This window comes from Aquarana catesbeiana, linkage group LG09, assembly GCF_042186555.1.
Source record: "Aquarana catesbeiana isolate 2022-GZ linkage group LG09, ASM4218655v1, whole genome shotgun sequence".
Classification (NCBI taxonomy): domain Eukaryota; kingdom Metazoa; phylum Chordata; class Amphibia; order Anura; family Ranidae; genus Aquarana; species Aquarana catesbeiana.
In genome coordinates this window covers 262,025,692-262,097,780 of record NC_133332.1, presented here as the reverse complement: position 1 = coordinate 262,097,780, position 72,089 = coordinate 262,025,692, and the positions used below count along the sequence as shown (strand labels likewise).

The following is a 72,089-nucleotide window of genomic DNA, read 5'->3' as shown; positions in this document are numbered from 1 at the left end:
AACACCGTTTACATATGCGGGCGCGACTTCCGTTTGGTTTTTTTTGCTGCGCGAGCTCGCAGAGACGGGGGGCGCTTTAAAAAAATGTTTTTTTTTTTATTTTTTTTTATATTATTAAATTGTGTTTAAAAAAAAATTAAAAATTTGATCACTTTTATTGCTGTTACAAGGAATGTAAACATCCCTTGTGACAGTAATAGGTGGTGACATGTACTCTTTATGGAGGGATCGGGTGTTTAAAAGACCCCTGATCCCTCCTTTGCACTTCAAAGTAATCAGATCGCTGTTTTCGGCGATTCTGAATACTGTATATTCTTTTAAAACCAGCGCCATTGGCAGCCGAGTAAACAGGAAGTGACGTTGCTTCCGTGTTTACAATCAGGAGACTGTATCGAAGCCGTTTCCGGCTTTGTGCCAGTCTGTCCCTAGCCGCCGGAAGAGGCGGATTGATGATCGGGACTCTCGGTGGGACGGGAGCAGCTGGGGGGGGAATGTCCCCTTCCGCTCCTTTGGGATAACAGCCGAGCGGCTTTTAGCCACATCAGTTGTTATCCCTGGAAAGCCGATCACCCGCTCTACAAATCGGTACCGGTATGATGCCTGCAACTGCGGGCATCATCCCGGTATAACCCCCGAAAGCAGAGGCCACACATCTGCGTACGCTCAGCGGGAAGGGGTTAAACTGCAAAGGCAGTGGATGGAGTTATCCACATGCCATGGCCTCAGTAGCGCCACCAAATGCAAACCGTTTAAGCAAATGGGGCCATGTCACAAATGTCCCACAATGCACGTGGTAGGGGTGCAGTGGTACCGCATTTACAGGCTTAAAAAGGTGATGAGGAGGCAATATGTCACCAACTGTCCAATTCTGCTTTAAAACGTTTCGGAGGTGCAGCAATATTGCCGCACGTCCATGTTTAATGCAATTTGGCCACACGCTTCATGTGGGAATCAGGCACAAATGTCATATAATATGAGTTAATAGCTTGATTACAATCCAGTGTTTGTGATAGAATTTGCATGTTCAGTGGCAAATTAAAGCTATGGGAACCAAGAGCTAAAGTTTTTGGTTCACAATCATCAAAAATAAGCAAAAGGAAAATGTTTGCTGTGGTGTGTAGGACCAGCTTGTTCAGCCTCTGGAAGCATTGTATGTTCAGGAGAATAGAAGGGAAGTACAATAAAATATGCATATGATAATAAAATGTGTAAATATGCAATAAGAAAAAATAAGTGTTGCATGTTTAACCTCAATTTTCCAAGAGATGGAATTTTTCTGTATTTCCTTTTTATAAAATATAATGTTATTTTTTGAAGACTTTTTTCATTGAAGCAGCTCTTTAGCTCGTAATACCAATTAATGAACCAAGACCTCAGCCTGTGAGTTACCTGCATTAATCAAGTGTTTATTTAATGGACTAGTTCTGGGGATTTGTTCCATGGCTCATTGGCTTCATGTCAAGGTTTCTGTACTTTTTATACAGTTCCTTAAGGAAACATAAACTGTAGACCTATGATCCCTTTGCACTATTCCCTTCAGCCCCATAGGCTCTGTGAATTTAAAACTTCATTGCTGCAAAATAATGGACGTTTTTGTAAGCCGAAATTGTAGATTTTTTGTCATATTTAAGCATATTACTATCAGACATATGCCCATGGCAAAATTTGCCCTTTGTAGGACATCAACCTACTCACCTAGAACCTATACACAAAGGCATAAGAAGGGAACACTTGGCATGTGTTCTAGAGGAGTTTTTGCATCCATCCATTCATTTTTGTTTTGCAGTCATCTGCAAATACCAAAACCTTGGACATTTTTAGCAAGGTGTTTAAAATAAGAAGCAATCGTTCTGAACCCCAATAACCTATGTCTTTCATCCAATTATGTCCTACCAAAATGCTGTTTTTTGGGGGTCTTTTGTTCTTTTTTTCCTTGCACATGATTAGTATTCCTCGTGAAGTGGCATTTTACCACATTCACTAATGGGGAAAAATTGTAACTTCCCTTGCAAAGTGAACAGCCCATTTGCCTTAAGTGAATCAACCCCACTGTCTCTCCCTGTAATGCTAAAACTTTCTTCTTAGTATAGCACCCTCCTAGGTAGGTGCTAGAAGAGAGTATAGTTTTTGGTCTGCTTACCAAGAAGATGGTCAGGTAAAACTTAGAGTGCTCTCTGCCTACCAGGGAGCAGGATCTATTGGTTAGGTCTGCTCAGGTGCAGCTCAGCTTGTTTGACTGTCCCTCACTGATCCAATAGGGAGGCATATTGGACCGTGGGAGGGGACCTGACAAGTGAGTGCACAGGCTTTGTACAGTCCTAGCAATTGGCAGAGGAAAAGTGCTGTATTGCATGTTGGGATACTGTATATGAGTCCAGGGTACATGTGCTCAGAGTTAGTTGAGCCAGGTAACAGAGTCCAGGAGGGAGGGGGCGGCTGCCCTCTCCTCCACGAAGGTGGTCGTGCGGCCTTGGAAGGTCGAACCAAGGGCCTAGAGCAGTGGTTTTCAACTCCGGTCCTCAGGACCCACTAACAGGCCAGAATTTAAGTATTACCTTGGGGAGATGCAGACTAGAATACTGCAATCACTGAGCAGCAAATGGTATCACCTGTGATGTATTTCAGTTATCCTGCAAACCTGGCCTGTTAGTGGGTAACGAGGACAGGAGTTGACAACCACTGACCTAGAGAGAGAGAGAGAAGCTGAACCCAAAGGTCCTGCAGAGCTGACTGGAAGGGAGACACCAGGAAAGATCTGATTCTGCTTACTGTGAGTACAGATCTGTGTCTTTGGGGGCCTGTCGAGTGAGGGCCGCCCCCTTCAGCTAGAAGAGTCAGTGGACATTTGTCAGTAAAGGGGATGCTAGATAGTATCCTGAAGATAATATAGTGCATCAAGTCTTCTGCTAGTGAGAGCAAGAAGACTTAATTCCTGCATACATGTGGCTGTATGGTTAAAGCAGCGTGACTGCTTCCACAAATAATCCAGTGAGGCCAAGTGAGAGTCGTCCTAAGCCATTGTGAATAGTTCCAGTTGGAGTATCCCACTAATCCCTTCTCCCATCCATGTTCCAAAATAAAATACAAAAAAACAAAATACCCTGGACTGGTCATTGAGTAACGAGCAAGCGGGAGTAAAGGGTGGGACAAGTGGAAACCCCTAGCAACCAAGTGGAAACCCTTAGCAACCAGCTGCAGGTACCCAGAGAGAGGCCTATGAAGTCAACACTCAGCAACCCCTACGGGGACAGTGTTACATTAGACATGCATCCTTGTTGTCTTCCTGCCTTTTTCTAATCAAGTTGTCAAAGTCGATTCGCCACATCTTAAAAACCGTCAGTTTAGTGCTCCGTGAACATGAGGTAGATCCGCAGCAATCAAATGTTTGTCCTATATTTCTCATTTGTTTTACAGCACAATTTTATTGTGAACAAGTGAATAGGTTTTTTCCACCACTTAGAAGTTCACCTACCACAATCATAGTGTGCAGCAGCCTTCCCATACATGTCCGGTGGGAATGTAGTACACACACACACACCACTAGTAGGCAAGCGTGCCTGACTGAACACGTGGCACATGATCATAAAGACCCTCTGTCATCATGATACAGTATATATATATATCCTTATTTTGACTCCTGATGGTGTGGTGCACCCTATAGAGATAGACCACATGCATCATGAAAAACACACCTATTGAGCAATCACTTAGGGAATGAAAGGGAGTGAGGCCTAAAGGACTTCTTTACCAAGGGACTATATGCTGCAGATCAACCACCTGAATTAAAAAACCGATGACTGGTTTTGCTTGCAAGATTGGCAGTTAAGCAAATTTAAGAGTATTAAGTCATAATTTTCTTCATTCTTAATTTTTCACAGATTTTCTGCTTTTACAATCATATTGTTATAGGTTTAAAACCTTTTTTCATTTGAATAGATATGTTTTTTTCCTATATTAGTTTATTATATAGGTGTTTTGGTGCAAAAGTAGGCATTGTTTAGTAAAAAATAGAAAAGCTTAATAGGGCTTTACAGTAAATGATTCCCCACAATCGGTAGTATACCACCCCCAGCAGCATATAAACGCTTATTCCCTAAGTGTAACGCTATTTATCTTTTTGTGGTTATGTCCTTCAGATCAGCTCCAGCTGTGGAGATTCATTATGCTGGCAGAGAAGCCAAGTGGCCAAAAGTTATTTTATTTCACTATTGTGCCAATGAAAAAATATGTATAGGAGCCAGTTATATGGATGGGCCCATAGATTTTTAAACATGCATTTTGCACAATGCATGCATTGATTAATATTTAATGTGTGCCAATATTTTTTTTCTATTATACATTGAGATGCATATATAAAAAACAAATTTCATGCCAAATTCAGCCTTCTGCTGAAGTGAAAATGTGAAAAATGTGCTGGTACATTACTGTAGCCAAGAGATCTAAACATAAAGTGATGAAGCATTGGGCGCAAAACACAATAAATCTTTATATAGACCCAAAAACCGCGTGGGTACATAAGTTGTGGCGGCAAGTATACCATAAACGTAGTGTCAAACCAGTCCAACATAAATATACAGTAGATATAAAAAAAAACTATATACAAGTTCAATTCTTCTGTGTAGATTCTATTTCCAACACCGTGCCTTCCTAAAGTGCAATGTGCTTGGATTTACAAGAAACAAGAAGTGCTTCACCCGAAGTGTCATATAAATCTGCTCACCAGATATCTCTGGCCACAAAGTGACCGCCAGGCATATAATAGAAGGGAACCTTCCTCAATCAGCTTGGATCTTTCAAGCCGCATGTAGCTTCATTCATTCATAGACAATGCATGGTGTTCCTCAGAGTGTTTCACTCTGGAGTGTAAATCCAATGCTCTTATGTCGCGTACACACGGTTGGACTTTTCAGCTACAAAAGTCCGACAGACTTTTGACAGACTTTCAACGGACTTTCTAACGACCGGACTTGCCTACACACGATCACACCAAAGTCCGACGGATTTGTACGTGATGACGTACACCGGACTAAAATAAGGAAGTTGATAGCCAGTAGCCAATAGCTGCCCTAGCATCGGTTTTTGTCCATTGGACTAGCATACAGACGAGCGGATTTCTGGGTCCGGCGGAGTTACGACATAAAGATTTGAAGCATGTTCCAAATCTAAAGTCCGTCGGATTTCGACTGGAAAAGTCCGCTGAAGCCCGCACACGATCGTATTGTTCGCCAGATTTGGTCCGTCGGCGTCCGTCAGACAAGTCCAGTCGAAAAGTCCGACCGTGTGTACGCGGCATTAGTCATTAGATCTGTGGAAAGGCTTGAGACGCCTGATACAGGAGTTTTACTTCCACCCCCAGCTGAGACGCACGCCGCGTGGCGGACCGGCCATTGCCTCATCTTACAGCTGAGCTGCTATCAGCTGTACTTTTATAGGCATGTAAGTGCTTTTTAATAAAGACAGGATTACACTATATTGCCTTTCCCACGCTTTGTATTTTATCAATTTCCACAGATAAAATACAAAGGGTGTGAAGGTGCTGTCCTGGAAGACTCCTGGAAACACAGTCACTGGTAGGTCTAACTCTAGTTTTCCTCCAGTCATCTTCCAGTACAACCCTCAAGGCTGGGTTCACACTATGTTTGCATGCGGCTCACAGCAGGAGTCTGGTGCGTCCCAGTTCATCGTTTCAGGTCCGATTTCAGCCCGAATTTGGACCTGAAATGGACCAAAAGACGCACAGGGCTCCTGTGACAATTCGCACTGGAGATGTGTGAACCGGCTCCATAGAGAGCGGGTCAAAATCTCCTGCTATTACAAATTGGATGTGGGGAACCCACATCCAATTTGCAATAGTGTGAACCCAGCCTCAGAGGATAAACAAGTACTCACCCATCTTAAAGGGGGGGGGGGGGGGGGGGGGTGATGGAACCACTGCTTGGAGGACTTTCCTCCCAAACGCTTAATCTTGCCTACCCAAAATGTCCAATCAATAACGTCGAATGACCGTAGACATGCTTAACCACGAGGCAGATTTACAAATTTGTTCCGGGGTATCACCGGCTCTTTCCATCCAGGATGTGGCTAATGCCCTGGTGGAATGTGCATTCAGCCCTTGTTGAGGGTCCAAGTGTAGAGTCTTGTATCCCTCTGAGATGGCCATCTTTATCCACCTAGCTATAGTCCCTTTAGAAGCTGGTCTACCTTTGTGATTTCCTGAGAAGAGGATAAACAGGGCTTCTGATATTCTAAAGGGCAACATGTCTAATCTGGCCAAGGAAACACAATGCCAGGGACCACCTTTTAAAGAGCTGGTGGCAATGTGTTTCCTGTCCGGTGGGAGGAGCTCCATCTTTCAAGGGCTTTCCTGGAAGACAACTGGGGGAAAAGGCATTTAAACTACTGCGCATAGTTAGGGATGGAGCCACCTTTACGTTAGCTTTGTTTCAGTAGTTTGGTTGGTTCGGCAAAGCATTCAAGGTCTGCATAATGCAGTTATCTGGGTGTGTCCCACAGATAGTGTAGCCATAGATAGGCGTCTTCCAATGGCCTTCTTTATCTAAACTTTATCTGAATTTGAAAACTGAAGTCTTTTTGATTTGTAATTTTCAAGCACACAAATGCAAATGAGTGAAAGAAGAGAACCTACTCCCTAACCTGTCTTTGAGAATGGTGTCTCCTCTTCCCCTCTTTTGTGACCATACAGAAATGTAGCAGAGCGCTCCTTGACTCACCATGCTCAGATGCAGGTGTTTAACTCTTTCCCACAATTCCTTGGGTTCAGCAGGATCACACTTAAGGCAGAGCCGGCTGGGCATGTAATCTATAAATTTAGAGATCTGCCACAACATAGTTGATCCTTCATAGTTAGTCCTGGCATGCAGGCAGCCAAGAAGGAGCCCAATATCTCACAGCTCTCATGGGAGCCCCAACTACTAGAAAAAGCATGGCACCAATGTTACCAGAGTACTGTGCTTCAAGGGGGTTGGCCCTGCATCTCCAACTGTCCACCTGTGACATCAGCCCTGGAACTCCTCTAGCCACTCGTCTGTGGTACCAACTCAGAGATCCCTCCAACTGTTCTCCTGTGTACCCAGACCTACCTTGGACTTCTGTGAGAGACGCTGTTGCAGAGGCTAACCTAATTAGCTGTTTGAGTACTGCAATGTTTAATAAGGTAGAGGTAGTTTTCCAGCTTCTGTTCAAAGAGATGTTGTTATTATTGGACCCTGTTTGCATTGTTGCTAATCTAACTCTGCACGTGTTTAGTAATGTTCAAGTTAAAGCTACCCTCTGTCTGATCATTTGGCGACTCCTCTCCCCCATTACAGTACTGACCAGGAAAAAAAAGTGTGTTGAAGCAGACATTACAGAACCCAGTCTTTTGCTGGCTGGAAGAATTTGTATTCCAGCCATAGGCGTGCGTAGCCTATTGCATTAGGGTGTGCACCCCAAAACTCAAACACACATGCGTGTGTATATATACCATATAAATATATATATATATATATATATATATATACGAACACTCATGTATATGTACATAAAAACACCCATTTATGTGCCTGCCTGACACAAGTACCCTTCACTTTTTTATTAAAAAATAATAAATGCATAGATTTTTGCTAGGGCATTTATTCTTTAAAACTGGAGACTGCAAAGTATTGCACCCGCAATCAGCAGAGTGCGGGTGAAGTGTCGGGCCTACAGTTCTGTTGCCCGTACCTCTGTATGGCTGTCATTGCAGAGCTGTAGGCAGTGTGAATGAACTATAGGTGTGCTGATCAGTGTGCTGGCTGCAGTGTTGAATTGAACTTGTAGTTTATACATTCTCAGATTCCTATGACTTAGGCTACTTTCACACTGAGGCGCTTTACATGCGCTATAGCGCTAAAAATAGCACCTGCAAAAGGGTATCACACTGGATGTGTGGCAGGATGCTCAAAAAAGCCCTGCCAGCTGCATCTTTGAGGCGCTGTAGGAGCAGTATATACACTGCTCCTGAAGCGCCCCTGCTCATTAAAATCAATGGGCAGCGCTGCCGAACCGCCGGCAAAACGCCACTGCAGCGGCACTCTTTTTCGCCCGCTAGCGGGGGTTAAAAGTGCCCTGCTAGCGACCGAATAGCACCGCAAAAATAATGGTAAAGCACTGCTAAAAATTAGCGGCGATTTACCGCTGACGGCATGACGCCTCAATGTAAAAGTAGCCTTAATGATGAGGCTGTGTGGGTGCAGAGGAGGGGACGGGGCAACTAAAACATGTTAAACCCTGTATAGGGTGTGAATGAACTAGAGGTGTGCTGTATACAATCCTGTTGACACCTATGCAGGTTGCAGTTGATGCATATTTTAGGTGCATTTCGCATTTTTCTTTTTGAAAAATTGATCCATTGAAGTCTATGGAACCAAAAACACAACCTGCTGGTCTCTGGCCTTTCCATAAAATGCACAGATGTGAACTACATCCATAGGAAACCATGTTAAATGGACTGTAGTGTGTTTCTGCAAAACTGAAAATGCACTAAAAATGCATAGGTGTGAATCAGGCCTAAAGTTGCTATACCTGCACAGGTTTTTTGTTCATATCACTAGCTGACAGGTGCTTGCATCAACACAAGCAATGCTGGGACACTGTATTCTGATGGGGGGGGACTCCTCACTGTCAGAATACACTGATTAGGGTTGTAGCCGATTGGCTGCAAGCCACTAATTAAACAAGGTTCTGTCTTACATTTGTAAAAAAAAAAACAAAAAAAAAAAAAGGTTCTAACAGGGAGGGCTACACCCAAACTGAAATTAAGGCCATGACTGCTCAACTGGACTTGCTCCAGCAGGCCCCCTTTACTACTGTGACTTGTCCCCTTTTAGACCCCTTTCACACTGGGGTGCGGGCTGCATTAGCGGTAAAGTGCTGCTAGTTTTAGCGGCGCTTTACTGCTGTTTAAGCGGCGCTTTTCGGACACTAGTGGGGCACTTTTAACTTCTGCTAGTGGCTGAAGAAAGGGTTAAAACTGGCCGCGTTGCGACACTGCTGAATCGCTTTGCAGGCGCTTCGTCATAATGTGTATGTGGGAATACATTTATGTAACACCTCAGAAGTCCCAGGAATTCCTAACCTGTTCAAGAATGTTACTTTCTCTTTCAGTAAACCTGAATGTATAGTGGAAAAGGCAGAGAAAGAAGGTCAGTACTCACAGGTAAAAGGCTGAGATCTTCAGTCATCCCCAGAGAGCTGTTCTGTGTGCTGGACAGGAGGAAAGAGATGGAGGATGCACTGTGAGATCACTTCCTGCTCCGCCCACCTGTACAGTAAGCTCCTCCCACCTGTACTTACTGCTGGGTAACTCCTGTGAGGACTGCAGCCACAGCTGTAAAGTAAGCAGTCAGGAAGTATCCGAAGTTCGCATGCTTCATCTCTGACAGCTGGCGGCGGAGTGATATTCAGCTGATAGGGATGCTGTAGCCGGGACTACAGAGTCAGTATCGGAAAATGCGTCTGACTGACTGATTATTCCGCCTGCAGTTCCCACCATAGTTGTACACATCCATGACAAATAGTCCCACTTGCAGCTAGCTACCAGGGTCAATAAGAAAAAAAAAAAGAATTCTCACACATTTTGGCAGCAAAAAAAGCCCTGGGGTGTGCCTGGGCATTAGGGTGTGCCCAGGCACACCCAGCACACCCCGTGCGCATACCTATGATTCCAGCACAGGAGCTTGGCAATGCCAGGGGCTGACGAAAGAGGCAGACGCTTCAGTGGATTTCACCCACCCATCTACATCCACTCTGCATGATTACACAAACCCCTGAATGAGACTGGGCCTGAATCCCCCCCCCCCACCACCACCATGAAGTCTCATGCTCACTGGATTAATTTGGCTGTGATAGCATAATATTTCTTTATGTAAGCACCTAAATCAGAAACCCTTCAGCAGACCTTCACCCTCCCATTCATGTTCTGCCTCTCTCCTCTCCCAGGCACCCTCCAAGTTATTCCTGGTTTCTTGCCTAGGCTAGAATGACTTACAATACCCACAGCTTGGATACCTAAATCACAGATCCCCAGGAGGCCTTGGGGTACTCTACAGCACATGTGCCACTTCATCTGGGGGTGTTGGCTGTCTCTTCAAGGTTTTTGCAGCCATTCCCCCAATGATGCAGCATGGTGCATAGACATCACATGGCCATTGCAAAACTCAGAAGCAATACCCAGATGATGCCCCCTGATGAAATCAGAAGAACATAGTGGCTTGAGACCGCGTTGCATCCCTCGAGCACACCGCTGGATCGCCAGGTGTGTACTTATGTCTTTGTATACAACATGGCTATGGAGTTAAGTGGGGAAAGTGAAAATTAGGGAAGGGGAGGGGGGTGGAAAAGTTTCACTTTAAAATGTTCTTAAACCATTTACATCTATATACAAGTTAAAAATCGACTTTCTGTTGTCAGTTATCATTACAACTTAGGATGAATACTATTTCAAAGACAGGCAGCATATATAATGACTCCTATCAGTTCAGCTACTTCAAGGTTTACTTAGCAGATTGAGCCTCATTAGTGAGCGATAAGACAGACATAGCTGGTTTAATTATGGGTTGTTAGCTTTAATGTACCTGCTCAGTGCAGCCACTAGGGCAGCTGCTGGCAGAGATGATGATGATGGTATTTCCAAAGATGCAGCTGTGAAGAACACCCAGGAACTTTCCATATCTATACTGTAGCTCTTTCATATTCATTCCCATTTATCTTCTGTTCACTTCCAGTGTGTTGCCCTCGGCTGTGTGGATACCCTGCAGTGTCATCATAATCACCTGTCAGCCTTTCATCTGTTCACTTTAAGAACGGTGGATTTGTTAACCCCTCTATCTAGACGTCCTAGGCTCACTGCAACTGGAAAAAGGGGAAAAATTATTCTATAGGAGACATGTGCCTTAAATAATGGAGTATGTTACTTCTAGCAGCCATGTTCAGCATCATACAATATTCTGAATGATCAAGAAAGGACCAAACCTCCGGGGAAAAAAAAGCTATACGTTGGATCACATGTGTTCCAAAGAATTAACATCAAAGCTGCAATGACTGGATGTACCTCACACAGTCTTAGGCTGGATTCCCACCTATGCATTTTTGGTGCTTTTTGCAGATTTGAACCACAGAACGTCTTCCATAGGAAACCATGTTAAATGGACTATAGTGCAAATCTGAAAAAAGCACAAAAAATGCATAGGTGTGAATCCAGCCTTAAAGTGATACTAAAGTCTTGCTTTGTTTAACCACTAGACATCCACGCTATGGCTGAATGACGGCCACAGCGCGGACCTGCATTCCCAGGAGGCCGTCATATGACGGCCTCCCCTGTGCACGCTCCCTGCGCGCGCCCTACAGGGCGCGCTGTGATCACCGAGTCACTGAGCCTCGGCTGATCACCGATCCGAGTAAGGGCCGGTCCCGGCCCCTTACCATGTGATCGGCTGTCAGCCAATGACAGCTGATCACATGATGTAAGCAGGAAGATCGGTAATCGCTTTTTTTTTTTGCTGACAGCGCGAGTAGAGAAAAAAGCCGGTCACCGGCTCAGATGTCAGGGACATCGGTCCCGAAGTGGAAGCACAACACATTCCTCATCAGTGCCACCTAACAGTGCCCACAGTGCCACCTAACAGTGCCCACAAGTGCCACCTATCAATGCCAAGTGCCACCTATCAATGCCCACAAGTGCCACCTACCAATGCCCACCTGTAGTGCCAATCAGTGCCACCTGCCAGTGCTGCCCATCACTGCCACCCATCAGTGTCCATCACTGCCACCTATCAGTGCCCATCACTGCCGCCTCATCAACGTACATCAATGAAGGAGAAAAATTACCCGTTTTAAATTTTTTATAACAATATAAAAAAATTAATTTTTTTTTTTTTTTAAATTCAGGTTTTTACATTTTTTTAACAAAAAGTAAAAACCGCAGAGGTGATCAAATACCACCAAAAGAAAGCTCTATTTGTGGGAAAAAAATGATAAAAATTTCATTTGGGTACAGTGTTGTGTGACTGCGCAATTGTCATTCAAAATGCGTTAGCGCTGAAAGCTAAAAATTGGTCTGGATAGGAGGGGGGTTTAAGTGCCCTGTAAGCAAGTGGTTAAAAATAACAAACATGTTATACTTAACTCCTCTGTGCAGTTGGTTTTGCACAGAGCAGCCCAGATCCTCCTCTTCTTGGGTCCCTCGCTAGCACTCCTGGCCCCTCCCTGCTGCCAAGCCGCTTGCTATGGAAGCACCTGAGCTGAGCTGCTGCTCTGTGTGTCCATTCAGCAAGAGTCATTTGGCCACCCCCCCATTTTCACTGCGGCACGCTATGTGCACCACATTACTACTCTCCTTGGGGCACTCAAAGTTGTCCCAAGCCGCTAAAGTGTTTAGGTTTGGCTTGAAGAAAAGGTATCAACCCTAGTCTCAGCCAATCAGAAGGGAGTCCCGGACAGCCGAGTGTCATGCAACATCACTGGATCGAGATGGGGCTTAGACAAGTATGAGGGGGGCTGCTGCACATAGAAGGTTTATCATCTTAATGCATGGAATGCAACCACTTTAAAGAGGAAGTAAACCTACTTCCTCTTTGTTTCCCTGCAAAGGTAAAGCATAATGGGCTACTATGCATCGCATAGTAACCCATTATGTGTCACTTACCTGACACAGGAGCCTGCGATGTCACCGCTGTCCCCTCTGCTACGGAACGTCCATCTTCTTTCCGGGTATCGTGGCTCCGGCGCTGTGATTGGCCGGAGCCGCGATGACGACACTCCCTCGCATGCGCACGGGAGCCGCCACTAACGACATATCGCCGTTAGCAGCAGCATGCTCAGTTCGCCAGCGCGCCGCTATCTATGGCGCATGCGCCTGTCTTTTTGCAAACATCTCCTAAACTGTATAGGTTTAGGAGATATTTCTTGGATCTACAGGTAAGCCTTAATCTAGGCTTACCTGTAGGTCAAAGTGGTCTGTAGGGGTTTACAACCACTTTAAAGCTAAACTTTATGCTGTTTTTATGCAGATATAAAAGACAGAAATTTTTGCAGCCCTGTATTCATTAACACATTGTAAAATGCATTTTTATATGCAGTGTAAGCAACGGAATCTGACCCGATATGTGACTCTTGTAATCTACTTTACAGCAGAGCACTGACTAATAGAGGAAGCAGCCAATTAGCTATGATAAAGTGCTCATGTGATAACAATGGTCATGCTCAGGGCCGCTTATAAGGCAGTACAGCCAGCCCTCCTGTACTGGGCCCAGGTCCCATCAGTTCAAAAGGGGGGCCCGGGCACCTGCCGAGTAAGAGCTACGGCTGTACTGCCAATTCTTGTGGCTCCCCTTGCAGCTCTGCCGTCTTCTCCTTTTTCTTCCTCCTGCTGCGCTGCGGAGGTATTGCTATCATATCCCCACCCCCCTGCTGTCCAGGCCTTCCTGTGTGCCCCTCCACTACAGCACTACCAGCTTCCCTCCTCTCCTGCCAACAGCTGCTGAGGGCACACAGGGGCATATTTCAGAATGGAGAGCAGGGGGTGTGCGCTAAATATGGCATAATGAATGAACACAGTAAATGCTAGGCACAGATCACTCGCTCCATTCATCACTGAAACATAGTAAATTGTGTTTACTATGCTTCAGTTTGTGAATAAACAGGAAGCCTCAGAGCGCTTTCATTCACTGTCCAGGGAGGGGAGGCCGAGGCTGCAGAGAAAGGGACTGGAGAATTTCTGTCCTCAGTTCCTTTCTCTGTCTCAAATGTGAGACATCAGGGGTCCGCTTTAGACCCCTGATATTTCACCCAAGGCCCCCAACAAAGCCTTGGGCATGCTGACCGGTTGAGAGAGCAGAGTGAGAGAGACAAAATCTCATGGTTTTGCTCCTTTTCCTTCATTGTTCAGTCACAGGTTGGGAGAAGGAAAAAGACCTGCAAGTGCTACTAAACTGCAGGGCTCATCCTTGCCAGACAGGGCTTTACTTTAAGTGTATGTTATCCTAAATATTTATTTTCTTTCTATGTTCACATGTGTATTTTATAATTATGGTCTCTATCATTCTCATGGGGGTCTTTCATCTGAAGTACCTGGTTAATCCTGACAGCTTTTTTCCTTGTTCTAAACTAACCACACAAAAGCACAGAAGCTGTGTTGGCATGGTCAATTTTCATCCTTTGGTTGGCCATTCAGAGGTACAAGACACTGTGCAGACACTCAACATGCATGTAATGGGTAGTCTGTTCAGCCGCCACATACCCCCCTAACCAATCACAGCCTTCCTCTGGCACACACCTCCTCCCAATCACAGCCCGCTTCATGAACCCTGCTCAAGCATAGTCTGCTTCTTGCCTCAGGATGAACAGACCATGGAATACAAGCATATGTGCGTCTGCACAGTGTCCTGCAACCCCGCCCCCCACTATCAGGAAGAAGAGATGCATGGTCACATGACAACTTTTTAACCTTGTAAAAAAAGGTAAGATAGATAATGTCTGAAACTAAACAAATAGCCGTTTTGCTGCCTGCGTAGTTTTAACTGTATTAGGAAGTGTCTATAACATAGTATGCTCACAACTACTTTAAATCTCTTGACGGAAACACAATTCCTTTGGTGGGTAAAACAGCTCACATACACTGATGAAACACATATACTGTATGTGCTGCTTTGCATGAGATGAGCTTTACATTTCTTACAGACTTTAGAACAGGGGTCTCCAAACTTTTCAGTACAAGGGCCATGTTGTATATTTTATAAATACGGTATTTGAAGGCCAAAAAAAAATCATTTTTATAAATCAATGAATTATAAATAAGTACATTATAACTGTATTTTTTTTGAATCAGCATATGAGTCAGAACAAAAGAGAAAGTTCCTCCTTACATCTGTGCCACCTTTAACATCAGGGTCTCCTTCAGAATTCTCCTTTCATCGGTGTTCCTATCAGAGACCCCCCCCCCATGCCAGAGTCCCCATCAAAGTCCTCAATTACATCAGGGTCTCCATCAGAGCCCCCCTTAGATCAGGATTCCAATTAAAGCCCCCCTCACATTAGAGTCCCCATCAATGTTCTTCCTTTACCTTGCTTACACAGCATGGCTGTAATCAGTGTAGTAGCAGGGTAAGAGCCAGAATGCCAAGCAAGTATGAACTGAGCAAGTGCCATCCTCCTGCTGAAGCAAGCACACCGGTGGTCCTAGCAATCAAATATCTTGGAGAAAATCAGTGCAGTGGGTAGAACCTGGGGAACGCGCACAAAGACCCCTTTCACACTGGGGCGCTTTGCAGGAACCACAGCGCTAAAAATAGCGCCTGCAAAGCGGCCTGAAAGAGCCGCTCCTGTGTCTCCAATGTGAAAGCCCTGAGGACTTTCACACTGGAGCGATGCGCTGGCAGGACGCTAAAAAAAGTCCTGCTAGCAGCATCTTTGGAGCGGTGAAGGAGCGCTGTGTATACCGCTCCTCCACCGCTCCTGCCCATTGAAATCAATGGGCAACGTGGCTATACCACCAGCAGCATCGCTTTGCAGGTGGTTTTAACCCTTTCTTAGCCGATAGCAGGGGGTAAAAGCGCCCGCTAGCGACCGAATAGCGCCGCGAAATTGACGGTAAAGCGCCGCTAAAAATTGTGGTGCTTTACCACCGACGCACCCACCACCCCAGTGTGAAAGGGGCCTTAATGGGAGGATCAGCACTCATTAGCACCTGGTACACTAACTGTTCTAACGAGGACACCTGTAGTGTCTGAATTCCTTTAGAAGTAATTAACTCCTAGGGCTAGCCATACACTATACAACTTTCTTGTACAATGTTACTTTAGATTTATCAAAACCTTATAATATGAGGTCACACCTAAACACTTTCAATTTGTATGCACTAGGGCAGGCCCTTACACTACATAGTTGAAGGTAAAATTAAAGGAACTTGAACAAAATTGTATAATGTATGGCCAGCAGTATATCAATAAAACAGACATTCTCTGAAACAGGAATGTTTCATAAAGGAACATTTTACAGACATTGTGCCACCCAAGTCTTGAGATTGTTAACCCTTTATTTAGGACAGACAGTCCTCCACATCTAGTTTACAATCGATAATATTGGTTTGTAAGGGCAGTACAGACAGGGTTAATGACGGCAAACATTCTTTCCAGTTACACATCTTTTTTATATAAAAATATCGCAAAAGACAATGGAGGAGTCAGTGCCGGGACAAGGTCATCCAGCGCCCAGAGCAAAGATGCCAAACTGTGCCCCCCCCCTCCTCCCCCATTCATGATGTACAAGCTTAGGAAATCCTACACCCAGCAGTCACTCACATGTTAAAATTACTGCCGCTGTCACCACACCTGTCAGCCTTGCAACAGAAGGAAGGCGCCCCCTATCCCTACAGTAAAACATTGTGCCGGGGCAACCGCCCACCCCTTGTCCCAGGAGGAGTATTTGTGTCTGGAAGAAAAGTGGTTTATTCTCAGCATATGAAATAGGGTTTCTGTACAGGAAGACTGCTAGGAAACCACTGTATTTATCAGAATAGAAAATTAAATTGCCATTGTTGACTTATGGCGCATACACACAGTCGGACTTGCCAACAGGATTACCTCCGTCGGCATTTCTGACGGAAAAATTTAGAACATGTTCTCTATCTAAATCCGTCGGAAATTCCGACAGAAAAAGTCCGATGGGGCATACACACGGTCGGAATAGCCGACTAAAAGCTCCCGTCTGACTTTTTCTGACGGAAATTCCAACCGTGTGTACGCGGCATAAGTTGTGCATTGCAGATTCTGAGAACCTCACTCTTATCATTGTTTAACTACTTACACAGTCACAGTTTTAGAAAAATGTTCAGGCCACTGAAATTCTGGGGCACCACCTGGTGGGTTTTTGTTCTTAAGTGCCGGTTCACACCAGCGCGATGCGGTAATCAGCACGATTCCAGTGTCAGTTCACACATCGCATAGGACTCGCAGGCAGTTCACACGGCCCTATGAAAACTGCTGCGGGTGTCAATAGAAAGTTAATGACACCCCCAGATCGGTGCGAATATAACACAACAAACTGTCAAATGGTGCAGGAATCAGATTGTATGGGTGTTGAACACCCATGAGATCTGATTCCAGTGCGGATCAAAAAAAGGGTCCTGCACCATTCTGGTGTGAATGCGACATGAAAATACAGCCATAAAATATGTATGGCTGAATTCGCATCGCACAGACATCGCATGTGATCTGCACAGCAGTGCAGTGCGAATCACATGCGATGTCTAATGACACAACAGTGTGAACCCAGCCTAAATGGCTCCCAAGGTAGTGAAGCAAAGAGGACGATCGTAGGCCCATCCACATTTAAAGCGGAGTTCTGATTTAAAAAAAAATTAAAAGTCAGCAGCTACAAATACTGCAGCTGCTGACTTATAATCGGACACTTACCTGTCCCAGGGTCCAGCGATGCGGGGGAACAAAACCCTGCTCGTCTCCCCCTCCTCTCTGCGGCGCCGGCATTGTAACTGTGGGCACCCGGCTGTGGCTTCACAGCCGGGCACCCACTGCGCATGTGCGAGCTGCACGCCGTGACTGGCCGGGCAATCATCTGGGACCTGTGACGTGTCCCAGATGATTGCAGAGAGGGAGGGGGGAGAGGTGATCTCCCTTCCGGTGCTGCCAGTGCGCCGGGAGGAAGCGGGAGCTGGAACCCTCTAAAAAGAAGGTTTCCGCTCCCCTCCCCAAAAAAATGACATGCCAAACGTGGCATGTCAGGGGGTCACCTCCCTTAAAGTAGAAGTTCCATTTTTGGGTGGAACTCCGCTTTAACTAGTCAGCCCTTTAGAAGTTTTCTACAGGATTACAAGTATCAGATTTTGTGCTCTGCAGTTCACACTTTGATCACCAGATGTCAGCCTACTTGCACAAATAGGTGCTTGTGTTTTTCAAAGCATCAATGCATGGAACTCAGCACTATCTAATCCGATCGCTATAGATGTATAAATGGGGGAAAACTCAGTTTATCCCCCCCCCCCCAGTTTTTTTAGGAATATTTTAAAACCCGTACAACTCAGACCCCCGGCTTGTGATTTGCAGCAGCCTCCGTTTTATACAATCCCAAGGAGGCCAGTGTTAGCTAAAATCAGCTGTCTACATATATAACATACAACATTCTCATTACAGATGCTTCCTGTAGGATGGGACTAGACGTGTGCAATCAGTTTCGTTACTAATTCGTTTTCGGAAATTCGTCATATTCTTTCATTCGGATGCATCTAAATAAAACGAAAGACTCTTGACAAATGCATACGAAAACGAATTGTCAGAACGAAAACCCGAAAGAACGAAAATCGATTCGACCTACGAGTTTAACGAATCGATTACATTTGGATAATTTCATATTTTCTATTATAAATAAATTATTAACTATTATTATAGTTTTTATTATTTATATAATAAATAATACAATTCCTGTTCTGAAGAAAAGGTTGCTTGTTCCACTGTGTCCTTGTAAGACCGAGGCCTGGTTCACACTTGTGTGGGTTGAAGTTTGCATATTCCAGGTGCATTTTGCATTTTTCAATACACATCTTAAAACCATTGAAGTCAGTGGAGCTAAAAGCCAGAACCCCCCCCCCCCCCCCCAGCCCTTTCAATAAAATGCACAGATGTGAACATGAGCCATAGGAAACCATGTTACGTAGTGAGTTTCTGCAAAACTGAAAATGCACAGGTGTGAAAAAGGCCTGATCCCTGAGACCCCTTTCACACTGGGGCGCTTTGCAGGCTCTACAGCGCTAAAAATAGCACCTGCAAAGCGCCCTGAAAGAGCTGCTGCTGTGTCTCCAATGTGAAAGCCCCGAGGGCATTCACACTGGAGTGGTGCGCTGGCAGGACGCTAAAAAAAGTCCCGCTAGCAGCATCTTTGGAACGGTGAAGGAGCAGTGTGTGTACCACTCCACCACTCCTGCCCATTGAAATCAATGGGCAACGCGGCTATACCGCTGGCAGCAGCGCTTTGCGGGTGGTTTTAACCCTTTCTCGGCCGCTAGCAGTGGGTAAAAGCACCCCTCTAGCGGTCGAATAGTGCCGTGAAATTGACCGCCGACGCACCCACCACCCCAGTGTGAAAGGGGCCTTAATGGGAGGGTCAGCACTCATTAGCACCTGGTACACTAACTGTTCTAACGAGGACACCTGTAGTGTCTGAATTCCTTTAGAAGTAATTAACTCCTAGGGCTAGCCATACACTATACAACTTTCTTGTACAATGTTACGTTAGATTTACCAAAACCTTATAATAAGAGGTCACACCTAAACACTTTCAATTTGTATGCACTCGGGCAGGCCCTTACACTACATAGTTGAAGGTAAAATTAAAGGAACTTGAACAAGAAAATTGTATAATGTATGGCCAGCAGTATATCAATAAAACAAACATTCCTGTTTCAGAGAATGTCTAATATTTTACAGATATTGTGCCACCCAAGTCTTGAGATTGTTAACTCTTTATTTAGGACAAACAGTCCTCCACATCTAGTTTACAATCGATAATATTGGTTTGTAAGGGCAGTACAGACAGGGTTAATGATGGCAAACATTCTTTCCAGTTACACATCTTTTTTTATATAAAAATATAGCAAAAGACAATGGAGGAGTCAGTGCCGGGACAAGGTCATCCAGCACCTAGGGCAAAGATGCCAAACTGTGCCCCCCCCCCCTCCCTTTTTCATGATGTACAAGCTTAGGAAATCCTACACCCAGCAGTCATTCACATGTTAAAATTACTGCCGCTGTCACCACACCTGTCAGACTTACAACAGAAGGAAGGCACCCCCTATCCTTACACAGGGCCAGATTAAGAGCATCATGGGCCTGGTGCTGAGGATTTTGGTGGGCCTTTTTATGGAAACAAAATGAAAATGCAAACATTTTTTGTTAAAACAAATTAGATATACTCTCACCAGTAATACCAGCCATGCAGCCTCTGAGCAGCAGCAACACCACCTGCTACAAGATGCAGCATGCAGGAATTTTGGTGCGCTTTCAGAAAATGCAGGAAAAACACACAACCTAATAGAAATCAATAGGACTGCGTGTAAAACACAGGAAAACTGGATACACCAGCAATGGGCCAAAACATAGCAAACCAGTGTGAACCGACCTAAAAGCACAAGGGACCGAGCACTACCACAGGCTGATGACACAATTCTAAACACTTTGGCTACTGCTGGGGAAAAAAGTTAAAAACGAGGGGAAGGGAGATGAGTCCAGTCACTGAGCTCACATTTGGATGGTCCCTGGAGGCTCATCACTCAGAGATACCCTGTTCACTTTTTATCTGCCGCTGTTCTCATAATTTCCCACCCACACGGCTCCTTCACTGCAAAGACTTCACAGAGGGGGAGGGGAAAGGCAGAGCCGACTCAGCCTTGTGTAGGGGGGGAACTGTGTACTGTGACATTGTAAAAACCACAGTGAGCAAACACAGATGCAGCCAGACACCCCTACATTTACACACAGCTTCTCCTGTCCCATAGAAGTTTATGGACAGGAGAAAATCGGGCTTATACTGCTGGCTGGGCGGGCCAAGCTGCAGCTCCATCAGCCCCTATGTTAATCCGGCCCTGCCCAGGAGGAGTATTTGTGTCTGGAAGAAAAGTGGTTTATTCCCAGCATATAAAATAGGGTTTCTGTACAGGAAGACTGTTAGGAAACCACTGCATTTATCAGAATAGAAAATTAAATTGCCATTGTTGACTTAGTTGTGCATTGCAGATTCTGAGAACCTCACTCTTATCATTGTTTAACTACTTACACAGTCATAGTTTTAGAAAAATGTTCAGGCCACTGAAATTCTGGGGCACCACCTGGTGTGTTTCTGCTCTTAACCACTTAAGGACCAACCTCGTTTTGGAATTTAGGTGTTTACATGTTTAAAACAGTTTTTTTTGCTAGAAAATTACTTATAACCCCCAAACATTATATATTGTTTTTTTTTTTCTAAAACCCTAGAGAATAAAATGGCGGTCATTGCAATACTTTTTTTTTACACTGTATTTGCGCAGCGGTCTTATAAGCGTGCTTTTTTTGGAAAAAAAAAATAAGACAGCAGTAAAGTTAGCCCAATTTTTTTCCATATTGTGAAAGATAATGTTACGCCGAGTAATTTGATACCCAACATGTCACGCTTCAAAATTGCGCCGGCTTGTGGAATGGCGTCAAACTTTTACCCTCAAAAATCTCCATAGGCGACGTTTAAAAAATTCTACAGGTTGCATGTTTTGCGTTACAGAGGAGCTCTAGGGCTAGAATTATTGCTCTCGCTCTAACAATTGCGGCGATACCTCACATGTGTGGTTTGACCACCGTTTTCATATGCGGGCGCTACTCACACATGCGTTCGCTTCTGCGCGCGAGCTCTTTGGGACGGGGGGTTTTAAAAAAAAATATATATATATTTTTATTATTTATTTTACATTATTTTATTTATTTTTACACTGTTTTAAAAAAAAAAGTGTCACTTTTATTCCTATTACAAGGAATGTAAACATCCCTTGTAATAGAAAAAAGCATGACAGGACCTCTTAAATATGAGATCTGGGGTCAAAAAGACCTCAGATCTCATATTTACACTAAAATGCAATTTTGTCGCTTCCGCCCAGCAGTGTCATGGAGACGAGTGGGCGCCATCTTAGCCTCACTCGTCTCCAAGCACAGCACTGAGAAGGACGCGATCGCCTACGCCGCTACCGACGGCTCCGGTAAGCGGCGGAGGGCACTGGATCGCGGCGGAAGGGGGGTGGCTCTCTCCCGCCACCGATAAAAGTGATCTTGCAGCGAATCCGCCGCAGAGACCACTTTTATCTGAAAGCCGACCACCGCACGAAAACGGGGATACCGGGGTTATGGCAGCTAGCTGCTGCCATAACAACGATATCCACCGGCAAACTTTGGACGTACATCGGCGTGCAGTGGTCGGCAAGTAAAAAAAAATATTAAAAGCCAGCAGCTACAAATACTGCAGCTGCTGACTTTTAATAAATGGACACTTACCTGTCGCCGATCGATCGCTCGTCTCTCGGCTACCCCCGCCGCCATCCTCGGTCAGGGAATCAGGAAGTGAAGCGTTGCGGCTTCACTGCCCGGTTCCCTACTGTGCACCCATTGTGTTCTGGGAACTGTGTGTTTCCCAGAACACAACCGAGGGGGGGGGGGGGGGGATGGGGCAGGTATCTGCGGCTATCTATGCCCGGAAGTGGGTGCAGATACTGCACCCCCCTCCCCCTGAAAGGTGCCAATTGTGGCACCGGAGGGAGGGAGGAATCCGATGAGCGGAAGTTCCACCCTAGGGTGGAACTCGGCCTTAAGTGTCGGTTAACACCAGAGCGATGCGGTAATCAGCACGATTCCAGTGTCAGTTCACACATCGCATAGGACTCGCAGGCAGTTCACATGGCCCTATGAAAACTGCTGCGGGTGTCAATAGAAAGTTAATGACACCCCCAGATCGGTTCGCATATCACACTACAAACTGTCAAATGGTGCAGGAATCAGATTGTATGGGTGTTGAACACCCATGAGATCTGATTCCAGTGCGGACCAAAAAAAGGGTCCTGCACCATTCTGGTGTGAATGTGACATGAAAATACAGCCATACAATATGTATGGCTGAATTCGCATCGCACAGACACCCTTTAACTAGTCAGCCCTTTAGAAGTTTTCTACAGGATTACAAGTATCAGATTTTGTGCTCTGCAGTTCACACTTTGATCACCAGATGTCAGCCTACTTGCACAAATAGGTGCTTGTGTTTTTCAAAGCATCAATGCATGGAACTCAGCACTATCTAATCCGATCACTATAGATGTATAAATCGGGAAAAACTCAGTTTACCCCCCCCCCCCCCCCAGTTTTTTAGGAATATTTGAAGCGGTGCGCTGGCAGGACGCTAAAAAAGCAGCACTTTGAACCTTTTTTCGGTCGTTAACGGTGGTTAAAAGCGCCCTGCTAGCGGCCGAAAAGTGCCGCAAAATGTCGGTAAATCGCCGCTAAAAATTGGGGCGCTTTACCGCAGACGCCCACCACCCCAGTGTGAAAGTGCCCTTAAAGTGTTTATTAACCCAAAAAAAATAATGTATACCCTGGTCCCTTAAAGCAGATTAAACAGCACAGTGCTTGTGCTGTGTAATCTGCTAATCTGCCCCCCCCTCTAAACTGTAGAAAAAAAACCTCCCTGATCCTGCCACTTCCTGTATGCCCTCTCTATACAGACCATGAAAATCAGGGCTACTGAGCCCTGACCACCGAGGTCAATTTGCGTCCATCTTTCATCCTCAGCCCTGCTCTCATCTCTCCCCCTCCATCCTGCCTGTGCCTGTCTCTGCCCGCCGCTATTATTATACATTAAAAATTCTTACTTCTCTATGCCAGCCCCTCGATTATAGCCTGCCATAGCACACTGTACATGCCTTTTTATAAAAACGAGCACTGTAAATACTGATTCAGCGCTGTCTTCAGGCCGGTCACGTGACTCTCAGCTGGTTTCCAGGGCTACTGCAGGAGAGGCTGTGCGGCCATGTGATCTCCCAGGCTGATATCAGAGGGAGATCACGGCCCCTCCTGCAGTATCCATCCATTGAGTCATGTGAGCGGCCTGAAAATCACCCTAAAATGGTATTTACAACGCTCGTTTTTTTAAAAGACAAGTACAGTGTACTATGCCAGGCTCTAATAGAGGGTCTAGCATAGACTTGGTTATATAGGTTTACAAACACTTTAACCCCTTGTTCGCCCCCTAGTGTTAACCCCTTCCCTGCCAGTGACATTTATACAGTAATCAGTGTCTATTTTTAGCTCTGATCGCTGTATAAATGTCACTGGTTCCAAAAAAGCACCAAACACGTCCAATCTGTCTGCCGCAATGTTGCAGTCCCACTAAAAATCGCTGATCACCGTCATTACTAGTAAAAAAAAAAAAAAAAAGTCATAAATCTATCCCCTATTTTGTAGACGCTATAACTTTTGCACAAACAAATCAATATACGCTTATTGCGATTTTTTTTTTTTTTTTTTACCAAAAATATGTAGAAGAATATATATCGGCCTAAACTGAGGAAGAAATTCGTTTTTTTTTTTTATTTTTGGAGGGGATATTTATTATAGCAAAAAAATATTGTTTTTTTTTTCAAAATTGGCGGTCTTTTTTTGTTTATGGCGCCAAAAAAAAAAAAAAAAAAAAAAAAAAATGCAGAGGTGATCAAATCCCACCAAAAGAAAGCTCTATTAGGGGGGAAAAAAAAGGACATAAATTCTGTTTGAGTACAACGTCGCACGACTGCACAATTGTCAGTTAAAGCGACAGAGTGCGTAATCGCAAAAAATGGCCTGGTCATTAAAGGGGCAAATCCTTCCGGTCCTTAACCGCTTCCCGACCAGTGCACGCCGATGTACGTCGGCAGAATGGCACAGCTGGGCAAATGGGCGTACAGGTACGTCCAGTTGAATTTCCCGCCGTGTCATTGCGTGCGCGCCGGCCGGGAGCTCCATGAGTCGGGTCGCGGGTCCCGCAGACTCGATCGCCGCGGGGATACCCGCGATCGTCTCATAGAGAGCAGGAACGGGGAGATGCTGATGTAAACAGCATCTCCCCGTTCTGCCTACTGACAGTGTCACTGGTCTCTGCTCCCTGTCATCGTAGCAGAGATCAGTGTACTAATACACAGCCCAACCCCCCTACAGTTAGAAACACCTCCCTAGTACTGATTTAACCCCTCCCTGCCCCCTAGTGGTTAACCCCTTCACTGCCAGTGTCATTTACACAGGAATCAGTGCATTTTTATAGCACTGATTGCTGTATAAATGACAATGGTCCCAAAAATGTGTCAAAAATGTCCGATGTGTCCACCATAATGTCGCAGTCACAATAAAAATCGCTGATCGCCACCAAAACTAGTAAAAAAAAATTATTAATAAAAATGCCATAAAACTATCCCCTATTTTGTAAACGCTATAGCTTTTGCACAAACCAATCAAACGCTTATTGCGATTTTTTTTTACCAAAAATATGTAGAAGAATACGTATCGGCCTAAACTGAGGAAAAAAAATGTTTTTTTATATATTTTTGGGGGATATTTATTATAGCAAAAAGTAAAAAATAATGCGTTTTTTTCAAAATTGTTGCTCTTATTTAGTTTATAGCGCAAAAATTAAAAATCGCAGAGGTGATCAAATACCACCAAAAGAAAGCTCTATTTGTGGGGAAAAAAGGACATCAATTTTGTTTGAGAGCCATGTCGCATGACTGCGCAATTGTCCATTAAAGCGACGCAGTGCCGAATCGCAAAAAGTGCTCTGGTCAGGAAGGGGGTAAATTCTTCCAGGGTTGAAGTGGTTAAGTGGTTAATTAGGTCCAGTTAAAAGGATGGAAGAAGGCAAGCTAAGCACACAAGCAGGCTTGACAGGTTTTAGGGGAAAAGCGAATTTCCAGAAGAATATGGCACCTAAAAAAAAGCTTTGATTAAAATTGCCATTGAAGACACCTTTTCCAAGAAATGCAAGGGGGACAGGAAAGGAGAATAGGACAGAATAGAGGAATAAGGAGTATGTGGGAGAGAGAACCAGAGAGGGAGGGTGTCCGATGGAAGGGTCAAAGTTACTCAAATCAAAGCCATGCAAACTAAAAGGTCATTATATACACTTACCGGCCACTTTATTAGGTACACCTGTTCAATCGCTTGGTAGCACAAATTGCTAATCAGCCAATCACATGGCAGCAACTCAATGCATTTAGGCATCTAGACTTGGTGAAGACGACTTTCTAAAGTTCAAACCGAGCATTGGAATGCGGAAGAAAGAGGATTTAAGTGACTTTGAATGTGTCATGGTTGTCTATACAGATAGGCTGGTCTGAGTATTTCAGAAACTGCTGATCTACTGGATTTTCACACACAACCATCTCTAGGGATTACAGAGAATGGTCCAAAAAAGAGAAAATATCCAGTGAGTGGCAGTTGTGTGGAGGAAAATGCCTTGTTGATGTCATAGGAGAACGGGCAGACTGGTTCAAGATGATAGAACGGCAACAGTAACTCAAAAAAAAAAAAACACTTGTTGCAACCAAAGTATGCAGAATACCATCTCTGAACGCACAACACATTGAACCTTAAAGCAGATGGGCTACAGCAGCAGAAGACCACACCAGGTGCCACTTCTGTCAGCTAAGAACTGGAAACTGAGGCTACAATTCACACAAGCTCACCAAAATTGGACAATAGAAGACTGGAAAAAACATTGCCTGGTCCGAGTCTCGATTTCAGCTGCGACATTCAGATGGAAGGGTCAGAATTTGGCGTAAACAACATGAAAGCGCATGGGTCCATCATGCCTTGTATCTACAGTTCAGACTGGTGATATAATGGTGTGGGGGATATTTTCTTGGCACACTTTGGGCCCCTTGGTACCAATTGAGCATCCTTTAAACGGCACGGCCTACCTGAGTATTGTTGCTGACCATGTCCATCCCTTTATGACTACAGTGTCCCCATCTTCTGATGGCTCCTTCCAGCAGGATAATGCACCATGTCACAAAGCTCCAATCATCTCACCACTGGTTTCTTGAACATGACAATGAGGTCCCTGTACTCCGATGGCCTCCACAGTCACCAGATCTCCATCCAATAGAGCATCTTTGGGATGTGGTGGATTCGCACCATTGATGTGCAGCTGACAAATCTGCAACAACTGCGTGATGTTATCATGTCAATATGGACCAAAATCTCTGAGGAATGTTTCCAACACCTTGTTGAATCTATTCCACCAAGAATTAAGGCAGTTCTGAAGGCAAAAGGGGTCCAACCTGGTACTAGCAAGGTGTACCTAATAAAGTGGCCGGTGAGTGTATATGCCCATACGATTTCCCCACATGCTTATTGTTCAAGTGACTATTTCATTTATTGCCCTAGATGTCCTTGTGGTCTTTCATATGTTACTACATATCCATAGTGTTCCATGCACTAGAACACAATCAAACAGCAGGTTTATCTCTTTTGCTTTTAAAGGTATACAATTAAAACTCCCTGTATAAAAAAAGGTTCCAGAAAATGCGTAAAAAAAAAAAAGTGTAACTTTGGTACAAGTTGTTCTATACGACATGTTCCCAACCTCCCCTGAATGAGACCCACCTGAAGAACTTGCATTCATCCTTGATCCACCAACCTTCATTCTACGCTGTGTCCATGCATTAGGCTCCATTCACACGAATGCGTTTTTTGATGCATTTTGCAGAAATGCATAGGAATTTTTTAACATGGGCTCCTATGGAACATGTTCACATCAATTCATTTTTGTGCCTCTGCGTTTTTGGAAAGGGTCGGGGACTTTTTTTCATGCAAAATGCAGTGTTTTGCATGTAATAGAATTCAATGGACCCACATCCAAAAACGCAAGTACCGCGTTTCTACTGCGTTTTTGCCCCGTTTTGCGTTTTTTTTTTCTCTTTTTTTTAACACTGTATATAGTATAAAAAAAACACTGTAAAAAAAAAAACACAAAAAGCAGCAAAAACGCATGTTCAAAAACGTGGCAAGAACAGCAAAAAGCACTGCAGAAACACTCAAAAGCAACATGCATAGATGTGAATCGAGCCTTAGAGCTGCACTGACTTGCGTTATTTTTGTCTTCCTCATCCTGGGTGTGTATACCATGACCCTATTCATTTTTATGGTGAAAGTCATTAATTGTAGGACCTCTTGAGGTCGCCATGAGTATAGCTTCCCATAAAAATTAACAGAACCGGGAAGCACATGCAGAAAATTAAGAGGACCCTGTGGGGACAACTTCTTAAGTAAAAAAAAAAAAAAACCCAAAAACTAAGGCATGATCCAATTTGTCCCAACGTTACAGTTGTTTTAACTCCATGGCTGCAAAGGGCCCTAATGAAGAGATGAAGATTTGTACCATTTTAGAGAAATTAATTCTTTTTTTTTTTTCAGGTTTTTTTTTTTTTTTTATAAATTTACATCCCCTTTTCTATCTCCAGACTTTTTTTTTTAGTATATTAGAATATTTTGTACTAAATTACAATATTTTACACAGATGTCTAATTTGATACTTTTGTCTTACCTTTGTTTCTTTTGGGACTTTAAATTCTAAAAAAATACTTTGTACATACATCTGTTTTAGCAGGTATAGTAAAAATGATACACCTACTCCATCTAGTGGTTACATACAAAAAGTGCAATTCACATATACTGTAAGATAAAAAATACTGTATGTATCCTATTCTATCAATATCCTTGTTTAACACCTGACCTCCAGAATGGTTTTACCCACTTTATGACCAGGCCGTTTTTTGCTATTCAGCACTGTGCTACTTTAACTGACAATTGTTTGGTCATGCAACACTGTACACAAATGAAATTTATATTATTATTTATTTTTTTTTGCACAAATAGATCTTTCTTTTGGTGGTATTTAATCCCCACTGTTTCTTTTTGCTTTATAAACAAAAGAATACCAAAAATGGGTGCTAGTGTGCATGTGATAGGCAACGTATGGATACCTAGCCTGTAGCTGCCACCCGTCCACGGTAAATGTACTGTGGGCGGGCGGCAAGATTATTTCCCCTTCATTTTAATGCTTTATTATTTGTTTAGTATTCACATCTAATATATAATTGCTATGGTCTGTAACCCTTTAATGCCTAAGCCTATTTCTGACATTTGTTGCTTACAAGTAGTTAAAATCAGTATTTTTTGCTGGAAAATCACTTAAAACCCCCAAACATATATATATATATATATATATATATATTAAACACACACACATTATTATATATTTTAGCAGAGACCCTAGAGAATAAAATGGCGATCGTTGCAATATTTTATGTCACACGGTATTTGCGCAGCGGTCTTTCAAATGCATTTTTTTGGGAAAAAAAGACACTTTCATGAATTAAAAAAAAATAAATAAACAGTAAAGTTAGCTCAATTTTTTGTTTAATGTGAAAGATGTTTTGCTGAGTAAATAGATACTTAACATGTCATGCTTTGAAATTCCGCACACTCGTGGAATGGCGACAAACTATGGAACCTAAAAATATAGGCAACGCTTTTAAAAAAATGTAACGGTTACCAGGTTAGAGTCAGAGGAGGTCTTTTGCTAAAATTATTGCTCTCACTCTGACAATCTCAGCGATACCTCACATGTGTGATTTGAACACCATTTACATTTTCGGGCGCGACTTCCGTATGCGTTTTCTTTGTTGTGCGAGCACGGGACACTTTAAAAAAAATTATTTTTTTTCTTATTTATTTTAATTATTTTTTTTTACATTGTTCCTTAAAAAAAAAATTAAAAATCTGATCACTTTTATTGCTGTCACAAGGAATGTAAACATCTCTTGTGACAGTAATAGGGGGTGACAGCTACTCTTAATGGAGGGATCCCAAATCCCTCCTTTGCACTTAAATGTATTCAGATCACCAAAATTGGCAATTCTCAATACTGCCATTTTTTTAAAAATCCACACCATTGGCAGCCGAGTAAACCAGAAGTGGCATCGCTTCCGGGATTTTACATCGGAGACCCGATCAGAGCCGAATCCGGCTTTGTTCGGGTCTCAGCCTAGCCGGCGGATGCGCCGGGGCTGGTAGCTTGGGTCTCTTGGTGAGACAAGAGGCCTGGGAGAAGCGGCGGAAGGTGGCGGGAGGTGGCGTCCCATCCCACTCCTTTAGGATAGCAGCCGAGCGGCTTTTAGCCACATCAGTTGTTATCACTAAAGAGCCAACCACCCGCTCTAAAAAAATGGTACTGGGGTGATGCCTGCAGCTGCAGACACCATCCTGGTATAAGCCCTTCAAGCCATGAATGCAAATTTGCGTACGGTCGGCGTGAAGGTTTAACTTGGCTTGGTTTCAGGCCCTACACATCTGCATTTAGACAGGGAGAGGAAAAGGTAGGACTGGGAGCCAGTCATGTATTCTGTACACAAATGTGCTGGCAAGGAGCGTGCAAATAGGAGGAGCGTGTACAAGGATGAGTCTGGTGCTGCTCTTTTACTATTCAGTCTTCAGGCTGGGGGAGGAAACCAATATATCCCTTCTACTGTCCATAACTAGAAGGGCTCATTTACACTTGTGGTTGGGTAGCACAAAAACAAACAATGGAGCTGCATTTTTAACACCCATCTTAAGCTGCAATGACAGACATACGGGGGGGGGGGGGAGGATGCTTTGCTTCAATGAATATTCGCTTTTGTCACACTGATTCTCCTCCCAGCCAATCAGGAAGCAGGTCTTGAGACCCGTTTCCTGATTGGCCAAAAGAAGAAGTGATCCTATTGGCCTAGGAGGGAAGAGACGCACGGCCGCTGTGAGGGGACGCAGGAGAAACCGCCGCCCATCGCCCGGAGGGAAGCGCTGCCCGCGCCATTGATGGGGTAAGTGCCCGATGGTCTAAAAGCCACTATTTAGCTCATACATGGGTAATTTAAGAAAAGGTCAGTTGTGGACAGGTTCTGATGTGGTAAATTTAATGTTGGAAACACACTATAGAAAGAAATCAAAGCTTATTCATGCAGCAAGGGAGATTTATTTAGGTAAAAAGGAATCCATAATAATAAAGCTTCTTGTACATGAATCCAATCCAGCTCCCCGCTAATATCTGTACACACTTCTTCCATTATATGGCTGGACTGGTCTAAAGTTGTCCTCCATTTTCTTGGCTAGTATTTCATCAACCGTAGTAGAGTAAAGTGAACTGGTAATTGCGGCATACTGTGGGAATAAAGAATAAAGTGCCAGGTATGAATCTTTAATACATTTTTAAATAGATTTGTTATTTTTATTTTTTTCACAAGGGTGAACCCTATGCAAACGTAGCAGCTGCCCCTTACACTGCTGTAGAAGCAATACACCATAAGGAGTCAAAAAGCACTAGGTTATAATATTTAACTTTCTTGACATGTCCCATCGGAGTGGATACATCTTTCCCCATCATCGTTTGACACTAATTTTTACACCAGTATTCGATTTTCTACAGTCTCTGTTTCTTATAGTGGTTCTCACCCATTTTCAAACAAGATTTACCCATGTTCAAACAGAATTTTCCCAACATCTGTTCTTCAATGGAAACAAGCTTTACTGTACTAATAACGATATTTATCACTCAAGAAATGTAGATGATGTTCTTAATTTTGCTCAACATTCACCCATTTTCCATCTTGCACAATATTCAAAACTATTGTCTAGTTTGAAGTGGGGAATGTATATTTTAAAGTATTTCTTTTCTTTCAAGCTGTGGATTTTTTAGGTTATGGAAAGTGATGAACACTTGTTTTTTAAACAGGTTCAGCTACATGTTTTTTGTTTTTTTTTTTACTGAAAAAAAAAATGATTAAAAAACACAGCTTGGCCCCTCCCTGTTATGCCACGTACACACGAGCGGAAATTCCGCCAGCAAAAGTCCAATGAGAGCTTTTGGTCGGAAAATGTGACCGTGTGTATGCTCTGTCGGATTTTTGCTGGCGGAATTCCAGCCAGCAAAAGATTGAGAGCATGTTCTCAATTTTTCGGTTGGAAATTTCGATCATCTGTACCAATTCCGACACGCAAAATTCTTACGCATGCTCGGAAACAATTCGACGCATGCTCGGAAGCATTGAACTTAATTTTCGCAGCTCGTCGTAGTGTTGTACATTATCACGTTCTTGACAGTTGAAAGTGCAGAGAACTTTTGTGTGACCGTGTGTATGCAAGCCAAGCTTGAGCAGAATTCCGTCAGAAAAACCATCCAAGATTTTTGCGCTCGTGTGTACGCGGCATAATAACCACACTCCGGCATACTGGCTGGTATCCCTTTAGCATAGGAGTGGCCAGTGTGCAGTGTGATAACAGTCCACATGCATTGAGAGGGGGAATGTAAATGCACAGTGCTTATTATATCATTTCAAATTTATTACATGCATTTATATAGAGTCTTTTTATTAAAATAAACTACATGCCGGGCGCTGGACGCATGGATTTCAATGGGTTCTTTTTTTTTTTTAAGCACATGATTAGGCTCTAATTGACTTCAAAAAAGGGTGGGCTTGGGGCGCCCCGAGCCCACCCACTTGTTATTGTCTTCCTGATTCTCCTCCCGGCCAATCAAGAAGCAGTTCCTGAGACCTGATTGGCCAGGGAGTCTTAGGACTCCCGGCCAATTGGGTCTCAGTCAGGACCCACTTCCTGGTCGGGCTGGAGGAGAAGGGATGGCCCGGAGCGAGGAGCTGCAGCCGGGATCCACGCCACTCCTGTCCGTCTCCCACGTGGAAGGGAGGGAATCACCGCATTCCCATCCGTCTCCCGCAGGGGGGGGGGAGAGGGTGGAATTGCCACATTACCCTGTCCGTCTCCCGCATGGGGGGGGGGATCGCTGCATTCATTGGTTTGTCGCCAACCCCCCCCCCCAAATATTGATCACCAGAGGCCACTGGTTCTCATTAAAGTGCTTTTAAAGCCAATACATTTTTACCTTAACACATTCTCCCTGCATTAAGATAAAAAATGTCCCAGCATTCGTATCGCCCCCCTTAGCCCCCTAAATACTTCCCTGAGAGTCATCAAGCATCTTACTATGGTGGCGTATGAAAAAGAGGAAGAGCCTGGGCTGCCAGCGAGGGATTCCAGAAGAGGAGGTTCAGGGCTGCTCTGTGCAATAGAATGCACAGAGCAGGTAAGTATGACTTGTTTGTTCTTTTAAAATTATTGTAAAGGCATAAGCATTAATTTTTTTAAAGATGATAAATGCGATGTTAGGGAAAATTGATATATGAATGTAATTAAATGTGGAAAAATGTGGGTGGCAAACGTTAGCCAATGGACGATTTACCACTCATTAAGTATTCCTTTTTAGTATTATCCTTTTTATGTCAGCATGCAAAATGTGGGTGTATCCTTTGGAGCACTGCATGGTTTTGTTGGTTAGGTTACCTGTACATGGTCTAGCTGTTGAATTTGTGCTATGATATGCCAGGTCACAATTTCAGAGCAAGGTGGAGTTGTGAGAGATCCTTGGTATGTGTAATACCCAGATGATTGGTAAGGCAGAATTTTGCGGAGGTTAAAGTTAATTGATGTTGACTGTCCTGGAAAATAAATATAAAAACATTAGATAAATAAACAGTATTACACAGAACACTCTTTAAAATTAAAATAGTGCAGACCAGGACTGCTTTTATACTTTTTTCTCTTGTCTTCCCCTCATTTTTTTTTAGATATTGGATATTTCCAGTTGCTCCATTTTACTGCAACAACATAAAACATCAGCGCCCCGCAACCACATGCAGTGCACAGTGAGGTACGTGATCCAGCACAGGAGAGCCACTTTGCCGCCGTATAAAGGTGTAATGCGGACAGTGTTTGAATGGTGTTAACCCAAGACCAAAAATATAATATATTGCAGCTTATCAATCATTAAAAGGAGAAGTCCAGCCTGAGCTTTTTAAAACAGATTGCACTCCTGTGACCCGTTTTCAGCAGAGAGCGGTCTGAAGTCCGCTCTCCGCTGACATCACTGCCATCAGTTGACGCACCGCGTCATCCCGACTTCCGAAGTCTGGATCCGCCAGCTGCCTTGACTGATGGCAGTCTCAGTGAGCCGCTGAGATAGCCGCTCCCCGCCCCTCCATAGCTCAGCACTCCAATGAGCGTGGAGAAGCAGAGCAGGAGAGATGCTGACTGACAGTCAGCAGCTCTCTGCTCGGGGAGGAGTGAGAACTGAGCCATCGGTGATGTTCGGTGGCTCGGTTCTCAGTGCAGAGATGCCGGGGGACAGCTGCAGCATTCGTCTGATGCTCCATCCACCGAGGTTAGTAGGATTAGCAGAAAAAAAACCCCCATACTTCTCATTTCGGATTGTACACACTATAAGAAAATCGGGCAAGAATTTTTGTCCAAAGAACTTTCGTAAGATTATAGTGTGTACACAACTTTCGACAGCAGATTCAGACTTCTTGTACGAAAATTCCCGACAGGGACAAACTCTCATACGGGAACAGAACGAACGATTTTCGTACGATTTTTCATACGAGAAAAATCTGAAACGAAAGACTGCGCGGGAGACGTATGGGAATGCGGCGACTCCCTCCCCTCCGCGCGCGAGACGGACAGGAGTGGCGTGTATCCCGGCTGCAGCTCCTCGCTCCGGGGCCATCCCTTCCTCCAGCCCGAACAGGAAATGGGTCCTGACTGAGATCCAATTGGTCAGGAGTCTTAAGACTGAAACAATAAACAACAACATGTCTCGTATGAGAATTTTCATACGAGTTACGATTTTCTGTGAAACAACGAGGAAAATTGGACGCTCGTTCGCCCGATTTTTCTTATGCCCCGTACACACGGTCGGATTTTCCAACGGAGAATGTGTGATAGGACCTTGTTGTCGGAAATTCCGACCGTGTGTAGGCTCCATCACACATTTTCCATCGGATTTTCCGACACACAAAGTTTTGAGAGCAGGATATAAAATTTTGCGACAAAAAAATCGTTGTCGGAAATTCCGATCGTGTGTGCACAAATCCGACAGACAAAGTGCCACGCATGCTCAGAATAAATAAAGAGATGAAAGCTATTGGCCACTGCCCCGTTTATAGTCCCGACGTACGTGTTTTACGTCACTGCGCTCAGAATGATCGGATTTTCCGACAACTTTGTGTGACCGTGTGTATGCAAGACAAGTTTGAGCCAACATCCGTCGGAAAAAAACCTAGGATTTTGTTGTCGGAATGTCTGAACAAAGTCCGACCGTGTGTACGGGGCATTATAGTGTGTACCCCACATTAGATGTGGTGGCTGCATTTGTTTTCATATTTTTAAGCTTTTGTCCCTCTGTTTTCACTTGGTCAGTAACATACCTCCTGTATTAGAGTGCCCCCACTCTGGATGAAGGAGCACAGGGAGCGCCTTTGGACAGCAGGGTTGTTAATGTGGGGGTAGGGGTAGATATACTAGCAGATTAACAAGAAAACATTTCCACCATGTCCCTTTGGAAATTTTTTTCTCGAAAGCAGTATACTAACGAACAGAAAATTGAATGCTTGTTCTTAATACGGATATTTGCATCCAATTTCCTAATAATGTGTACTAGGCTTTAGAATAGATACACTAACAAATTGAAGCTGGACTCCAGCTCACAATTTATAAGCAGTTACAGCAAACAGTTTTTTTCCTTTTGGGATAAAGGTTTTACATAAATAAATAAAAGCGGACTATTGTAAGTATCTTTGTTAGTGGTAAATGGTTTGCCTCATCCCTGTAACTGCTACATCTGCAAGAGAGCTTATTCTTTTGAAAAACGAGAGACTTACTGGCTGGATCACCAGGTGAAAATAATAGTAAAGAAAGACTTATGCCGCGTACACACGGCCATACTTTACGTCAGAAAAGGTCAGACGGAATCATTCCATCGGACATTCCGATCGTGTGTGGGCTTCATCTGACTTTATCTTTCGAAAATTCTGACGGACCTAGAAATAGAACATGTTTTAAATCCTTCCGACGGAATCAATTCCTATCGGGAAAACAGTTAGTCTGTATGCTAGCTATTGACTACTGGCTATTGAACTTCCTTTTTCTAGTCCCGTCGTACGTCATCACGTTCTAAACGATCGGACTTTGGTGTGACTGTGTGTAGGCAAATCCGTTTCAGCGGAACTCCGTCGGAACTCTGTCGGAAAAAGCATCAGAGTTTATTATGAGGGACAAACCGGTGGTGTGTACGCGGCATTAAGCTACTTTCACACTGAGGCGCTTTACAGGCGCTATAGCGCTAAAAATAGCGTCTGCAAAGCGCCTGTAAAGCACCTCTCCTGTTACTCCAGTGTGAAAGCCCGAGTGCTGGCAGGATGCTAAAAAAAAGTCCTGCAAGCAGCATCTTTGAGGCGCTTTAGGAGCGGTGTATACACCGCTCCTAAAGCGCCCCTGCCCATTGAAATCAATGGGCAGCGCTGCTGAAGCCGGCGCTTTTAACCCTTTCCTGGCTGCTAGCGGGGTTGAAAAGCGCAGATAAAACGACGGTATAACGCCGCTAAAAATATCGGTGCTTTACCGCCGACGCCCCAGTGCCTCAGTGTGAAAGTGCCCTAAAAAAGAAAACAAATGCAGCCATCACATCTAAGAATTGGTCAACTGCAATGTAATAAAATGTTTGCTTTTGGATTTAATACTGCTATGTTTCTTCTTTTTCAGCTCCATATTAGGACAGCCATGTCCATGCTGTAAATCCTTCTTCAAAGGGGCTAGTTCAAGAATAGTGAATGCAGGGCTTCAATTCACCTACATCTATGCAGAAGTGAGCAGATGCTGATAGATAGACCTTGTATAGATACCAAATTACTTTTTGGTCTAAAATTGCCTACACTGCCTGAAAATTGCCCAGTTTATGGTTTGGACATGGGTGTCTTGCATTACATTGAGGGTAATTAGTCTCTTGGACTATTGGAATATAGAATATATCACACTCAATAAATCATGGCTACATCCAGAAAGCCACACCACGCCATTTACAAAACCTATTACCCACCTCTGACTGAGTATGGCGCGTCGCTATAATTCCTTTGGATCCAAGTACCCCAGTCCAACATTGTTGTTACACACTGGAGGAGGTTTAATAAAACCGGTGCACACAGAATCTGGTGCAGCTGTGCATAATAACTAATCAGCTTCCAGGTTTGAGGGTACGTTCACACTGAACGCGGGTTTGAAATTGTGCGAGTTCAGCTGAACTCGCACGATTTCAAACCCGTATTTTAGTGCGAGTTCGGGGGCAATTCGAAAGACATCTGTGCAGGTTCATGCAGAGATGTCTATTGAAATCGCCCCCCGAAGTCGCCAAAAGTAGTGCAGGAACTACTTTTGGAAATCTGTGCGGCACCACAAAGTCGGCATTGCACCGATGGGGACAGTGCCGTTGCCAGAAATAGGCTGCAATTTGGCATGTCAAATCACGCCGATGTAAATGGGGGCTTATTGTAAAAGCTTAATTGAACAAGCTGAAGTTAGAAGCTGATTGGTTAATATGCACAGCTGCACCAGATTCTGTGTGCACCGGTTTTAGTAAATCTCCCCCCTATGTAAAAGCCATGGTGGAGGTATGCAGGTAAAAGTTCAGAGCATGGGCAATATATACAGTGAGGTTAATTATCCATCACTTAAAATACCTATTGCTAAAAATAAATATAGTTCTTTTGAAAAATCCAATCAAAAATACATATCTAAGTGAAAAGATAAAACAAAGACATGATAACTGATAACTTTATACATTTTATGGTGTACCAATATAAGTTTCTAAAGAAAGAGGAGCTTACCTTTGTAGGCCACATCAGGGAGAGCATCAATTAAAGGGACGAGAGCTTCATTTGTTGCTCCAAGCTTTAATAAAAAAAAATCTTTTATGATGGTCTGAATACAAGACACCAGAAGTATGTTAGCATTCAAAATGATGGTGTGGGCAATGTACGGTGGGGCAGGGTGTAGAGCAATCATTCTTAAACAGGGTTCTGTTGTACTCTAGGGTTCCTCCAGAGGTTGCTAGTGGTTCCTTGAGCTGTGGCTAACTGACCTCCCATCTGAGGGTGCCTGAATATTTAGAGGGCCAATGCCACTTGGCAAACACAAAGGCATAACGCCATTGATCTTTTTAGCTGTCTGCTAGGGTGGCATTCTGACCACAACTGTAAGGGAGGCCTGAGTGTGGCCAGAGCGGAGACCTGGAGTGATATTTGTACTGTGCCTGGCCGGAATGGAGAATCGTCTGAGCAGCTGTAGTAAGTTGAACAGAGAGACGTTCACAGTGTTGTATATGCTAAGCTGTCTTCATGTTTTTTTTATTGTTAGTAGGATCTTAATAAAAAGCACATGGTTTTTAAACATACTTTAATACTGGAGCACTTTTTTCTATATAACCATTCCGGGGACATATGAGGCTAAGGAGATAAGGAGAAGCTCATGGGGATTCTGGTTTTACCTGATGACATCTATATGGTAAAAGTGGTTTATGCCTTACTTTAAATATGAGAGGCAATAACTTGGAGTGAGCGTTTTATCCTTCTGGAGTGGTGAAGCACGTTAGAGAGGTAGCATCTTTTGGTGGAATAACACTTTACACTTCTTAATAAGAGTGAAGAACATTTTTTTGGATTTGATCTTGTAAAAGGATACTTCTTTAATTGTGGAAGCATGTTTCAGGATTACAGAATTCACTGGTGCTTGTTTTCTTCCTAAATACATATATTCATTGCGTGCAAAATAGTGTTTATGTGAATATTTCTGGGCAAGGGGTCCATAGCTTTCCTCAGATTCATAAACGGGCCCGTGACTCAAAAAAGGGTTTAGAAAGGCTGGTGTAGAGGATGGGTTTAGAGTATGGTTTGGGGAAAGCAAAAATTCCCATCTTCGTCAGCATGAAGGATTGGAAGCATCCATCCTACAAATCTTTAAACAAAAATGTCTACCATTTCCTAACAAATGCTGCTTTAGAGATAATTCAACTTACTTCAAAAAGTACACTAACTACTGACAGGCCATCTGGGTTTTGTTTGGCTGTTGTCATATCTCCATACTTTGTATTGTAAAACACGAAATGCATCTAAAATTACAAAAAAGGTTAAAGTAACTTCACAGCAAGCAAGATTAGACATTTATTCTACATACACACCAATGTGTTAACAGTAAAATTGGATATGTGTTTTCCCATCACTTCCATTCTTATACTTAGGCTTCATGTACACGGGACGTTTCTCAACCTCTCCTGTTCGCTGGAACATCACAGCTACTAATCCACATTTAAAAACGTGTGTTTAGCAGCGTTTGCAAGCTGCGTTTAGCGGCGTTTGCGTTCAGAAGCGTTTACTCAAGATAACCTCAGGAGACCCTCCCAAATGATTAGAAAGCAATAATAAAAAAACACTTAGGTAATTCATCATACAAAATAAATTATAGTGCTCTATAATAGTCCGCACGATAGTATAGTATAGTATAGTATAGTATAGTATAGTATAGTATAGTATAGTATAGAGCACTATACTTTATTTTGTATGATGAATTACCTATGTGTTTTTTTATTATTGCAATATTAGTTTACATAAAGTTTCTTTCACTATTTATCTGTAGCACTTGCACTTTACATTAGTTGTATGTTGTATGATATATTTAATTAATCAATCAATACCTAGCGCAACATCACACATTGATTTTTATTTTATTTTTTGGGTTTTGGTTGACCCATTCGGTGTTTGCTGCAACTAGGATTCTATCTCTGTTATTCTAGGCAGCGAGGGAATACTTTTCTTTTTATTAACCCTGTGTACATGTAGTGATAAGATAACACAGAGGAGAGTTCAGGAGCAGTTGAAAAAAATGCCCAACTGCACCTAAATGTCCATTTACCAGCAGCAGTGTACATGAGGCCTTAGGGGTCTAAGTATTAAAAAAATTTGCTTTGCAAATGTCTCAACATTTTCTCAAAAGTCACAAATAAACCCTGAAAGGTTTGTAATATGTGTGAAATGTCAGTTTCTTTTTGTTGCCTTTCACAGGGAGAATATAACATTCCCTTAGGTCCCATTCACATTTCAAGTAGCAAGATAATGCGCTGCCGCTCGCAATGTTTTTTTTTTATCGATTCACAAGCGTTTCCACATGTGTTCCACCCATTCACTCCAATTGGCTGCCCTATGTACATTTGTCAAGGGAAAGAAGCTCAGGGACCAAGTCCTGAGTACTGAGACAGGTGCGATTCTTGCACGTTCTGTTACGCAACAATCACAGCAAAATGACATCGTGTTTGGGGTGCCATTAAGGATGACATTGCGTGGATTTGACATGATTTTATCGCAATTTGCCCATCATTCTGCCTGTGATTCTAAAGCGCTAATTGTGAATGGGGCCTCATTTAAGGAGGAACTGCAGTCTGCTCACATACTTTGTAATAAAAACATCTTTGCTATTCTGAAGCTTCCCTCCAACCAATTTGCATATTTTATATATACTGTGATTCTGTGTTTGCAAAATATGCTGCAGAAATCTCCCTCCACTAAGTCTGGCACACCTCCAGCTCTGCAGTTCTCATTGGCCCTCTTATGACTCATCCCCCCTCCCTTCCTGGTAAACTCTCACAAGAGCGAGATGTCATAAGCCTAGGCATTTTTCCAGACAAGAAACGGGAAGTGGGCTGTATAAAGGTATTTACTGGCAAAAAAAGAATGGTTTTACTATCCAAAGTTAATGGTTTTACTATCCAAACAAGGACAGAAGATTTAATAGTTGCAAAGATGAAAAAATGACTACAGTTCAACCTTAAGAACATTCAACCATAAGAGTTAAAGAACATTCTACCAGTAGAACAAATAGCCCAACACTACAGGCTATTTTCAATAGACATGTGAACTGCCGAAAAATTTGTTCAGTTTAATTTTAGTTTCAGTTTAGTTTGTTTTTGTTTTTTGTTATTTTCGGGTCATTCGTTATGATTGAAATTCATTATTTCGAATAAATTCTTAAAAATCCGAAATCTGACATTTCTGAACATAGGAACCAAAATGCGAAAATCCGAAAATAAATTTGACTGTTAGTGAACGAATACGGATTTATCGGAAGTTACGAATGATCTGAAATAATGAATGCCGCATCTAAACGAATGGAACGCAACAAATAATAATAAATAATGATAATAAAAAAAAATGTTGTTTATTATTATTAATATTATTATTATTAATTTGTTACGTTTCATTTGTTTAGATGCGGCATTCGTTATTTCGGATAATTCGTAACTTCCAATAAATCCATATTCGTTACATTCACTAACAGCCAAATTTGAAAGGAAATTCCAATACCTATAATTTAAAAGTTAGTAATTGTTATTATTAGTTAGTTATTATTTAGCAGTTTTCAAATTTTCAGGTTTTCGGATTTTCAAATTTACGGATTTTCGAATTTCAGATTTTCATTCTTTCGAATTTTTGGATTTTCAAATTTCGGATTTTTGAATTCTCGGAAAAATTAGTTAAAGGGGTTTCCTTAATTCAAACATTTCCGAATTAACGAATTTGTTGACTTTCATCGAAAAACGAATTTGGAACAAAACAAATTGCACAGGTCTAATTTTCAACCAAAAGAGAAAAAAAAAAAAAAAAAGATTAGGGAGACCATGCACTGTGTACAAAGTGTATGGAGATTCCTGTGTTCGCCACCAATAATGTAATGCAGTGGTTTTCAGCTTACTTGATATAGGGGGCTTCTAGTGTGGCCCTTGATATCACCAAAGGGCAAAAAATAATATTTAGTGAATATAATGGTACAACGAACTGTCAGAGCCCACAGACATGTAACATGAGATGGTCATGGACTATGAACATGCTATAAGGGTACATTTACACTAGCCACTTCATTACAATGCAGCAGCTGGTGTGTGTTGCAGTGCACAGTGACATTTCAAAAAGTTCTATCAGCCGACGTACTGTGACAGCGCTACGCTGGAAAAAAGTACCGCACACAGTACTGTTTTTCAGGGCACACCCCCGCAATACAGTGAGGTGAACTTGCCACACCAGAAACAAGTGCACTTGTTTCAGTGGGCTAAAGCCCACTTGATGACAGTGGGCTAAAGCCCGTTGTCGGGTCATGTCACAGAGCCAGTCCAGGCTCTGCAGGGATCACAACAATAATGTCGGGATCTGCCCAGATCCCTGACTGGTAGCTGGCTCAGCCTCTCAGCATGCCGCTGGGAGACTGAACCAGGCGTTTCTGCTTACTCCACAGCCTGGCGCTCCAATGAGCACTGGAGGAGCAGAGCAGAGTCAGCTCTGGAGACTGAGAACTGAGCAATCAGCGGTCTTTGATCGCTTGGCTCTTGGTCTTAGAGGCAGCGGGGGACAGATGTAGCATTGGCCTGATGCTGCATTCACCTATGTGAGTATGTATGTTTGTTTGTTTGTTTTGTGTAAAACCACACTTCTCTTTTAAGGACTATCAACCAAAAACCTTTTCTAACAACAAATCATGCACAAAATTTCATATCATATAATTTAAAATTTTTAAATCATCAATTCTAATTTAGAAAATATTTAATTTTTCTGTGCCTTTAACTCAACAGGACTTGACACTATATTAAAAAAAACCCACATAATTATTGATCAAAAAAGTCACTTACCTCCAATGGGAAACCTCGGCCATCAATCAGATGTTCTGAACCTTGATTAGCAGAATTCTCATTTCCAAAGTGAATGTGAAAAGCAGCAAGTTTGTAGGGGTTTTCAAGTCCTACCCTCGACAGATAATGCTCTGAACCCAATGATGCCTCAACTGCAGAGATACAGAACATGGGGGCACTGATCAAGTTACAAGTATTTATACTTCTCATGACAGCACATATAAAGCAATATTTTCTGAGATCAATTTCCAATTCCCCTAAATTTTGGCAGACAGTCCTTTTCGCTTCCGGAATGTTTGATTTGGTAAGTATCCACTGACAGGGCACAGTAGTTGTCCAGTATAGCCATTTTTGGACCTATTGGGTGATGGTCTCAAAATGTACCCATAGCGATTGCGATTTGAGGATTTTTTGGAGTAAATAGTGATAGGACCAATTGTAAAATCTCAGAAGATTAGGTTTTAGAGACAGGAGCCCAGCTCTGATAATTCAACAGGTCTTCAATATCTAGGTCAAAAAAAGATTGAACGTGTGTACAAGCACCTCCCTAATCATTAATTTACCCAAGCCATTAGCTCTAATACCCAACCAACCTTTAAAATAGAACTAAAAGCAAACGTTTCTTTTCATTGTGGAAAGAGTAAGGGAGGGTTAGAACCCCTGTCAGTTTTTTGCCACCTGTATTCCATTGGGGAGATTACCCTTCACCTCCTGTCCCATAGCCAAAACAGGAATTAGGAGGAAATCCCTTATAAACTTATTACCCCTTGTCACCAGGGTCACCAGAACTAGCGTCCTCATTTGAAGACTTCCTTTCAATTACTGTTCTGGGTACAACCCAAAATTTAGGATTTTTTTGCACTTTCACTTTTGATAAAACAGGACAGATAGAGAGGGTGAATCTCCCTACCAGGGACACAGGCAGCAATACAAACCTGACAGGTTCCTATTCTCTCTCCACTAAGAAAACAAGTTTTGCATTGTTATACTTTAACCACTTCCCGCCCGCAGAATGATGGCCAAAAAATGGTTCAGTTATCCTGATTGGGCATCATATGATGTGCAGCAGGTTAAGCCGCTAGCACGCGCCCGCAGGACACGCAGCGTGGCGATCGGTGGTGTGGTGTGTCAGTTTGACACATGGCATCTCTGATCTTGGTAAAGACTAGAGCCTCCGACGTAGGCTCTTTACCACGTGATCAGCTGTATGCAATCACAGCTGATCACAGTGTAAATGGGAAGAGCCATTTATTGTCTTTTCCTCTACTCGCACTGACAGGGGCATGTAGAGGACAGCCAATAGGCTGCTCTCCTGACAGGGGCGGGGTCTGGGCTAAATGATTATCAGTGCACCCCCAGGACCACTAGGTATGCACATTGATGCCCAATAGGGATGTCACTCAGTGCCCATCAGTGATGCCGGCCAGTGCCCCCTGATCAGTGTTGCCCAACAGTGCCATCTATCAGTGACACCCATCAGTGCCCGCCAGTGCTGCATATCAATGCTGCTTATCGGTGCCACCTATCAATGCATCTCATCGGTGCAGCCTCATCAGTGCCAATTAGTACTGCCTCATCAGTGCCGTCAGTGCAGCCTCATCAGTGCCCATTGTGAAGGAGAATACTTACTTATTTACAAAGTTTTGTAACAGAAACAAAGGAAAAAATATTTTCTTATTTGTAGCGCAAAAAATAAAAACGCCAGTGATGACCAAATACCACCAATAGGAAGCTCTATTTGTGGGAAAAAAATGATAAAAAATTTAATTTGGGTACAGTCTTGCATGATCGTGCAATTGTCATTCAAAATGCAACAGCGCTGAAAGCTAAAAATTGGCCTGGGCAGGAAGGGGGGAAAGTGCCCGTATTGAAATGGTTAAAATTCACTGTAAAGTGATACTAAACTCAGGTATAAAAATATATTTTAGTTACGTATGTTTTCCTAACTTAAAGAAGTACCTTCTATTGGTTTTTATGCTGTATTTATGTTGTGTCATATCTAAACCAGTCTTGAGCCCGAACAGTGGCAGCTGGTGGGAAGATTTTTGTGGGGGGGGGGGGGGGTCGGTCTGTCGAGAGCACTTACCCCATCACCAGCGACTTACCCCTGTTTGGCAGCAGCTTCCCGTTCTTCATCACCGGCAGCTTCTTGTTCTCCTGCTCTCCGCGGCGGTGCCTTCCGTTTCCTCCCTTCCTGTAATTCATGCGCCCGGTGACCCGAAAGGGGCCAGACTCATGAATAGGGGGTGGCCATGGCGGCCATGGATAGATTCATGCTATGCTATGTATGAATCTATCCTTTACCATATAGGGGGTGGCCTGGAGAGAGGGGGCGGCGTCCAGGCACCCCTAATGGACGGGCCGTCACTGCCGAAGAACTATAGCTGCAACGCCTAAGTCAGGTATCTGGGTATATTTTATAATTTTTACTACATTCCACAACCTCTTAGTGGACATATGTTTTGGATGTCTGACATGAGATGTTTAAAAACTCGGGGTATGACTATCAGGTAATAGCCTGCGTTTTAATTTAGTGTCCTACTGGCTAATGATTTTGGACACTGTAGTGTTGTTCACTTTACTTATCATTCCATATGAAGGAGGAAGCTGTTTCTGTAAAGAATTTTTTTTTGTATATTTAAAATGGAATGTTTTCTGAATAGAGGAATTATTTTGATTTTCTTTACGTGGTCTGTGAGTTACCTATGAACATAATTTGAATTATGGGTGTTCAAGGAGTTATAGTAACAGAAAGAGGGAACCTTTTGTAATTAAAAAATGGCTAAATGTTTAAATTATTCTTCATTTATAACTTATATGGTTACACAGTAGGTGAGGTTGAAAAAAGACACAAGTCCATCAAGTCCAACCTATGTGTGTGATTATGTGTCAGTATTACATTACATATCCCTGTATATTGCGGTCATTCAGGTGATTATCTAATAGTTTCTTGAAGCTATCAATGCTCCCCTCTGAGACCACCGCCTGTGGAAGGGAATTCCACATCCTTGCCGCTCTTACAGTAAAGAACCCTCTACGTAGTTTAAGGTTAAACCTCTTTTCTTCTAATTGTAATGAGTGGCCACGAGTCTTATTAAACTCTCTTCTGCGAAAAAGTTTTATCCCTATTGTGGGGTCACCAGTACAGTATTTGTAAATTGAAATCATATCCCCTCTCAAGCGTCTCTTCTCCAGAGAGAATAAGTTCAGTGCTCGCAACCTTTCCTCATAACTAAGATCCTCCAGACCTTTTATTAGCTTTGTTGCCCTTCTTTGTACTCGCTCCATTTCCAGTACATCCTTCCTGAGGACTGGTGCCCAGAACTGGACAGCATACTCCAGGTGCGGGCGGACCAGAGTCTTGTAGAGCGGGAGAATTATCGTTTTATCTCTGCAGTTGATCCCCCTTTTAATGCATGCCAATATTCTGTTTGCTTTATTAGCAGCAGCTTGGCATTGCATGCCATTGCTGAGCCTATCATCCACTAGGACCCCCAGGTCCTTTTCCATCCTAGATTCCCCCAGAGGTTCTCCCCCCAGTGTATAGATTGCATTCATATTTTTGCCACCCAAATGCATTATTTTACATTTTTCTACATTGAACCTCATTTGCCATGTAGTCGCCCACCCCATTAATTTGTTCAGGTCTTTTCAGGTCTTGGTACTACAGGCTGAGGGGAAGGATTGTCTTAGGAAAGAATAGTAGACTTTTTATTCTTTTCTTCCTGCGAATAATTGTAAAATATACGTTGTGGCCCTCATACTGAAAAGTTTGGAGACCCCTGATCTAAGCTAATGATTTTCTTAATGTACGATATGAGATTCTTGAGTGGGGACATTCCCAAAGAAAGGCCTTGTGCATATTCCACATATCAGTGAACACATTTATATGAATTAATTAAGTTAATTTTCCATGCAGTCACACTGGCAAGAGCAATATCTTGAACAAAAACTGGAGCAAGTACAACGTAACAGCATTAACACAGCCACAGCTTCAAAATTGCACCTTTAAAATTTAAATGTCACAAAGAGGTTTTTACTGTACTGCTCTAGGTTGGTCTTTAGATGCCTATGTGACTACTGAGTCTAAGAAGGCTTCTCTACACCATATGAACTTGTTCTGACAATAACTTGCAGCATTGGGTGAAACTTGGGGAAAAAGAGAAGTGCAGAGATGCATGTCAGTACACAACTGCCTGCAGAGATCAATGGACTGGTTCTGCATAGGTCAGCATTTGTTCCAAGAAGGTGGGTGTCTAGATAGTGGGTTCAGCCATAGTTCAGGGATCAACCAGCTTATGGCTGCACGTTTCACACTTTAGAAGTCGACCTCTGTAAGGACAGTGTTGGAAAATAACCTGTGTTTCTTTGAAGTTGAAGATTGCTTATACTTCTACCTGAACTTTATGCTCCTTTTGTTGGAGGGTCCTTTAAAGTTGTTAATATCTATCATTGTGTCTGGGTTTTCAAGTGCTCTACAACCTCCATGAAATGGTAAAAACTCACACACCTTATTGTATACGCCCCTAAAGCGGTACTTGCAAAAAAATGCAAGGCCCACCTATGTTGCAGCTCCCCAACCTGGCCAGGTCCGCTTAAAGTATGTTGCAGCCCCCCACTTTTCCAGGGTCCACTTATGTTGCAGACTCTCGCCCCCCCACACCCTTGCAAGGTCATCCTATGTTGCAGATCCCCCATTCCTTTTGAATTTAATAAACTCTCAGTGAAAGCATTTACAAAAAAAAAAAGAAAAAAGGCTTCCAATTTAATACATGGTGGACTTTAATTACTATAGAATTACTTGATTTGCAAAGTTTTTACTTAAAAGAGAAGCATGGGATTTTTATTTTTTTTTAATCATACTTACCTAGATGGATGCAGTATCAGACTTCATCTGTCCCCCCGCCAGCTCTAAGACTGAAAGCCGAGCGATCACACACCACTGATGCTCGGTTCTCAGAGCTCCCTGAGCAGACAGCTGGCGACTGTCAATCACCGGCTCTCTGCCCCCCCCCCTTCCGTGCTCACTGGATCGCTGGGCTGTGGAGGGGCGGCCGGCTTAGCCTCTCATCGGCTCGCTGAGAGGCTGAGCCGGGTGCTGGTCCAGGCATGTAGGCGAATCCTGACCATCTTTCCTGAGCCTCGACCTGCTTCAGCCAGCTATCTACGGGTCACGGGAGTACAGATCGATGCACGGAGTTGTACAGCCAAACAAGCTTTGACTGTACTAGAGTACGTCATCATAGAAATTTCAGAGGATCATTGACAATCAAAGTGATTTTGATAATCACAGAATGGGAGTTTTTGAAAAAAAAAAAACGCATTAATGGTGGTATTTTCCTTAAAAAAAAAAAGATTTCATAAGAAATGCAGTTTAAAATTACACACTTACCTGTGTGGCCGTTATTAGTGAGAACAGCTGAAGAAGATCCTGATACACCAGTAACTTGTAGAGGGCCCAGACTAGAATAGCTTCTGGTCTCGGATGTTATTATATTAATAGGTGACTGGGAGTTCTGTCCACATATTGGATAATGTGAGCTCCAAGTTGCAGGTTCTAATAAGTAAATTACATATATACAATCTGTTAGAAAAAAAGCTTTACCAAACCCCTGTGTGTACAAATTAAAATATAGTATTTTAACAATGCAATTTATCGTGTCTGTGAAGCTCTTTGGATTACGCCTTTTGTATCTTCTTTTTTTAAATTTTTGGTTTACTACGTATTTTGTATGTATTTCACACAGTGGAGGATCTGCAACTGTTGTCATAACCTTTGTAATCTCTTTTGTGGAAACTATTTCAATAAAAACATTGAAATCAAAATATAGGATTTTATGAATTTAGTAGATTCTTTTGCAGACCCTTAACTGCTTTTGTTCTGCAGATGTTGAGAATGAGTGCCAGGATTACAGTCGGAAACACTGCACCCCCTGGTATTCCTTTGGGTATGCATGTTTGTCACCAAAGATGAAATTTCAAGTGCTGTTAATCTATGGGTGATGCCAATGATGCCATGATACTTACAAATACATATAATTCCACTGTGCATACCTCTAGGGAGCTAATCAGCTAATTACAAAGAGGTGCAGTTGGGTATACTAAGAAGGCCTGTGTACAAACTCATGCCAGTTATATAAAAATTAAATCTGTTTGCAAGCTTAAATTGAATGGCAATACAAACCACTTATGCAGCAGCCATACATAATTTTGAAATTAAATTTGAAGTTTTTCTTTTTGTTTAATTAAAAAATAAGTATATTCACATTTTACAGCCTCTACTTTTTTTTTTTAATTTACAGAGTTCCGCAATGCCTACAGCCTCTATTGCCAGCATTATCTCTGAGCTAAGGGTTATTGTTTCTTTAGTGAATCTATTATGGTAACAAGGATTTTCCTAGTGCATCTCAGATCTGTAAATTATATATTATGGAGAATTTGTTGAAAATGCTGAATGCAGCCATTTTTAAGTGCCTTGTAAACACTCATCATGCTCCCAGCTATGTGTACACCTTTCATGATGCTGGCTGGCAAATTGGTTAATTAATTTAAATTACTGGTGTTCATTGGTTATAGAAATTGCATATTGTAATCCCCCTCAGTCCTCAGATACTGGGTGACCCACCACCAGCTGGAGAATTGCTCTGTGGAAAAATGCTAGGTCGGTAAAGAAGCGCTCTCCAGCCAGACCTCTCCACCCAACCCCAGTCCAACTTCTCGAAGCTTTAATATGACTCCTGTGACAGTGAGAGTCACTGCCACTATATAAATGGGTTTGAAAATAATACAGGACTCTCAAGGAGTTCGTTTGAGAAGCACCAGCAGTTGTTTTGTGAGCAGACAAAACTGTGTCTTAAGATTTCCCTGAATTTGGTAAATCCAGATCTGGGCTGGAAGCTTGAAGTTTCCAAAGAGTATTGGGTGGGATGTGGACTTCAGTCCTGTGTCTGGGCTTTGCTAGTTGCTCACAGCCTGTGTGAGTGCACATGTGGTCATTATTGTTATACACCAGATCTGGGCATACCTAAGGGCGATTGATGCCATTTTGAGACAGACACCTGTCAGGAGACCTTATTATTTCTGTCAGAGACTGCATTCCTGGTGAGGGGGACTTCTTCTCTGAAGGACTAGGAAGATCGGGAGGGCTACGTAGGCCTGGGAGACCAAGCATAGGTCTGGGAGGCTGGGGAAGCCAAGGTGGCTAGCAAGTCCAGGCTAGCGAGGCTGGAGGATGCCCAGAAGTCTTGGATAGAGTGAGCAAACCCAGAGGTGGCTGGAGAACCATATTTGGAGGCCAGGAGTGGGCCTGTGCATCAAGGTACTGCAATCAAGTCTGAGTGAGCCTAAGAGCCAAGTGGCATTGTATTTTTCATCAGTTGTGTTTGCTGAAAAAGAACCCCTGCATGGGAAACCTGCTGTTGTAAGAACTTTCTTTCTATTTCCTTTTAAAACAAAATGGGCTGCCATGGCTCACTATAATAACGCATCTGCCACTGAGCTAAACATCCCCCAGATCACAGTCCATATTGCTGACATAACATACATTAAATGTCATTTACACACTAGGATTTTGAGACTACCAGGGCAACCAAAAACACAAATGTGTATACCTGTAGGTACCGGATTTAAATTTAGGTGGGAAGTTTAATACTGCCCACAAAACAGCTCCCTGATTTTTTTTTTTTTTTACTTCCCTGTGTTACTAACCCAGTTTTTTACACTTCCCTGTGTTATTTCCCCAATCTTACCTCCCTATGTGCTATTACAGATTACACAGCCAAGTCCTTCTTGGCTACCCTGCAAAAAAAGTAATCCAAGCCGTCCGACTCCCCTGTTTAGGCGGTGTCCCCCCAAAACACAAGTCCACTTCCAACTACTATGTCCAAAAAATGGCCATATACATAGAGGGTAAGTATAATGGGACATCTGTGGCCTAGCTAATAATTATTTTTATGATATCAAAAAGTACAACAACATTTTTAAAAATGTTTTTGAATTTTTTCAAGACACTTGCCATACTGATGATCTAATGAGATTAAAACCCCTTAAAATATTAAGGAATAGATGTCATTTAGGTGTGACTAAGTGTGAATAAATCGCAACTATATTGCAAGTGGTCTGGATCAAATTTTGTGATTTTCTAATAAGGTGGAGGGTTGTGGAATTGTTTTTATTGCCTTCTTGGCTACCCCCTTTTTCTTTTATACTTCATTGATTCTTCTTTTAGTTTATTGAAAAGGAACTTTACCCTCCCCCATTCATTTTGTCCTTACCTGATGCTGTGTGGTACTCATCCACCCAGCAGACCCAGCGTTGTCCTGCTGAGATGCTCTCTTCTACAGCCACTGCTGGGGTCCTGCGCCACATGTTCTCCTGCGTCGCCATTGGGAGATTGCCGGCTCTTCTGGGTTCAGATGCTGCCTCCCAATGACATGCTGCTAGCCCTGCCTCCCACCCCTTCTAGTAAGTGGAATTACTGTAGTGCTACTTGTGCCTCCTGGGATATGCACATTACATATCCCAGGAGGCATTGGGGGTACTGACATCATTCTTCTAGGCAAGGAAATAGATGGAAAGTGGGCCAAAACCTATTCATTAAAAAAAAAGTAAGTAAAAGAAAAAAAAAGATAGATATTTGTGTAGCTGTGTGTGTGTTGGGATGGAGAGGAGGAAACTTTTTTCAAAGGGTGATGATCCCCTTTAATAAAATTCTTTCAGCACGGGTGACATAAACAGAAAATTATTATCAAATACTTACTGCAATTTTCCTTTCCTGGCCCATCCTCACATCAGCACACAATAGGTTAACATCTCCTCTGGAGCCCCAAAGGACCATATCTTCCTATCTAAATAAAAGACAACCCCTCCCTCAACATAGGTGTTTAATAACCTAGCCTGTGACAGGCCACTAGGGAGGGAGTCCTGTGCTGACGTGAGGATGGGCCAGGAAAGGAACATTACGGTAAGTATTTGATAACAATTTTCCATTTTCCTGGCCCACCTCACGTCAGTACACAACAGGATATACCATAGCTGAAAAAATGGGTGGGAGAAAACAAATGAAAAGAGACCTTGACAATCAAAGAAAGGCTGCTAAAGCCAAAAGAATTGAGCTCTCTTGTCCCAAACTTGCTGACTTCACATTTAGTTTGTAAGCTTGAATGAAGGCCACACAAGACCTTGAAGTTAGCCATCTTTCTATATCTTCCAAGCAATCCTGGCATAACTGCCCCAAGGGCTGCCACCCCTCTAGTCAAATAAGCATGCAATTGTTCCAGAGCAGAAAGGCCTACTCCCTGCATACCAATCTAATCACCCTGGTAACCCAACAGTGGATGACTCTTGAGGACCTGATGGCTAAATGAAAAGATTGTTCACTTTGCTCTTTTGACCAAGTACACTGTTAGTAACTTGACCATGTGTAAGGAACTGAAGTCTTCCTGCTGTGCACTCACATGTGAAAACTCAAAAGAGACTACTTCCAAGCTTTGCTGGACACTGGATATCACTTTAAAAATTGAACTTTGGAGATAGACATAGTTGGCAGGCAATGTAGGTTACTACTGTATTGTCATACCCCTTGAAGAAGATCCTGAAAGGCTTGCAATGCTAGAAAAGGCTTCCTTCCATTCATGATGATTGGGGAATCTGCATTCCACCATGCTCCAATGGCCTTGCACCTGATTCTCCAGATTGTGGACTCCCTAGCCCCAGAGACTGGCATCTGGCTTTGGAATCATCCTATCTCCTGGGCTGATAGGCATGCCCCGAAGAAGCACAGTGGCGATGTCCAAAATTCTAGTTCTTGCTGAATTTGTATAGGCACAAAGATTTTCTGATCCATAGACAGCCCAGCTCATAGACTAAAGAAGGCACATTGAAACACCCTCATGTGCCACCTAGCCCAAGGTATCACCACTGCCAGCAAGATCTTCAAAAGATTCCTGGGGCTGTGCCAATTCTGTAAAAGGCAGACATCTGATCTGGAAGTGAGCCAAAAAAGAAGAACGATTATCTTGGGGGAGGAGTTGTCTTTTATTTAGCTAGGAAGAAGTAGTCCTGTGGGGCTCCAGAGGAGGTGTTAACCCATTGTGCTGACATGAGATGGACCAGGAAGTGCTCATACTCAGTTCCATTGAGCCACAATGTTGACCGACCATCGACAGTTTAAACCCAATTAATATGTCACCACTGTATCATTCTTTAACTCTACAATCTATTACTTCATTCCAAATGAGGCATTTGCTTTTAAAATTTCTTGTGGTAAATAAATAATTTATTTATTAGAGACAAACAATTATTTATTAGAAACAAACATACTTACCGCATAGAAGGTCTTCGTAGCACCAGTCTTCTAAAATACAGAATCAAATGCAAGAGCATTCAAAACATGAATAGTTAAATATCATCACCGGTAGAATGTAGGGATTGTTTATTTTTTTGCTGGACACTTTGTACAAAACATAGGTTATCAAATCTAATAAACTGACACATTTTAATTAATTTACTAAAAGCAAATAGGCTGTTCGCTTTGCAAATGGAACTGCACTTTGCAAGGGAAATTTCCCCAGAGCTTGGTGAATGTGGTGAAATTTTACTTTGCAAATAATACTCAATGAGGTGCAATGGGAAAAAAATTGCATTTTTGCTTGCATATGATTGAATGAAGAAAGTCAGCAGAGCTTCACCTCATTTACTAAGCTCTGTGGAAAATTCACTTTGCAAGGGAAGTTTCCCCTGGAATGGCAACAGCCCATTTGCATTTGTTTAGCCATCAGAATTTAAATATCCCATTTAGTGCATGAGATTTTTGGAACAATGATCTTACTAATACTACAGGTACTGTGATATGTATTGCTGCTTACTTTTCTCTGAAATGTAGGGTTAAGCTGGCCATAGATGGATCGAAATTTGGCCATTCAGCAGCCACCAGCTGAATTTTATACCATCTATGGCCATTCCCGCTCGATAGAAGTTGATATAACCATCGACTTCTATCTAGCAGGACTGTTGGAAAATGTTTATTTGATAAGCTGTTGCAGCACTGATTTGTGTATTCTGACAGTGGGGACTCCTTCACAATAGCACAGAAGGGAGGATTCCTCCATTCACTTGTGGCTGATCGGAAAAAAAAACATCATCTCTGGCCAGTCTTAGTATAATGGGTTAAGCCAGGCATGTACTGGCCATTGGGACTACAGGGAGTTTCCCGGTGGGCCGATGGCTCAGTGGGCCGATTTCAGTGACAGTGGACCGCTGCCTCCCTCCAGTCCTCTGTCCCCCCCACAGTGCTCACCTCCTCTCCCTGGCTAGTTATGCAGCGCACCTGAATACAGACATGATGCTCAGGAGTCAACACTTAGAAGCTCATCATACGATCTGGAAGGAGGGCGGCCTCACTTTCCTGCCTAATCTTGTTCCATTGGGGGGGGGGGGCGCCAAACTGATTCTTTGCCCCAGGTGAAATAATGTCTAGCTTCCCCACTGGTAGTGCCTATAAGAGAAATAATGTAGAACGGCTAATAGCTAGTGGGGGGGGGGGGGGCTTGGGTGGCAAACTGGCATGGGAGAGACCTGTCAAAGTGGGCCAGTCTGGGTGAAGTCCAGGGCCAAATTTTTGTCCCAGTCCAGCCCTGGGTTAAGCTTAGGTGAAGGGGTTGAGATGAGATGAAAGATTTGGTTTACAAGCTAAAGCAATCCCAAGAGGCCACCCTTGTTGCCATTGCCAATCCCATTCTGACAATGCTAATTTTCTGGCTAGTATACTGACCAACTGGGTTCAGTAAGCTTTGACTCACTGACATGGAACAAGTATACAAATCTAATGTCAGAGGTAAAGTGCAAGAAAACCCTAACTATAACTATTCTTAAAAAGGTTTCCTCCCCCCTCCTACCTAACCTGTATAAAAAAAGATGTGGGTACTTACCTATCTTAATCCACTCCCGTCTGGTCACGTGAACCTGCAGTTCTGGCTCAGGGAATGCTCGAAAAAAGCTTTGCATTCCAGAAGCAGTAATGTCACCCATAGGCTCCCATGGCCCAGCTGTTGTTGGCGCTCCCTCCTCTTCCCTTCAGCAGCCAACACAGGAATGCTGGAGCTGTGGGATCATGTGATTGGACCAGAGCAGATTAAAGATAGGTAAGTACAGACATCTTTTTTTAAAATAAGGGGTCACTTGTGTTCCTTTACCACCAAGCGGCTTAGAAAATCAGCTATAAACAGGAATTTTAGTCATCCATCCTACCTGGTAAAAAATTGCCTTTTTAACCAACATTAAAAACACCCAAGGTGTTCTACCTGAAGCCTGGCAGCAAAGAGCAAGGGAAAAAATGCAGATCAGGATGAGCATCTTCACAGTCTTCCACACACTGGGAAAAAAGAATAGTAATATAAATAATAGCTTTGAATATATGATTTAGGATTTGTTCAATTGTGAGCTAAGAACACACAGGGCTCATAGTAAAATGTTTGCTTCAATGCCATTGTCACATTTGTGGAGCAACAGAAGAAAATTGGCTCTGCAGTGCCAATAGAGATGAATAGACAACTGAAAGCTGTCACATGATGTAAAGTCTACCTTAGGGGCCTGCCAGTATTTGCCCGTTCTGCGTGGACATCTTCAAACTGTTTAGTTACAGATGAGTTGGACCAAAAAAGTTTTACCAATTCTGACTGAACTAGCGAATTTGGATCTGTGGTTTTATATTCTTGGGTTCTAAGTAAAGACCTGTTGGAGGCCCATGTGAAGGTTTTTTTCAAACACCAGTTGAGAGCATTTTTGCCTAATAGAAAACCTGGATACCATTTTAAGAAGAGCTGTGAAACTAAAAAAAATTAGTTCAAATTTTGATCTAGTTACCTTTTTGGAGAACAAATAATATGTAATGCAGGACAGAAAACTGTCAAAAATGTTGCATCTTTGCCTGCTCCCTCCAGTAGTAGAGGGACTCCTTCACACTTGACACAACAGCTTATGTAAAATACCAGAGGTGACACTCTTTAGAGTCCAACACATATATTCTTTTTTCTCTAAGGCAGCCCAATAAAAGTCCAAAAATGGCTAGGGCTGGCCACAGACTGTTGGAATCTCGGAAGGTTCAGCAGGAACCGGCCAAGATTTGAACCATATATGGCTTGATCGATCAACTTTGGATGCAACCAGCCTGCCGTACTTTACATGCGTTTATTGCAAGCGGCTGTTATAGCCACTAGCAATAATCACTGTCTTCTCCCGGAGAAGACAGCTCCCCCCCGCCGGAGAAGATAATGGCTCGGCAGGAGGGATTCCTGCAACAAAACTGTCCATGGCTGGCCTAAGTGTTTTCAGCAGCTCAAGGATGCCCCTTTATCAGGGCCTAAATATTTAGTGGAGGTCAAACAGTAGACTCTGGTGTTTGGTATGAAGACATAAAAGATTAGGTTGCCATCTCGTATGAACTTCAGCAGCTGAATGGCTAATCACAAGAGTATTGTCACATGTGGGGACATGCCTAGGAGTGAGAAAATACCATCCATATCCTGCAGTTTCCAGCAAACACACAGGGCACAGTATGAATCAGAGAGAAACTTTGGGGTGCTATGGCATAAGGTGCCTAAAAACAATGTTTTTTGTACATAGTTTGTTATTATACATGCTCGTGGGGCAGTTACATATACTTATTACATCTAAAAATGGCTACATTTAATAGAATAACTACACATATAGTAAAAATGTAAAGGTCACATCAGTGGTAAACATTACAATAATAGCTCACAATATATGCTTACAGAATATAAACTGTACTTTTGACCATTGAGCTCCTCCTCCAGAGGTTGCTAAGGGTTCCTTGAGCAATGAAGAGTTTCTTAAGCTGCGTATACACTAGTAGAATTTCATTCAACATTTTTCATTGTAAGAATGTTGTAAGCGCATTTGTTCATTTTTATAATTTTTAGAGGGGCAATGATGAGAAAATTTGAAGGAGCAGGATGGAAATTTTTGTGTATTTGGTTTTTGTTCAGCAAAATCCATTAATTCTAAAATCAAATGTTAAAAGCAAACAAAATCTTTCAAACAACATTCAAATGTTCTGAGAATTTTCATTTTTAAATTCTACTACTGTCCCAGTAACCACTGATATCAATAATCTTTTTATATGTGTAAGGGAGTGCAGATTTCCCACTGGTCAACAATGTAAGAGTGTCCCTTTTCCATTGACCATTAATATAAGGGGTCCTTCGTCCATTAGCCACCAATGTATGCAACCACTATACCAAGGATATGCAATTAGCGGACCTCCAGCTGTTGCAGAACTACAAGTCCTATGAGGCATAGCAAGACTCTGACAGCCACAAGCATGACACCCAGAGGCATGATGGGACTTGTAGTTTTGCAACAGCTGGAGGTCCGCTAATTGCATATCCCTGCACTATATCAATTACCAATATAAGAAGACACTGACCACCAATGTAAGGGGGGCACTAAGATTTTCACTGTTAGTGTTAAAAGAGAAGTATGGGATTTTTAAAAATGTTATATTCATACTTACCTAGGTGGATGGAGCATCAGACCGATGCTGCAGCTGTCCCCTGCCGTCTCTGCATTGAGAACCGAGCCACCAAACACGGCCGATGGCTCGGTTTTCACAGATCCCCGAGAGGAGAGCTGCTGAATGTCAGTCAGCGTCTCTCCTCTCAGCTTCTCCACGCTCACTGGAGCACTGAGCTGTGGAGGGGCGGGGAGAGGCTGTCTCTGCGGCTCGCTGAGTCGCTGAGACTAACATCAATCAAGGCAGCTGGCGGATCCAGACTTGGAAGTTGGGATGACGCTCTGCCTCGACTGATGGCAGTGACGTCAGCGGAGAGTGGACTTTAGACTGCTATCCGCTGCAAACGGGTCACAGGAGTGCAAAATGAATTGCACTCCTGTGACCCAGAGGAGAAGCCCAGCCTAAAAAGCTCAGGCTGGACTTCTCTTTTAATGTTGCCATTATGAATATTCATTTCATTGCATGATTGTCACTGAAACAATCTTTTCTTTTAGAGCAGTGTATAGAGTCTTATACAGCAGTGTATAGAGTGTTACAAAAAAATTCTGCTCTAGATGTCAAAATGTTCCGTGAACTAGAGATGTAGTAATTTAGCAGGGGTAACATGGCACTTGAAAATTATTTGAAGGGTTTCTTTGTGTTAGAAATGTTCAGAAAGGCTATTCTACAGTAACATATGATAACCAGTCAGGCCCAGGATGGTCTAACCTTTCCTCCCTTGGCTAATAAAAGTGCTTTAATTGTACGTTTTCTCCTTTAAATAGGCCCTCTTAACCTCTTATACCCTTGACACAAAAAAATTAAAGTAGGATCTCTCTAATGAAGACAATAGGGAAACCAAACACAGCATCTATGCCCAATTCTACAACATCAACTATGGCTGAACTTTCAATTTAATTTAAAGCAAACCTGAAATTTTCAAACTTCACACTAATCTGGAAACGTTGAAGAAAGAACTCCATCTCTCTGATCTCCAATGGAACTCTTGCAAAGTCCAGTGGAAATACCTACCATACCCTATGCACCTTACCTATGCATACCCTATATATGCATATCCTACGTATACTGTATATGTATAATGTATAAGAGGAAGGAACACGCATTCCCAGGTTAACTTGTGCCTGGATATTGGTCACTCAGGTACTGAGCCAAGCATAGTTAAGGACAGACGGGGCACGCATTTGTGCCCCACACCCAGGAGGATCAGGATTTTCATGGGGCTGGAGCACAGACTGGAGCTGTAGACAAGAACATGGCAAGTAAGCGAAGGCAACAGAGTGTTCCTCCAATGGAGCAGAGGGATTTTCTTTTTTCTACAGGTTTCTTTTAGAGCTTGTTTACACAAACGTTACCCTCTGAACTTGAAGATCAGTTTGTGCCGACAGCGGGCATTTGACAGGTGGGGAGAAGGAGCTATTTTGCCTCCTTACCGCCAGTTTTAACCACCACAGTGCAACAACTGCATGCATTGCACGCAGTTATGAGCAGTTGTGAAGTGGCCCCATTACCTCGAATGGGTCGTGTTGGGTGAGTAGTACTGCTCACTGAAAATGACAGGGAGATTTTGCTGCAATGCGATGTAAAGCATTGTGCCCACAGAATGTGTATACTTCCGACTGGCTGTCTTTGCAGCTGGGGTGGGGGTGTTGGTAAAAATGTGGTTCAACAGCCTGTTCCATCTGCCCCTTCCCTCCAAATTGCAAGTGTAAACTAAGCAGTTATAAACTTAGAGGGGTTGATTTACTAAAGGTAAATAGGCTGAATTTTTACTTTCAAAGATAATTTTCCTTTAGTGTAATGAATGTAGTGAAGCTCTGCTGCCTACCATCATCCAATCAAGTACAAGCAAAATTATTTTTTTTTTCCCTTGCACGTGGCTGGGTATTCTTTGTTAAGTGAATTATCAACACATTGACTAAGCTAAGGGAAAATTCCCTTTAAAAAATGAACAAACTATTTGCATTTAGTAAATCAGCTTCAAAGTACCATAACTTCCAAGAATGATCAGTTAAACACATTGCAGCTTTTTTTTCCACCTGTAGCTTTCCTTATCACATTTGCGTTCACTTTTTTGTAGGGGAGAGTTGCTTAATTGTTTTTTTTTTTTGGGGGGGGGGGGGGTATTCATTATATTAAATATAACCAATGCAACAATCTGAAAGATGAAAAGATTGATGTGATAATACAGTGCCTTGAAAACGTATTCATACCCCTTGAAATTTTCCACATTTTGTCATGTTACAACCAAATATGTAAATGTATTTTATTGGGATTTTATGTGATAGACCAACACAAAGTGGTACATAATTGTGAAGTGGAGGGAAAATGATAAATGGTTTTCAACATTTTTTACAAACAATTATGTGAAAAGTGTGGCGTGCATTTGTATTCAGTCAATACTTTGTAGAACCACCTTTTGCTTCAATTACAGCTGCAAGTCTTTTTGGGGATGTCTCTACCAGCTGTGCACATCTAGAGTGAAAATTTTGCCCATTATTCTTTGGAAAATAGCTCCAGCTCTGTCAGATTGGATGGAGAGCATCTGTGAACTGCAATTTTCAAGTCTTGCCACAGAGACTCAATTGGATTTAGGGCTGGACTTTCACCAGTGCCCAGCAGTGATGCCATAAGCTTGATGTTCGAGTTGAACGCAAGTTTGACTCAAACATCTGGTGTTCATCTATATATATATATATATATATATATATATATATATATATATATATATATAAAACTTCACAGGTGTATTAGACAGCACATGGTATACGTCCTAGTGCCAGCAATCAAGCCTTCCCAAAAGCCATATAAAAAGAAAGTCCAGGGATTGCTGCACTTAAAATGTATTAATTCCACATGTAATATATTACATACTTTTCATGTTGTTCCAAATAAGTTTCTGGTACAAAGCTTACACCCTTCGTCAGATGGGAACAAGATGTATACTGACATTATTCTCACTTAATTTTATATTGTTACATTTCACACCAGAAATCCATTAGGCATCAATTAACGAATTAATCAATACAACAATACAAATTATCATCATTATTTTCATCCTAGATTCCAGAGAGATGGCTCAACGAGATGTAATCACGCTCCAATCACATAGAAAAAGTTCCATTTATCCTAGTATTAAAACATACAAATCCATTAACAAATGTCCAGAAAAATATACATATTAAAAAAATATATAATAAATCAAAAATTATGCATTCAAATCATAATCTATATACAATAAACCTCATTTTAGTGATCTATAGAAATAAATGCAAGTCAAATCCAAGTTTAAACCACTAGGTTGTAAAATATCCAATCTATTTATCCATTGTACTTCCATTTTTTTTTTAAATTTAATTCACAATTACCCCCCGTTTGTTTAGGGGAACTGCATCAATGACCATATATTTTACTTGGGATACAGTATGTCCCATCTCAACATAATGTCTCGCCAATTGTAATTTTGTGAGTTTATCCCTTACAGTATACTTATGTGTGGCAATTCCAACTTATACTTTTTGTGTTGTTTCTCCCACATATAAATAGACACATGGACATTTTATAACATATATCACATAAGAAGACTGGCATGTATGATATCCTTTTATTTCAATTTTATTGCCTCTATGTGGATGTGTCAAAAACTTTCCCTTCATCATCGAATTACATTGTATACAACTTAAGCATGCATAAGATCCATGGTTTTGAGGTCCCAAAAAGGTTAAATTTTGAGTTTTTTTAGTCGAGATTGGTCAGATCTGACCAATCTGCTGTCTATGGTTCTGCCTTTCCGATCAGGGCCGGTGCTACCACTAGGCAAACTAGGCAGCCGCCTAGGGTGCACTGCTGCCTAGGGGTGCCCGGCCACTGATTTCCCTCTGCATCTGAATGCTTTGCGTCTGAATGCTTTTCAGTCTCAGGCTCCGTCTGTCCGAAAGTATAATTAGAGGCGCAGCGCAGCACAGCACTGGAGCCAGAGCTAGAGGAAGCAGAGCTGATACTTCCTGTATAGTGCCGCCTCCTGTCACATGGGCAGGGCAAAGGGGGTGGAGTCAGGGGTGGAGCCAATGGGTGTGGCAAAATGAGGTTTCGCCTAGGGTGACAAAAATCCTTGCACCAGCCCTGTTTCCGATAAAATGAAAACGGAGGATAATGAAATTCAGGGATTTGTGAAAAATTTTCTTTTAATATATGCCAGTGTTTTTTAATAATTTTATGTATTCGAAATGGAATCTGGATGGAATTGGGACACAAATTGTAATCTTTTAACCAGTTCTGGACCAGCCGCCGCAGTTATACTGCGGCAGGTTGGCTCGGCTGGGCGAAGCGTCATAGCTATACGTCGGGCACGCGTGCTCCTGAGGCAGCTGCGACGATCGGATTTGCTTCAGAACCGATCAGTCTCCAGGGCCAGGCCAATGATTTCTGGCCTGGACCCGGTGATCGGTTCTGGCGAATTAAATCCTTCCCCTGCCTGTAAGTGTAAACACAGGCAGGGGAAGTGATGTCATCTCCCCTCGTGGAACTCTTTTCCGTTCCAGAGAGAGGAGAGGAGACATCTCACAGTACATTGCACTAACACTACACCAACACCAGTACACATAGGTATACTTGTCACCCCCCGATCACCAGTTTTTTTGGTAGCGGTTGAAGCAGTTGCTGACAGTCAGGTGCTCTTTTTTCCTGTGAGTTTCACTAGTTGTACCACTAAATTTAGAGGCCAAAATGTCCAATCGAAGGTACACTAGTGAAGAGGCCTACACGTTTCTGAGCATGACAGGTGAGTGTGAAAAGGAAGTCACCCATCTGTCAGATTCAGGCTCAGAATACGAACCTGTAGACAGCAGCGGCACCCTGACAGATAGTTCTGACGATATAGTAGTGGTCTCTGCCAAGGTCAGAACCGCAGGGCTCTCATATGGAGCAGAGAGCCAGCACTAGTGCTGCTCATCCTTCTGGTGAACTAGCAAGCACCAGCGGGCTAGTACATCCTGGTTGTACATCCAGCACTGCAGTAACACTTGGTGACGTGGCGAGTCCCATAAGTGCAGTTCAAGCTAGTGAGGTGGCTAGCATCACCAAAAGGACAAAGACAGGCCCGTCGAGCCCATAGTGCCCTTCCTGCTGCATTTGCCAATCCGAATTGGGAGCCCACCACTTCTGCAGCACCTGTACTTCCCCCATTCACTGGCCAACCTGGAATTCAGGTGGAAACAGTTGATTTTACGTTCGCTGTTTTTCACAGAAGATCTCTATAGATCTGTTGTGGACCAAAGCATTTTGTATGCTGGTCAATTTATTGCCGCTAATCCCCAGTTGATCCTTGCCAGAGATTGGAAACCTATTACGGTTTCTGAATTTAAGACCTTCCTGGGCCTATCCCTCCTCATGGGCATAGTTAAAAAAAAAAAGTGAGTTGTGGTGATATTGGTCCACTGACCCAATTCACCATATGCCTGTGTTCTCTGCCTCTATGACAGGACACGATACGAGCAGATCTTGCGGTTCATGCATTTCAATGACAATGAACTCTGTCGTCCTCGGGGTGACCCTGGATTTGATCCGCTCCACAAAATTCGGCCCCTCCTAAACCACTTCAACCAACAGTTTGCAGCCGTGTTTACTCCGGATCAAGTTATCTGTGTTGACGAATCCCTGATTAAGTTTTCTGGCCGCTTGTCTATCAAACAAAACTTCCCCGCAAGCTTGCCAGATATGGGGTCAAGATGTATAAGCTCTGTGACAGGGCAACAGGCTATACATACAGTTTTATGGTTTACAAGGGAAGAGACGTGTGGAGCCCGAGAACTGCCCAGACTACATAGGGAGCGCTGGTAAGATTGTGTGGGACTTTTTGTCACCCTTATTCAGAAAGGGGTACCACTTCTACATGAACAATTATTACACAATTATTGCCACTTTTTAGTCATCTTTTTGATTGTGGAATTGGCGCATGTGGCACCGTGCGATCTAAATTGTCACTAAATATGCCATGGACATATGTGAAATTACACCCCAAAATACATGTTTTCATTTAGGGGGGTTTTGTGCTATCTTGACATTGCAACTGTGATAGGTAGTGAGGAGTAAAATCACAATTGTATGCCTTTAGAAAGCCTGATTGGGTTTTGGGGTCCTGTACACGGCTAGGCTAATGTTGCACCCACATATGCAAACACCTTTGTTAAAGTGGTTGAAGAATCTTTGATTTTTAACAATGTTTTATTCAATGAAAATTTTAAATGTTGGTTTAGATTTTTGGACGATGTGTTTGCGATATGAGAGGGCAACTTAAACACTTTATCATTATTAATTATTTGATACCTGGTCTGGAGTTTAATATGACTTATAGTCAAGAAAAAAATGCCCCTCTTGGATACATGTATTAGTAAGGTAAATGGGAGACTTAGTAGTGATTTATACACAAAACTGACCGATCGTAATCAACTTTTGCATTTCAATCGTTTCCACCCACCTGGGGTATTCAAATCAATTCCCAAGAGTCAGCTAATTAGGGTAAATAGAATTGTTACTAATGGTGAAGATCGAGTTAAACGTTTAGATGAAATGGAAAATAAACTTGGTCAGAGGGGTATTAATTAATACATTTTAAGTGCAGCAATCCCTGTACTTTTTTTTCTCTCTCTCTCTCTCTATATATATCTATATATATATATATAATCCAATGTTGTCCTAAATGACTGATGGTCATCGAATCAAATCGAATCCACCTGTGTGTAATCAAGTCTCTGTATAAATGCACCTGTTCTGTGATAGTCTCAGGGTTCTGTTGAAAGCGCAGAGAGCATCATGAAGACCAAGGAACACACCAGGCAGGTCCGTAATACTGTTGTGGAGAAGTTTAAAGCCGGATTTGGATACAAAAAGATTTCCCAAGCTTTAAACATCCCAAGGAGCACTGTGCATGCGATCATTTTGAAATGGAAGGAGTATCAGACCACTGCAAATCTACCAAGACCTGGCTGTCCCTCTTAATTTTCAGCTCAGACAAGGAGAAGACTGATCAGAGATGCAGCCAAGAGGCCCATGATCACTCTGGATGAACTGCAGAGAACTACAGCTGAGGTGGAAGAGTCTGTCCGTAGGACAACAATCAGTCGTACACTGCACAAATCTGGCCTTTATGGAAGAGTGGCAAGAAGAAAGCCATTTCTCAAAGATATCCATAAAAAGTCTCGTCTAAAGTTTGCCACAAGCCACCTGGGGACACACCAACATGTGGAAGAAGGTGCTCTGGTCCGATTAAACCAAAATCGAACTTTTTGGCCACAATGCAAAACGATATGTTTGGCGTAAAAGCAACACAGCTCATCACACTCAACACACCATCCCCACTGTCAAACATGGTGGTGGCAGCATCATGGTTTGGGCCTGCTTTTCTTCAGCAGGGACAGGGAAGATGGTTAAAATTGAGGGGAAGATGGATGCAGCCAAATACAGGACCATTCTGGATGAAAACCTGTTGGAGTCTGCAAAAGACCTGAAACTGGGACGGAGATTTATCTTCCAACAAGACAATGATCCCAAACATACAGCAAAATCTACAAAGGAATGGTTCACAAATAAACGTATCCAGGTGTTAGAATGGCCAAGTCAAAGTCCAGACCTGAATCCAATCGAGAATCTGTGGAAAGAGCTGAAAACTGCTGTTCACAAACACTCTCCATCCAACCTCACTGAGCTCGAGCTGTTTTGCAAGGAATAATGGGCAAGAATTTCAGTCTCTCGATGTGCAAAACTGATAGAGACATACCCCAAGCGACTTGCAGCTGTAATCGCAGCAAAAGGTGGCTCTACAAAGTATTAACGCAAGGGGGCCGAATAATTTTGCACGCCCCACTTTTCATTTTTTTATTAGTTAAAAAAGTTTAAAAAATCCAAAAGATTTCGTTCCATTTCACAATTGTGTCCCACTTGTTGGTGATTCTTCACAAAAAATAAACATTTTATACCTTTATGTTTAAAGCCTGAAATGTGGCAAAAGGTTGAAAAGTTCAAGGGGGCCGAATACTTTCGCAAGCCACTGTATATATACACTCTGCATTCAGTGTAGAGTATATATACAGTCCATTTGGTGGTGTACAGTATATAATGCACTTGAGGCGGTGTGTGTGTGTGTGTGTGTGTGTGTGTGTGTGTGTGTGTATATATATATATATATATATATATATATATATATATATATATATATATATATATACATACATACACACACACACACACACACACACACACACACACAGGGCTTTTTTTGCTCAGAAAAAAGGTGCAGGAACTCATCCCCCTCTTAGGTCACGCCCCTACCCGCCCCATAAAACTGCCCCCTCCAATGTCACACCCCTAAAACCACCCAGTCCAGCAAGAGACAGTCCAGTCCAGCAAGAGACAGTCCAGTCCAGCAACAGTTAACTGGGTTACTGGGTCTTGAGGATGGACCACTGGCCAGAACTTGCTCAATATGCAATTAAACTACTGGCCTGTCCTGCATTCAGTGCTGCCGGAGGGTTTGTAATGGATCAAAGAGTGCACCTATCCACAGACTCCGTGGATAGGCTCACATTTATAAAAATGAATCGGTCCTGGATCAGCAGCTATAAAGCCCCTGATGCTGATGTAACTGATTGAATTTGCTATGGATCTGGAATCCCTTTAAGACTGCCTATGCTGCCTATCCTATTCCTCCTGAATCTTGTTGATGCTAGCTTCCAAAAATATTTTTGGTTTAGGGCACCACCAACTCCCAAGGCCCAATGTTTCTGCCCCATTTAACAGGTGCATGTAATTACAATTTTTGAAATACTATTTAACAGCAGGGCCCATTCCTGCACCCAACAAGAGTAATTGTGAGGAGGAGTTACAGTGTTCTGGCACCACCAACACCTAAGGCCCAATTTTTCTGCAGAGTATATAGTGAAGTTCATATAGTATATATACTGCAGTTCAGAATATATAGTGCAGTCAGTGTAGTATATATAATTCAGCGCAGGGTATATAGTGCAGTGTACAGTATATAATATAGTGTATTGAAGTGGTTAAAGGGGAATGCTATGGCAGAATTAGGAAAAAAAGGCATGCCCCCCAGTCCATACCAGGCCCTTTGGGTCTGGCATAGATTTTAAGGGGAACTCCATGCAATTTAAAAAAAAAGGCATGGCCCCCCCCAAATCTATACCAGACCCTAATCCGAGCAAGCAGCCTGGCAGGCCAGGATAGGGGGGCAAGCGAGTGCTCCCCCTGAACCATACCAGGCCGCTTGCCCATAACATAGGGAGGGTGCTTTGGGGTCCCCCCCAAAGCACCTTGTCCCCATGTTAGTGGGGACAAGGGCCTCGTCCCCACAACCCTGGCCATTGGTTGTGTGGGTCTGCGGGCAGGAGACTTATCGGGATCTGGAAGCCCCCTTTAACAAGAGGGCCCCCAGATCCCACCCCCCTATGTGAATGGGTATGGGGTATTGTACCCCTACCCATTCACCAAAAAAAGTGTCAAAAAGTAAAAACCACAATACACAGCTTTTGACAAGTCCTTTATTTAAAAAATAAATAAATAAAAGTGTCCCGCTATGTCCATCCACCGACTGCTGTCTCTTGGCTGTGACAGCTGTTATATAGGCAAGGGTGGGGCCACCCGATGACATAGAAGAGTGAACCGCCCCTTATGAGGTCATGTGCCATCAGAGGGGAGCAGGGTCATCTAGTTACGTCGGCGAGTTGCCCCGCCCTTGCTTATATAACAGCTGTCAAAGCCAGCAGTTGGCAGGAAGCCTCCCATCGAGGCAGAGCAATTTTAAATGACATTTTTTCCTTTGGAAATGTCATTTTGCTGTGGCACAGTAAAACACTTAAGAAAGATGCACCACTTTACAGGCATATTAAGGGGACCCTCCAGGCATATCTAAAGGAATATTTCATCTTTTTTGTTTCACTTTAAGTATTATTAAATTCACTGCTCCTGAGAAAACTGCAGTATTAAAAACTTTTTTTTGCATTGATACATGTCCTCTAGGGCAGTACCCGGGTCCCACTTTTTATGGCAATAACTTGCATATAAGCCATTAAAATGAACACTTGATTTTTCACGTTCGTATCCCATAGACTTTAACGGTGTTAACGCACAAATTTTTTGTCTGTTCGCATGTTTTGGGGTGAACCGAACTGGTGGGTGTTTGGCTCATCCCTAGTGACCATCAGTGACACCAATCTGTGCCCATCGGTGACACCATTCTGTGCTCTTCAGTGCTGCCTTTCAGTGCCTGTTCATCAATGCTGCCCATCCGTGCCATTCATCATTGTTCTTAAGTTCCACCTATCAGTGCTGCATATCAGTTCCGCCTAGCAATGCCCATCAGTGCAGCCTCATCATATTAGTGCCTCCTCATCAGTGCCACCTCATCAGTGCCCTTCAGTCCCGCCTCATCAGTGCCCATCAGTGCAGCCTCATCAGCGCATATCAGTGAAGGAGAAAAATTACTTATTTACAACATTTTCTGACAGAAACTAAGAAAAAAACTTTTTTTTCAAAATTCTAAATTTTTAGCAAAAAAAAAAAAAACAAACTGTGATGAAGAAATCTCTATTTGTGGAGAAAAAATGATGAAAAAGCTAATTTGGGTACAATGTTGTATGACCGCGCAATTGTCATTAAATGTGTGACAGAGCTGAAAGCTGAAAATTGGCCTGGGTAGGAAGGGGGTAAAAGTGCCCAGTAGGCAAGTGGTTAAAGATGGACAGTCCCTACAAATAAGGGACAGTTGGGGAGTTATGAAATGGCAACAGATAACAAAAATGTCATTAAAAAAAAATCACAATGTTTTCCAGGTACAAATAGTCATAACCCAGGTCTGTTTCTGAAAACTAGGGATGGCTGACTATGCACTGCACCTTTTTAGGGTCCATTTACAACACAGTGTATGCTTTGAGCACACCTAAATGCATGTGTTGACATGCATTTCTATACTGCGTTGCATTTTAAAATGTGCTGCTATAGCTACAGCTCACAGTACATTAGTGTGATGGACAACACTCCTTACATTTGTGGTCATTGGGAGGAATTTCCCCCTCTACAGAAAAGTAAAAAGATTATTGGTGTCAGTGGTCATTTATCTGAGAGGCAGAAATTGCTAATTCCTCAAGGCACCCCTAGCAACCTCTGGAGGTTCCTTCCTTGTTAGAAAAATGTTGTTTTATTCTTTCATACTACCCAGTTTTTGATCGTTTTTTCAGTTAAAAAAAGCAGAAGAAAAATTCATGAAAAAATGCATCCGTTTAAATTCTATGGAACTCTTCACAAAGTTCATTTGCGTTTTAAAAGTTCTGCTTGCTACATTTTTAGTGCATGGAAAAAAGTAGGGAATGTTCTATATTTTTTTTTTCCTGTGCAGGGCTGCACACATCAACATAATGCACAAGTGTGCTCCTATTGAAATACATTGCTTTACCAATGTTCAATGTTGATTGAGTTAATCAACTCATGCCAGCGCATTTGGTGTGAATGAAGTTACATTAGTCCCTTACAGCGACTAGTTTCCGTTATTCCAAAAGCAGCAAACCATGCATACAGATTTAATTTTAATATTATATTTTATATACAGTATATATAAAAATATTATATATATACACACACACACCTCACAAAAGTGAGTACACCCCTCACATTTTTTGTAAATATTTTATTCTATCTTTTCATGTGAAAACATTGAAGAAATGACACTACAATGTAAAGTAGTGAGTGTACAGCTTGTATAACAGTGTCAATTTGCTGTCCCCTCAAAATAACTCAACACAGCCATTAATGTCTAAACTGCTGGCAGCAAAATTGAGTACACCCCTAAGTGAAAATGTTCAAATTGGGCCCAATTAGCCATTTTCCCTCCCTGGTGTCATGTGACTCATTAGTGTTACAAGGTCTCAGGTGTGAATGGGGAGCAGGTGTGTTAAATTTGGTGTTATCGCTCTCACTCTCTCATACTAGTCACTGTAAGTTCAACATGGCACCTCATGGCAAAGAACTCTCTGAGAATCTGAAAAAAAGAATTGTTGCTCTACAGAAAGATGGCCTGGGCCAACCCTCAAATTTTGCACTCGCCTACTCGCATTTTGCAAGTGGAAAATGAGGGCTGGCGAGCGTGGGCTGCCTGGGATCGGGGGGGGGGCACCACCGGCAGGTGGGATTGAATAGGAGCCGTTCTCCCAGTGATCGCCCAGAGGAAGAGAGAAGAGAGAGTCGGCCGGATCAGAGCGTCGAGGAACATCGCTGTAACAGCTTTCATTTAAATTGCTGTGTGTTAACCGCACTCACTGTCACATACAGCCCCGCCTCCTGGCTTGGATACTTTGATAGACAGAACACCTGTCCAATCCCGGGACGTGTGACATATATCAAAGTCCCTAGGCCAGGAGGCGGGGCTGTATGTGATGGCGATCGCGGGGAACACGCGGCAATTGAAGTTAAAGCTGTTACAGCTATGTTCCTTGGCGCTCTGATGATCCGGCCAGCAATCCTCTTCCTCTCCTTCCCTGCACAGGTAGGCTGCATTGTCAGACACAGGTAGGCTGCATTGTTGGACACAGGTGAAGCGGCATTGATGGACACAGGTGAAGCGGCATTGATGGACACAGGTGAAGCGGCATTGATGGACACAGGTAGGCTGCATTGTTGGGCACAGGTGAAGCGGCATTGATGGATACAGGTAGGCTGCATTGTTGGGCACAGGTGAGGCTGCACTGATTAAGTTTTTGCTAATATTTATTTTTATAACTTAATTCTACATAAAACATTTAAGTGTCATTTCATGAGATAATTTATGTGGGCATGTTTAGGGGTGGAATTAGGGGCGGGGCCTTGAGGCCTGGTTAGTATCTCAGGACTTGAAATTTTGAGCCCTGGCCTAGGCTATAAGAAGATTGCCAAGACCCTGAAACTGAGCTGCAACACGGTGGCCAAGACCATACAGCGGTTTAACAGGACAGGTTCAACTCAGAACAGGCCTCGTCATGGTTGACCAAAGAAGTTGAGTGCACGTGCTCAGCATCATATCCAGAGCTTGTCTTTGGAAAATAGACGTATGAGTGCTGCCAGCATTGCTGCAGAGGTTGAAGGGGTGGGGGGGTCAGCCTGTCAGTGCTCAGACCATACGCCGCACACTGCATCAAATTGGTCTGTATGGCTGTCGTCCCAGAAGGAAGCCTCTTCCTAAGATGATGCACAAGAGGTTCGCAAACAGTTTGCTGAAGACAAGCAGACTAAGGACATGGATTACTGGAACCATGTCCTGTGGTCTGATGAGACCAAGATAAACTTTTTTCATTCAGATGGTGTCAAGCGTGTGTGGAGGCAACCAGGTGAGGAGTGCAAAAACAAGTGTGTCTTGCCTACAGTCAAGCATGGTGGTGGGAGTGTCATGGTCTGAGGCTGCATGAGTGCTGCCAGCACTGGGGAGATACACTTCATTGAGGGAACATGAATGCCAACATGTACCGTGACATACTGAAGCAGAGCATGATCCCCTCCCCTCAGAGACTGGGCCGCAGGGCAGTATTCCAACATGATAACGACCCAAACACACCTCCAAGACGACCACTGCCTTGCTAAATAAGCTGAGGGTAAAGGTGATGGACTAGCCAAACATGTCTCCAGACTAGACATGTGCACGATGAAAAAATTTGTTTTGTTTCGATTCGTTAATCTAGTAATTTCGTTTAGTTCAATTCGGTTGATTCGTTCAATTCGTATTCAGAATCTTGAATTTTTTAATTTTCCGATTTCTTTAGATTCAAAACGTTCAAAATCGATACATTTTCTAATTGGTCGAAGCGAAAATGTTATATTGTTTTCGATTTGAATGGAGCAAAGTGAACAAGCAAAAGAAAAATCTTCATCAATTTACAATGACTCACCTTTGGCTTAAGAAAAACAGTATTATTTTGAAATGGTACTCTAATAACACACAGTCTTTGATTTCAGCAATATGCGTAGTTAGAATTCGACTGGAGTTCAATGTAAAATTCAATTCGAATTTGAGTCCGAATTTCGTTACGTTATTCGGAGCATTCGGTAAAATTCATTTATATTGTAATAGTGAAGAGTTTGTCCGAATATCAATTCGGAACGAAACAAACCGCACGTCTACTCCAGACCTAAAACCTATTGAGCATCTGTGGGGCATCCTCAAACGGAAGGTGCAGGAGCACAAGGACTCTAGCATCCACCAGCTCCGCGATGTCGTTATGGAGGAGTGGAAGAGGACTCCAGTGGCAACCTGTGAAGCTCTGGTGAACTCCATGCCCAAGAGGGTTAAGGCAGTGCTGGAAAATAATGGTGGCCACACAAAATATTGACACTTTGGGCCCAGTTTGGACATTTTTACTTAGGGGTGTACTCACTTTTGTTGCCAGTGGTTTAGACATCAATGACTGTGTGTTGAGTTATTTTGAGGGGACAGCAAATTTACACTGTTATACAAGCTGTACACTCACTACTGTCATTTCTTCAGTGTTACATGAAAAGATATAATAAAATATTTACAAACATGTAAGGGGTGTACCCACTTTTGTGAGATACTGTGTATATATATATATATATATATATATATATATATATATATATATATATATATATATATATATATATACACACACACACACACACACACACACTTTTATAGATTGTATTATTTTATTATAAAGTTCAGTGTGCTGGGTTGCTGGGCTCTAGTTATTGCGCCCTTTGATCTGCAAATTATATCTGCTGTATGACATGTATCAATGCATGCCAGTGCATCTGGTGTAAATGGACCCCAAGCCTCATTCACACCTCAGCATTTTGTAGCTTGACGCTCCAAAACGCTGCAGCAGGAAAAAAATCAATTATTCTCTATGGAGATGGTTCACATCTCCACTACAAGACGCCTGAAGCCAAATGCCTGAAGCTCAAAAAACGTTCTGGAGCTTTTTTGTAGCTCAAATTAGGCAGATTTGCGCATTATTGGTGCGTTTTAATTCCCATAGAAATGAATGGAAATGCATTTTGTTGTGCGTTTTTCTGCTCAAATGAAAAAAAAAATTATAATTAAAGTGGTTGTAAACCCTGCTTTGTGATTTTTACACCTATAATAAGGCTTACCTGTAGGTAAAATGAATATCTTCTAAACCTGCATGGTTTAGGAAATATTCACCCTGCATGCAGCTGCTGACGTCAGCGGCACATGTGCTCTTAAGGTCCGGCTTACCGTGCCGGACCTTCAGAACTTCTTGCTGGAACCGAGGGATCCCGCGAGCATGCGTGGGAGTGGCCTTATTGCGGCTCTGGCCACTTACAGCGCTGTAGCCCGCAATTCTAGTGTGCAATTCATACTAGC

General features: G+C 42.8%; 1 protein-coding gene across 1 annotated transcript; it reads right to left on the bottom strand.

The window, feature by feature from the left end:
• Positions 1 to 30,656: 30,656 nt before the first annotated feature.
• LOC141107300 (carbonic anhydrase 12-like) lies at positions 30,657 to 54,537 on the bottom strand. Its single transcript, XM_073597991.1, has 8 exons — positions 54,486 to 54,537; positions 52,511 to 52,540; positions 47,579 to 47,743; positions 42,187 to 42,338; positions 38,533 to 38,625; positions 37,346 to 37,409; positions 32,973 to 33,127; positions 30,657 to 30,776 (listed from the first exon to the last, which is right to left on the bottom strand). The coding sequence occupies exons 1-8, from the start codon at positions 54,535 to 54,537 to the stop codon at positions 30,657 to 30,659; spliced, it is 831 nt and encodes a 276-aa protein (XP_073454092.1).
• Between the last annotated feature and the right edge of the window lie 17,552 nt (positions 54,538 to 72,089).

What these genes read in the sequence shown, in the direction of transcription:
- LOC141107300 (XM_073597991.1), bottom strand. Translation starts at nt 54,537, where the DNA reads ATGCTCATCCTGATCTGCATTTTTTCCCTTGCTCTTTGCTGCCAGGCT. An exon ending in TCTTTGCTGCCAGGCTTCAG is followed by an intron (nt 52,541 to 54,485) that starts GTAGAACACCTT and finishes TCTGTATTTTAG; the next exon opens with AAGACTGGTGCTACGAAGAC. An exon ending in CACTAATAACGGCCACACAG is followed by an intron (nt 42,339 to 47,578) that starts GTAAGTGTGTAA and finishes GTATCTCTGCAG; the next exon opens with TTGAGGCATCATTGGGTTCA.